At 41.1% G+C, this 72,089-nt stretch overlaps 1 protein-coding gene across 4 annotated transcripts; it reads right to left on the bottom strand.

The window, feature by feature from the left end:
* Nucleotides 1-44,119: 44,119 nt before the first annotated feature.
* EHF (ETS homologous factor) lies at nucleotides 44,120-61,228 on the bottom strand (the record flags this gene model as incomplete). Of its 4 annotated transcripts, none has more annotated exons than XM_081262852.1 (8): nucleotides 44,120-44,219; nucleotides 44,323-44,518; nucleotides 45,978-46,040; nucleotides 51,723-51,791; nucleotides 51,912-51,980; nucleotides 54,349-54,411; nucleotides 56,579-56,824; nucleotides 61,132-61,228. In XM_081262852.1, the coding sequence occupies 8 exons, from the start codon at nucleotides 61,226-61,228 to the stop codon at nucleotides 44,120-44,122; spliced, it is 903 nt and encodes a 300-aa protein (XP_081118978.1). The 4 variants fall into 4 exon arrangements, with proteins under 4 accessions (XP_081118978.1, XP_081118979.1, XP_081118980.1 ...); XM_081262853.1 differs by having other exon boundaries at nucleotides 45,978-46,037; XM_081262854.1 differs by lacking the exon at nucleotides 51,723-51,791.
* Nucleotides 61,229-72,089: the final 10,861 nt, after the last annotated feature.

Raw genomic sequence — 72,089 nt, 5'->3', positions numbered from 1 at the left:
CCCCATTCCTCCCTTGCTCCCCCACCCTGATCCCCATTATGGATCAGCATCCACTTATCAGAGGAAACATTTGTCTTTTGGATTTTTAGGATTGGCTAACTTCACTTAGCATGATATTCTCCAACTCCATCCATTTACCTGCAAAGGCCATGATTTTATTCTTTTTTAATGCTGTGTATAAGTACCACAGTTTCTTTATCCATTCATCTATTGAAGGGCATCCTGGCTGTTTCCACAATTTAGCTACTGTAAATTGTGCTGCTATCAACATTGATGCAGCGTGGGATGGCTGGGTCAAATGGTGGTTTCATTCCAAGTTTTCTGAGGAATCTTCATACTGCTTTCCATACTGGTTGCACCAATTTACAGTCCCACCAGCAATGTAAGAGTGTGCCTTTTCTCCCACATCCTCACCAACACCTAATGTTGCTTGTATTCTTAATAAATGCCATTTTGACTGGAGTGAGATGAAATCTTAGAGTAGTTTTGATTTGCATTTTCCTAGTTTCTAGAAATGTTGAATATTTTTTTTCATATATTTGTTGTTACATTGTATATCATCTTCTGAGAATGGTCTGTTAAGTTCCTTAGCCCATTTATTGATCGGGTTTTTTTAAATTTTTTGGGGGGGTATTAAGTTTTTTGAGTTCTTTATATATCCTTGAGATTAGTGCTTTACCTAATGTGTGTGGGGAAAAAAAATTGTTCCCATTATGTAGACTCTCTCTTCACCTCACTGATTGAATTTTTCTTTTGCTGAGAAGAAGCTTTTCAGTTTGAGTCTTTCATTTATTGATTATTGATTTTATTTCTTGCATTATAGGAGTCTTGTTAAAGAAGTCAGGGCCTAATCTGACATGATGAAGATTTGGACCTACTTTTTCTTCTATTAGATGCAGAGTCTCTGGTCTAATTAGGAACATATCTCAACATTGTCAAAGAACTCTATGCTAAGCCCAAGGTCAACATCACTCTAAATGGAGAAAAATTGAAAGCATTCCCTCTAAAAACTGTAACAAGACAGGGATGCCCTCTTTAACCATTTCTACTTAACATAGTCCTTGAAACTCTAGCCACAACAATTAGACAGATGAAAGAAAGTAAAGGGATATGGATAGGAAAAGAAGAATCCAAACTATCACTATTTGCTGATGACATGATTCTATAGTTAGAGGATGCGAAAAAATTTCACCAGAAAACTTCTAGAACTAATAAATAAATTCATCAACATAGCAGGATATAAAATCAGCACCCATATATCAAATGCATTTCTGTACATCAGTGACAGATCCTCTGAAAGAGAAACTAGGAAAACTACCTCATTTACAATAGCCTTAAAAATAAATAAATAAAATAGTCCGGAATCGACTTAACAAAAGAGGTGAAAAGCTTTCACAATGAAAACCACAGAGCACTAAAGAAAGAAATTAAAGAAGTCCTTCGAAGATGGAAAGATCTTCCTTGTTCTTGGATAAGCATAATGACCATACTACCAAAAGCACTATACAGATTTAATGCAATTTCAGTTAAAATCCCAATGGCATTCCTCACAGAAATAGAAAAAGCAGTCATGAAATTCATCTGGAAAAATAAGAGACCCAGAATAGCCAAAGCAATCTATAGCAAGAAGAGTGAAGCAGGAGGCATCACAATACCAGACCTTAAACTATACTACAGAGCAATAGTAACAAAAACGTCATGGTGTTGGCACCAAAATAGACTTGTAGACCAATGATACAGAATAGAGGACACAAGACAAACCCAGATAAATATAGTTATCTCATACTAGACAAAGACATCAGAAACATATATTGGAGAAAAGACAGCCTTTTCAACAAATGGTGCTGGGAAAACTGGAAATCCACATGCAGCAAAGTGAAATTAAGCTCCTATCTCTCACCACGTACAAAACTCAAAGTGTATCAAGGACCAATTATTTGATTTTAATGTATAAAATATAAGTAATTTTTTGTATATTAACCTTGCATCTTGTGAATTTGCTAACTTCACATATCAGTTATCAATGGTCATAATAGATTTCTCAGGATTTCCTCTGCAGTTTTTCATCTGAAATGTAAACAGCTTTAATCTTCTTTTCTAATATGCAGTGTGTGTGTGTGTGTGTGTGTGTGTGTTCACCATATGTGTTCAAGATAATCAAATTCATTCTCTCAGCTCAGTGTGGGATCTTGCAAGATGGCCACTCCTCGTGAGCTTACCTGCTTTCCACCATGTCTTGAGATTCTGCAGAGACAGGCAGGACCTACTTCTTTCTTGGTATTTCACATCACTTTACCCCGCCTTACCATGGTCTGATTTTGCCTCACTGTAAATGAGGGGCTCATCATGAAAACCCTCAGGAATATGTCTGCTCACATTCTTTCTCCAGCATCAGTTTTCTAGGGTGAGAGGAAGGATGATACTAAACTGTCTCATGGTTTTATCCTTCTTTTTTGGTTCTAGTCTTTTGAAGTGGCATCATATACTCTTGTGTGTGTGTGTGTGTGTGTGTGTGTGTGTGTGTGTAACCAAAAAAACTTGTCTTGCTTCATTGAAAGTTCCTGTTATTCATTTTGCTAGGTAGTTGCAGGAGGAGAGTCTTCTGATGTGGCTTTATTTTGCTATCTTTATCAGTAAGTTCTGTGTTTAATCTTTAGATTAACGACCTCAAACTCGAATACCAAGCAGTCGAAGAGATAACACAGATGATGAAAAGACGGGGTGGGGACTGTGGAATATGGAGATCATGGGGTTTGTTTGGAGGAAGGAGTCACTATTCTGCTGCCATAAAAGCTGCCATATGGGAGAGTGGCCAGGTCTCGTGACTGAGGAGAATCTGGAACCAGATTTTTAAAATGTAAAATATCTCTAATTTTGAATGTTGACAACTAGCTCAAATTTCTTCTCGTGTGTGTGTGTGTGTGTGTGTGTGAATGTGTGTGTGTGCATATGTATATATATATAGATAAATAGATCTCCTCTGTACTTGAAAACAGCATATCACTCTAATCCTCCAGTACTACCTCCTATGGATGGCTTTAAAGGAGGGTCTGAAAGCCCACTCTTGCTCTTTTGTGATTCACCCATTGTTATGGTTTGTATCTTAAATGCCCCCAAAAGCTCCTGGGTGCAGCAGTTTCAGAAGTGGAGCCTTTGAGAGATGATTGAAGGTGAGAACTCTGACCTCATGAATGGGTGAACCCACTGGTGGATTCACAGCTCCGTGGGATTCAGGGGAGGGACTTTGTTATAAACTAAGCTCTGTTTCCTGACTACCACAAAGTGAGCAGCTTTGCTCCACCACAGGCTCTCCTCCATGCTCTTTGCCTCACTGTAGGTCCAAATGACAGGGCCAAGTGATCATGGGCTGAAATCTCTGAAACCATGAGCCAAGTAAACCTTTTCTTCTTTAAGTTGCTTTCTGTGAGTATTTTGTCACAGTGATGGAAAGCTGACACACACACATCCAGTCACAGTATCCATCAGAATTGATTTCATGAGAATTGTGGATAAAGAAGAGCACACGTGGCTTTCTCAAAGCTGTGTGTGAGCTAAATTGTTGACTCCGTGAGATTAGTGTATACTCTGAAAAAGGTCCAAGAGAAAGTACATGATAGTGAACAGGCACTTGTGCACCTGGCTACTCATCCATATAGCCACCTCTTCTGTACATGTAGCTTCCGATCCATTCATTCTTTTCATCCATCACTCTACCCACCTGAGTCTCCTTCAAAATAGCAAATTGGAAAAAAAAAACCCAGCAAATTGAAAACTTTCTGTATTACCAACTTTTCAAAACAAAGTACATAAGACTTACACTGAGACCCTGAATGATTTCCTCTCGGTGCAAATTACTAGCAAACTATACAAAACATATGAAACCATTGGTTACAGATTTGTTTTATCATAGGCAGTGAATAATTGTACTACCTGAGAGAAGGGAAGCAAAAAATGGTGCCTATGAGTGTTGCATATTTCTTTCTTGGTAGACATTCTAGACCACAAGCAGGAAGAGGGAATTCCAGTGGAGTGCAGGAGTCTTGATGTATTCTTGATATTGGTGTTCTATAGAACTGAGGTGGCTAGAAATTATTGATTGGAGTTCTGAAGAGAAGAGTTATATGGGAAAGGAGCCTCAAAAATATAAATAGGTGTCCTCTTGAAAATTTCATGAATCCTAGAATTCACATCATAGGGTTAAACTCCAAGACATAAGGCAAAGAGTGAAAAGAATCTGTGAGCAGAGTGGTTCCCAGAGCTTGCACAGGTGTGATAAAGTTTCCAACTCCAGCCAGAGTGGAGAGGCCTCATTGATCACTTAGTATATTCAGTAAATACCCTGAAAGAACTACAACTTATTAGTGATCATTGATCACTGAGGACACTCAGTAAAGATCCCCTAAGACAACTTTTTTGTGAGGCTACAACTGACTTGAAATCAAACTATCCTTAAAGTAAAACCTACCACAATAAGCTTAAAACCAAGGCTAGAAATGATCCCACTGAATGACAAGGGGTTTTACTTATTTTTAGAACAAATCTTACTCTCTAAAAGAAAACAACAAAATCCATATATTTAACAACATATATATCATAATACCCAATATCAAATAAAAATTTCTTAGGTATCATGACAAAACAGGATAATGTGATCCACAACCAGGAGAAAAAAACAGTCAAGGGAAACAGACCTATGAATGACAAAAGTGATATAATTAGCAGAAAAGAAATAAAGCCACTATTATGTTGAAATACTTAAAAACATAAAACAGTAAATAGAGAAATGTAAAATATTTTTAAATAATCAAATGAAAATTTTATACATTAAAAACACTATCTGAAATGAAAGACTCATTGGATAAAATTAAGAGTAAATTAGATATTTCAGAAGAAAATATTAGAGAACTAGATGTGGCAGTTGAAATTATCCAAAATGAATTCCACAAAAAGAAAAGACTAAAAAGAAATAAAATTCTCCTTAATACATCAGATTTACTTAATATTTTAAGTGGTCTAACATTTAAGTAATTGGAGTGTTATAAAGAAATCAGAGAAAAGGTTAAAGTGTTTTTAAGAAATGTGGCCAGAATGTTTACAAATGTCTAAGTCCCATGATCAAAAAACTTCAATGAGAACCAGAAAGACAAGTACAAACAAAACAATATAAAATATGTTACAAACAAATTGCTTAAAACTAAATATGACTTGGAAACTCTTAAAATTACCCAAAGAAATACACGTATCATACACTAATGAACAGGAATAGTAGTAATCTTCTGATGAGAACTCTACAAGTTAGCAGACAATGAATCAGTGCTTTTAATTTCTGAAATCATTTTGTCAACATAAAATTCTGTGACCAATATAAACAAGTTTTACATGTGAAAGTGAAGTAAATATGTTTCAGTCAAATCAGCACTGAATAAATTTATTCTCCTTACAAGTAAACAAGAGTGTGAAGAGAGAAACTACAGGATGGGAGAAAATCTTTTCCAGATACTCTGACAGGCGATTAACAACCAGAGTACAGAGAGAACTAAAAAATAAATAAATTAATTAATTAAATTAAACTAAAACCTACATAACCCAATTGATAAAAGGGCAAATTAACCAAATAGATAATTCTCAAAAGAACAAATGCAAATGGCCACAACTATATGAAAAAATGATCAATGTCCTTAGCAATCAGAGAAATGCAAGTAAAATCCATACTGAGATTTCATCTCACTCTAGTTAGAATGGTTATCGTAAAAAACACAAATAAGTACTGGTGTGGATGTGGAGCGAAAGGTCCATGAATAAATTGCTGATGGGGCTGAAAAAATACAACTGCTTTATAAATCACTATGGAGATTCTTGAAAAGACTAGGAGGAATACAGCCACCGTATGACCCAGCTATCCCACTCCTTGATATTTACCCCAAAGAAATAAAATCAGCATACTATCATGATAGAGGCACATCAATGTTTACAGCAGCATAATTCACAAGAGCCAAGTTATGGAACCAGCCCAGGTGCCCATCAACAGATGAATGGAAAAAAAGTGGCGTATATCAACAATGGAGTTTTATTTAATCATAAAGGAAAATGAAATGATATCATTTGCTGGTTAATGGGTGGAACTGGAGAACATCATGCTAAGTGAAATAAGCCAGACCTAGAAGTCCAGGGTCTTATATGCAGAAGCTAGAAAGAAACAGAAATTTTTTAAAAGGGGAGGATCTCATGAAAATTGAAGGAAGAACAGTGGAATAGAGAGTGGAACAAAGAAGAAGGAGGAGAGAAGGAAAAGGGAGGAACAGTGGAATGAAATTAACCAAACACATGTGCATGTGTGAACATATCACAGTTAATTTCACTTTCATGTACAACTCTAATGTACCCAATGTACAACTAAATTTTAAAACTGAAAAAAAAATATTGCCATTGCATTTGCACTATAATAATTGATAAAGGAAGTCTTTCAAATTCAAGAACACTAGTGCTATAAGGAAACATGGGTCTAAAATAGGGAATAAAGAGAATTGGAAATTATAAATAAGCAGGCAAATAAAATGTTTTCTCCCATTTTTTTTCATTTTGTTAAAAACAAATGTGTTTAAATCAAAATAATAACAGTATGTTGTAGGGCTTATTACAAACAAATTCTATGACACACAAAAACAGTAGGAAAGACTTTTAAGACTATAATAACAAATTACAGAGCAACCAGTGAGAATATAAAATATAGAAAGCTATAAATTGTAAGACAGTATTAGAGATAAGATTAAATTGATCTCTAGATAAAATATAATTTATTGACTCAGATTGATTTGAAATGAACTTAATGTTGTGCAGCAATTTGATAAATACTTTCAAATAAATCTCCAGATCCTCAAATGCAGAAACAATTTGCAAGGAAGAGTAAAAACTTAGATAACAAAAATGTAACAAGAAGAGTAGGAGGATGAAAAAGAAATAGTGATAAATATTGGATATGAAAATATAATCACAGTGGAAAGAAATGCAGAAACACAGGACTCACTTTAAATTAAATGAAAAGAGAATTTGTGAATTACAATGTTGTCCTGGCAAATTTACCCAAAACACAGTGTAGACAAAGATGTGGTGGTGGAATTAAGACAGCAACAAAAAAAAAACATAAAGGTTTAATTGTCAAGGCTCCAGAAATTCATCTAATAGGATCTCCAGGAAAGAAAAGAAGTAAACGTGGAAAAGTGATATTTGAAGGGGAAAAAAAATACACCTGAGAATTTTCTAGAATTCAAGAAGAAGCTAAATCCTCAGATTTGAAGTGCAGTCTGGATATCAAACAGATAAATAAAGATCTGTATTTAGACAAAATGTGGTAAAATTTCATAATAATAAAGGGAAGTGATATGAAAAGCTATTGGAAAAAAAAAGCCCACAGGCTGCCTGCTAAGAAATGACTAATATTTATGACAATAATCTCTTCAGCAATCTCAGTTCCCAGAAATAATAATTTCTTCAAATTAATGATGTAAAATACCTGTCAATTAAGATTATACCCATTTTTTTTCAAGAGTGAGGATAAAAAAAAGACTTCTTAAAAAAAACTACAGTATCAAGAGAAATTACTTCAAAGACTCTAAAAAAAATTGAAGGATATATTTTAGTAAGGAAAGTGAACCCCCAAGATATGACAATAATAAATACAGAAATATAGATACATCTATATCTCCAATATGTTTAATTAGCTGATAACAGCTATTTAAAAATTTCGTATTTTAAAGGGGAAAATTAAAACTTCAGACAACACAGAGAAGATGAAAAGTATACAGTGGACAATTTTAACATGTTTTAAGTTCCAATTTGCGTATATGAAAAGGAGGGTGTTTTATGTGTTGACTAACTTTGGACTATATTTTTTTAAATGTGTTTAAGTATATGAGGCAAATTACAATGCTCTGCAGCATATTTATTGCCTCTTTTGAAGTTACCTTTCCTTTAAAATAATACTACTTCTAATGTGTGCTAGTCAGCTTTCCATTGATGTGACAAAATGCCTGAAATAAACAATTCACACATTGGGGAAACCTTAAGGGCCCCTCCCAGCTCTCCCGTAAGGGCCCCTCCCAGCTCTCCCATGAGCACGATAGCCAGACCCAGGGAATCAGAGGTGGTGCGGGACCCGCGGCGTGGAACTACCGCTCCCAGCAGTGCTGACAGCTGAGGTCTCTTGCACCAGCTACCGGGGGCGTGGCTACCGGAGGGCAAGTAAAATTCGCTGAGGATTCTCAGCCCCAAGCTCTACAAACTTAGGGTCTGAGGGAATGGCAAACTGGAAGAGTGTGCCCAGTCATTCATGAAAACAGGGCTCCCGGGAGCAGCAGATCTGGCGTGTAGCCAGTATTGTGGTGAGCGGCACCTGTGAGAGGGGCCTGGCTAGAGGAAAAGTGGGAAGTGACTAGACACAAGAGGAGGCCCTAGGCACTCAGGATTGGAGACTCGCCCAGTCTGGGATGAGCTGCTGCACAGTGATTGGTTCCCGCGTATTGACAGGAGAAACTTGGCCTGGTGGGCACAGCGCCACCTACTGGAAGAGAAGTTAATCAAACTCTAAGATTGCATTTATTAGTTTTTTTTTTCTTTTTTTCTTTTCTCTCTTTTTTTTTGATTTGGGTTTTTCTTTCATTTTCATTTTTCTTTCTTGTTGTTTTTTTTTAAATTTTTTTACAATTTCTTTAAATTTTTTTCTTCTAATTTTAATTTTAATTTTTTTAATTATTTTTTTTAGTTTTTTTTTTCTTTTTTATTTCCTATTTTTTTCTTCTTTTGTCTTTTCATTTCTTTTCAATTATCTTATCCCCCCTTCCTTGAATTCTACCTGCTTACTCTCATTCACTTTAGTGACTTCTTCCCTTCCCTTCTAATACCTTTCCTCCCAAGCATCTAATAAATTTATAGGAGTAAACAGTAACTCATCAGTCAAACAGAACAAGAAGTAACATGAGCAGCTTCAAAAAGCAAGGAAGAAAAGGAGTACAAACAATGGAGGACAGCCTAAATATTCAGGAGGACCTAGAGTCATCAGAAAAATGGTCATATAAAGAACTCAAGGAACACCTTAGACAGATGGAATGGAACCTTAAAGAGGATACAAGACAGCAAATTCAAGCAGCGAAAGAACACATTGAGAATGAATTGCATAAACAGATAAAAGAAGAAGTTTAGCATCTTTATCAGGAGATAGAGATTATAAAAAATAATCAAACAATAATTCTAGAAATGAAGGAAACGATAAACCAAATTAAAAACTCAATTGAGAGTATCACTAACAGAGTGGAGCAAGTAGAAGCCAGAACGTCAGATAATGAAGACAAAATATATCATCTTGAAAAGAATCTAGCCAACTCAGAAAGGCTGGTAAAAAATCACGAGAAAAACATCCAAGAGTTATGGGATAACATAAAAAAAAAACAAACTTACGAGTCATCGGGATAGAAAAAGGTACAGAGATTCAAACCAAGGGAATGAGTAACCTGCTGAATGAAATAATTACAGAAAACTTTCCAGAAATAAAAAAGGAAACAGATATACAAATTGAAGATGCATACAGGACACCGAGCACACAAAATCACAGTAGACCAACGCCAAGACACATTGTTATGAAGATATCCAATATACAGAACAAAGAGAAAATATTAAAAGCTACAAGAGAAAGGAGACAGATTACATTCAGGGGTAAACCAATAAGGTTAACAACTGATTTTTCATCACAGACACTGAAAGCAAGAAGGTCATGGAACAATGTATTTCAAACTCTGAAAGACAATGGTTGCCAACCAAGAATTCTGTATCCAGCAAAATTAAGCTTCAGGTATGACAACAAAATTAAAATCTTTCATGATAAACAAAAGTTAAAAGAATTTGTAGCCAGAAAACCAGCACTGCAAAGCATTTTGAGCAAAACACTACACGAGGAAGAAATGAAAAACAATAACCAAAACCATCAGTAGGAAGTGCCTCGGTAAAGACAGAGGGCGAGGGGAAAGATAATCATGGAGAAACAAACTAAATTTTTTTTAAAAAAAGGATAAATAATCAAACATGGATGGAAGTTCAAACCATATATCAATAGTAACTCTGAGTGTTAATGGCTTAAACTCTCCAATAAAGTGACATAGGCTGGTATCATGGATTAAAAAAAAAAATCCAACAATATGCTGCCTCCAGGAGACACATCTGATTGGAAAAGACATACACAGGCTGAAGGTGAAAGGATGGGAAAAATATACCATGCACACGGTCCTCGTAAGCAAGCAGGGGTGGCCATCCTCATATCGAATAAAATCGACTTCAAGACTAAGTTAATCAAAAGGGATAAACAAGGACATTATATACTGTTAAAAGGAACCATTCACCAACAAGACATAACAATTATCAATATTTATTCACCAAATAATGGTGCTGCGACATTCATAAAACAAATTCTCCTCAAGTTCAAGAATCAAATAGACCACAACACAATCATTATGGGTGACTTCAACACACCTCTCTCACCATTGGACAGATCCTCCAAACAAAAGTTGAATAAAGAAACTATAGAACTCAATATCACAATCAATAACCTAGACTTAACTGACATATATAGAATTTATCAACCATCATCAAATGGATATACTTTTTTCTCAGCAGCACATGGATCCTTCTCAAAAATAGACCATATATTATGCCATAGGGCAACCCTCAGTAAATATAAAGGGGTGGAGATAATACCTTGCATTTTATCTGATCATAATGGAATGAAACTGGAAATCAATGATAAAAGAAGGAAGGAAAAATCCTACAGCACATGGAAAATGAACAATATGTTACTGAATGATCAATGGGTTACAGAAGACATAAAGGAGGAAATCAAAAAATTCTTAGAGATAAATGAAAATACAGACACAACATATCGGAATCTATGGAACAGAATGAAAGCAGTTTTAAGAGGAAAATTCATCGCCTGGTGGTCATTCCTCAAAAAAAGAAAAAACCAACAAATAAATGAGCTCACACTCCAACTCAAAGCCCTAGAAAAGGAAGAGCAAAACAACAGCAAATGTAGCAGAAGGCAAGAAATATTTAAAATCAGAGCGGAAATCAATGAAATTGAAACAAAAGAAACTATTGAAAAAATTAACAAAACTAAAAGTTGGTTCTTCGAAAAAATAAATAAGATCGACAGACCTTTAGCCATGCTAACGAAGAGAAGAAGAGAGAGAACTCAAATTACTAACATACGGGATGAAAAAGGCAATATCACAACAGATGCTACAGAAATACAGAAGACAATTAGAAATTATTTTGAAAACCTATATTCCAATAAAATAGAGGATAGTGAAGACATCGATAAATTTCTTAAGTCATATGATTTGCCCAGACTGAGTCAGGAGGATACACACAATCTGAACAGACTAATATCAATGGATGAAATTGAAGAAGCCATCAAAAGACTACCAACCAAGAAAAGCCCAGGACCGGATGGGTATACAGCGGAGTTTTACAAAACCTTTAAAGAAGAATTAATACCAATACTTTTCAAGTTATTTCAGGAAATAGAAAAAGAGGGAGCTCTTCCAAATTCATTCTATGAGGCCAACATCACCCTGATTCCAAAACCAGACAAAGACACCTCAAAGAAAGAAAACTACAGACCAATATCTCTAATGAACCTAGATGCAAAAATCCTTAATAAAATTCTGGCGAATCGAATACAAAAACACATCAAAAAAATTGTGCACCATGATCAAGTAGGATTCATCCCTGGGATGCAAGGATGGTTCAATATACGGAAATCAATAAATGTTATTCACCACATCAATGGACTTAAAGATAAGAACCATATGATCATCTCGATAGACGCAGAGAAAGCATTCGACAAAGTACAGCATCCCTTTATGTTCAAAACATTAGAAAAACTAGGGATAACAGGAACTTACCTTGACATTGTAAAAGCTATCTATGCTAAGCCTCAGGCTAGCATCATTCTGAATGGACAAAAGTTGAAGGCATTCCCTCTAAAATCTGGAACAAGACAGGGATGCCCTCTATCACCACTTCTATTCAATGTAGTTCTCGAAACACTGGCCAGAGCAATTAGACAGACGAAAGAAATTAAAGGCATAAAAATTGGAAAAGAAGAACTTAAATTATCACTATTTGCAGATGACATGATTCTATACCTAGAAGACCCAAAAGGGTCTACAAAGAAACTACTAGAACTAATAAATGAATTCAGCAAAGTGGCAGGATATAAAATCAACACGCATAAATCAAAGGCATTTCTGTATATCAGCGACAAAACTTCTGAAACGGAAATGAGGAAAAACATTCCATTCACAATATCCTCAAAAAAAATAAAATACTTGGGAATCAACCTAACAAAAGAGGTGAAAGATTTATACAATGAAAACTACAGAACCCAAAGAGAGAAGTAGAAGAAGATCTTAGAACATGGAAAAATATACCCTGTTCATGGATAGGCAGAACTAACATCATCAAAATGGCGATATTACCAAAACTTCTCTATAGGTTTAATGCAATGCCAATCAAAATCCCAATGGCATTTCTTGTAGAAATAGAGAAAGCAATCATGAAATTCATATGGAAAAATAAAAGACCCAGAATAGCAAAAGCAATTCTAAACAGGAAGTGTGAATCAGGAGGTATAGCGATACCAGATTTCAAACTATATTACAGAGCAATAGTGACAAAAACAGCATGGTACTGGTACCAAAACAGGCGGGTGGACCAATGGTATAGAATAGAGGACACAGAGACTAATCCACAAAGTTACAACTATCTTATATTTGATAAAGGGGCTAAAAGCATGCAATGGAGGAAGGATAGCATCTTCAACAAATGGTGTTGGGAAAACTGGAAATCCATATGCAACAAAATGAAACTGAATCCCTTTCTCTCACCATGCACAAAAGTTAACTCAAAATGGATCAAGGAGCTTGATATCAAATCAGAGACTCTGCGTCTGATAGAAGAAAAAGTTGGCTCCAATCTACAGATTGTGGGGTCGGGCTCCAAATTCCTTAATAGGACACCCATAGCACAAGAGTTAATAACAAGAATCAACAAATGGGACTTACTTAAACTAAAAAGTTTTTTCTCAGCAAGAGAAACAATAAGAGAGGTAAATAGGGAGCCTACATCCTGGGAACAAATTTTTACTTCTCACACTTCAGATAGAGCCCTAATATCCAGAGTATACAAAGAACTCAAAAAATTAGACAATAAGATAACAAATAACCCAATCAACAAATGGGCCAAGGACTTGAACAGACACTTCTCAGAGGAGGATATACAATCAATCAACAAGTACATGAAAAAATGCTCACCATCTCTAGCAGTCAGAGAAATGCAAATCAAAACCACCCTAAGATACCATCTCACTCCAGTAAGATTGGCAGCCACTATGAAGTCAAACAACAACAAGTGCTGGCGAGGATGTGGAGAAAAGGGTACACTTGTACATTGCTGGTGGGACTGCAAATTGGTGCGGCCAATTTGGAAAGCAGTTTGGAGATTCCTGGGAAAGCTGGGAATGGAACCATCATTTGACCCTGCTATTGCCCTTCTCGGACTATTCCCTGAAGACCTTAAAAGAGCATGCTACAGGGATACTGCCACATCGATGTTCATAGCAGCACAATTCACAATAGCTAGACTGTGGAACCAACCCAGATGCCCTTCAATAGATGAATGGATAAAAAAATGTGGCATCTATACACAATGGAGTACTATGCAGCAATAAAAAATGACAAAATCATAGAATTTGCAGGGAAATGGATGGCACTAGAGCAGATTATGCTTAGTGAGCTAGCCAATCCCTAATAAACAAATACCAAATGTCTTCTTTGATATAATGAGAGCAACTATGAACAGAGCAGGGAGGAAGAGCAAGAAGAAAAAAAAAAGAAATAAACAATTCAAAAGGAGGAAGTATTTATTCTGACCCACGGTTTCAGAGGTTTCAGTTCATAGTCATTTTGCTCCTTTGTTTTTGGCCCTGTGAGGAGGCAGAACATCATAATGGGAAGTGTGTGGTGGAGGAAAGCTGTTGACCTCATGGCAGTCAGGAAGGAGAGAGAGAGAGAGAGAGAGAGAGAGAGAGAGAGAGGAAGGTGCCAGGGTCCCAATATCCCCTTTAAGGGCATGCCTTCAATTACCTAACTTCCTTCCTCTAGGCCCCACCTCCTAAAGGTTCCACCACCCCCAATAGCTTCACAGGCTGATACCAAGCTTATGGGCCCTTGGGGGACACTTATGATCTAGACCACAGCATGATTATCATTAAGCTTGGACATTTGAGTTACATTTGGATATTGAAATATAAATGGAATAAATTGTGTTACATCTGAGTGAAAGCTTTCAAAGCCAGTAGTACTTTACCATGATCTCAATTCCATCTATGTTCAGATTAGAGCTGCCAGATACCCAGTTAAATGCAAGACATCTGTTAAATTTGGATTTTGATAACTAAGTAATTTTAATATAAATATGTCATGTGCAATATTTGTGACATATTTACATTAAGATATTCATGGTTTAACTGAAATTCAAATTGAACTGAGAATTCTGTATTTTTATGTGCTAACTCTGGAATTCTAACCTAGTTTAATAACAGCAACAGGAAGCAAAACAACAAATAACAATGAAAAAGAGCACTTAAAAAGTTATAGTTTTCAAATATTAGCCAAGAGAAAACTATCTTCACAATATCATAAACCTACATAAGATTTAAAGGAAAAAAGTATTGGGACCAAATTGTACAATTACATGCCAGGTGTGGTGATGCATGCTTATAATTCCAGTTGCTCAGGGGACTGTTGGGAGGCTGTGGCAGGAGTATCATGAGTTCAAAATCAGCTTCAGCAACTTAGTGAGGCCCCAAATAATTCAGCAAAACCCTGTCTCAAAGTAAAATATAAGAAAGGGTTAGGGATGTGGCTCAGTGGTTAAGTGGCTCTGGGTACAATTGCTGGTACCAAAAATAAATAAATAAATAGATAGATAGATAGATAGAATACAATTGTACATTATATAATGAAATTTTATTTTGTATAGTGCAAATAATATACTCTAAAAACACAAATTATGAATTTATTTGTGCTTACCAACTAATTTTCAATCTATGTAAAGCAATGATCTAATTATAAGAAGTTGGCCAAGTCATAATCATTATATTTAGCATAATCCTACCAGAAAATTGTTGATAGTTTAAGCATAAAATAGATTTATAAAAATATAGTGAATTCAAATAGTAAAATCTGTTTTTATAACTTAGTTCTATATGCCAATCTATTAAAATTTCCACCTAACAAAGCTTATATACATATATTTGTTATCATATAGTAATATAAATAAACATGTATCTATTATATCTAAAAATACATTGGTATAACTATAAAATATATATATTTATAATTTTCAGTATACATAATTACAAAAAGTGACCACACAATGTGTCCCTAATGAAGATTCAAAGACTTACAAAGAATCAATATTACATCAATCATGTTCTTGGATAATAAACTGATATTTAAGGAAATATTTTTGTAATTATATTTAGTGCCTTAAAAAGGAATTCAAAGTAAATCATTGATTCAATCTTGAATTACAATGGAAATTACCAAATGAATCTAAACAAATGATTCCAAAGATTTATAATATTAAAACCTGTTTACTACAGCTAATGCAAAATTTGGAGGAAAATTTAGAGATTTTTTTTTCAACTTTTAAAACTGACCTACTATAAAAATCTTTTTATTTCATAATTTTTTTTAAAGAGAGAGTGAGAGAGGGGAGAGAGAGAGAGAGAGAGAGAGAGAGAGAGAGAGAATTTTTTAATATTTTTTTTTTAGTTCTCGGCGGACACAACATCTTTGTTGGTATGTGGTGCTGAGGATCGAACCTGGGCCGCACGCATGCCAGGCGAGCGCGCTACCGCTTGAGCCACATCCCCAGCCCTATTTCATAATTTGATTTAATGGTTATTTTTAATTTTTAATTTGTTTTAATTAGTTATACATGACAGTATAATACATTTATGCACTTTGATATATCAGACATAGATGGGATATAATTTCTCATTTTTCTGAGTGTACATGTTGTAGAATCACATTGGTCATGCAGTCATATATAAACATAAAGTAAAATGTCTGTTTAGTTCTACTATCCTTCCTATCCCCACATCTCCTCCCCTCCCTTACCCTCCCTTCACTTCCCTCTACCTAATCTAAAGTAACTCTCTTCTTCTCTAGTGCCCCCTGCTTATTGTGAATGAGCATCCTCATATTAGAGAGAACATTCAGCCTTTGGTTTTTTGGGATTGGCTTATTTCACTTAGCATAATATTCTCCAACTCCATCCATTTACCAGCAAATGCCAAAATTTCATTCTTCTTTAATGCTGAGTGATATTCCATTGAATATATATTCCACATTTTCTTTATCCATTCACCCATTGAAGGACACCTAGGTTGGTTCCATAGGTTAGTAATTGTAAATTGAGCTGCTATAAACATTGATGTGGCTGCATCACTGTAGTATGCTGCTTTTAAGTCCTTTGTGTACAAACTGAGGAGTAGGATAGCTGGGTCAAATGGTAGTTCCATTCCAAGTTTTCTGAGGAATCCCCATATTGCTTTCCATAGTGGTTGTACGAATTTGCAGTCCCACCAGCAATGTATGAGTGTACCTTTTTCCCCACATCCTCACCAACATTTATTGTTGCCTGTATTCTTGATGATTGCCATTCTGACTGAACTGCGATACAATCTTAGTAGTTTTGATTTGCATTTCTCTAATTGCTAGAAATGTTGAACATTTTTTCATATATTTGTTGATCGATTGTATTTCTTCTTCTGTGAAGTGTCTGTTCAGTTCCTTAGCCATTTATTGATTGGGTTATTTGTTGTTTTGGTGTGGAGTTTTTTGAGTTCTTTATATATCCTACAGATTAGTGCTTTATCAGAGGTGCCTGTGGTAAAGATTTTCTTCCAATCTGTAGACTCTCTCCTCACATTAGTGATTGTTTCCTTTGCTAAGAAAAAGCATTTTAGTTTGAATCCATCCCATTTATTGATTCTTGATTTCACTTCTTGTGCTTTAGGGATCTTGTTAAGGAAGTCAGATCCTAGGCTGACTTGGTGAAGATTTGGGCTTACTTTTTCTTCTATTAGGCACAGGATCTCTGTTCTAGTGCCTAAGTCTTTGATCCACTTTGACTGGTTTTTGTGCAGGGTGAGAGATAGAAGTTTGATTTCATTTTGCTACATATGGATTTCCAGTTTTTCCAGGACCATTTGTTGAATAGGCTATCTTTTCTTCAATGAATGTTTTTGGCACTTTGTCTAGTATGAGATAATTGTATTTGTGTGAGTTTGTCTCTGTGTCTTCTAGTCTGTGCCATTGGTCTACATGTCTATTTTGGTGCTAATACCATGACATTTTTGTTACTATAGCTCTTTAGTATAGTTTAAGGTCTGGTATCGTGATGCCTCCTGCTTCATTTTCTTGCTAAAGATTTCTTTAAAATTGAAGACAAATCTGTTCTTATTTTCAGGAGATATGTCTGAACATTTTTTCATATAAATTTTGACCATTTTTATTTCTTCTGTGAAGTTCCTCTTCAATTCCTTTGCCCATATATTGATTGGGTTATTTGTGGGGGTTTTTTGGTGTTAAGTTTTTTGAGTTCTTTATATATCCTGGAAATTAATGCTCTATCTGGGGTGCAGGTGACAAACATTTTATCCCATTCTGTAGGCTCTCTGTTCACGTTCTTGATTGTTTCCTTTGCAGTGAAGAAGCTTTTTAATTTGATACCATCTGTCTTATTGATTCTTGATTCTACTTCTTGTGCTTTAGGAGCCTCATTGATGGAGATTTAGGTCTACCCTTTCTTCTAGTAATCGCAGGGTCTCTGGTGTAAAGCCTAGATCCTTGATCCACTTAAGTTTTGTGTAGGGTGAGAAACAGGGGTTCAGTTTCATTCTACTACATATGGATTTCAAGTTTTCCCAGAACCATATGTTGAAGAGGCTATGTTTTCTTCAATATATGAAAAAAAAATGTTCAACAACTATCGAAGTTAGAAAAATGCAAATCAAAACTACACTGAGAACACCTCACTCCAGTCAGAAAGGCAATTTTAAAGAATACAAGTAACAATAAATGTTGGTAAGGATGTGAGAAGAAAGATACGCTCAAACATTGCTGGTGGGACTGCAAATTGGCACAATCATTGTGGAAAGCAGTATGGAGATTCCTTAGAAAACTTGGAATGGAACCACCACTTGTCCCAATTATCCCACTCCTTGGCATATAACCAAAGGACTTAAAATCAGCATACTAAGTGATGCAGCCATGACAATGTTTATAACAGCTCAATTCACAATAGCTAAACTGTTGCTCTTTTGTATGATTTCTAGGATCAAATTGTGAAATTGAATGAAAACCCTACCAGAAGTGTTTTTAGAAAAATGCAAATCAAAACTACACTGAGAACAGTGTACATGAACTCCGCTTCATGTACAACCACCAGAATAGGATCCTAATTAGAATAAGTTATATTCCATGTATGTATAATATGCCAAAATACATTCTATAGTCATGTAAAACTAAAAAGAACAAATAAAAAATTTTAAAAAGAGCTCTTTGGAGATATGCTGTGACTTGAACTTCTCAAAAAAAAAAAAAAGAGAGAAAAAGAAAAGAGATGACTGAATTACATGGAAAACATAAAAGTTTTTTTAAAAAAATTATTAAAACTAATAAGAATTCAGCAAGACTATTGAACATTAGGCTAACGTATCAAAAACCAGTTTACTCATAACTAAGTAATAGCAATTAGAAAATGCTACAGGAAAATCCCATTTATGGAGCTATAAAAGTTGCACAGCATTTAGGAATAGAGCTAACAAGTATGAAAAGCCTTCATGATGAAAATTGTGAAACATTAATCAAAGGCGAAAAGAGACCTAAATAAATGCAGATATTCCCCATAGTTATATAGAAGAAGACACAAAATCATAAAATTGTCAATTATCCCCAAATTAATTTTAAAAAATCTCTGTCATTCCAAAAAAACACTTCCGGTAAGGTTTTCATTCAATTTCACAATTTGATCCTAGAAATCATACAAAAGAGCAAAGGATTAAGGATAGAAGAAAAAAGATAGACTAATTTGTAAAATGTGCAACTGACACAGGAACAGACCCAAAAATGTATGCCTGTAATCCCAACTTCCTGGGAGGCTGAGGCAGGAACTGAAGGCCCAAGGCCAGCCTAGGCAACTTGGTGAGACACTTCAGAAGAAAACAGATCTAGTCCCATTGTGAAATATATTATAGATGGAGGTGGTGTCATCAAGAACAGAAGAATGGATTATTTAATAAATGTTGCTAGGACAGTTGATTGTTTATTTGAAAAGAAGAAATTTAAAATGACTCCCTATCTCACACAATACACAAAAATATTCTGGATGAATTAAAAATCTAAATGTGAAAAGCAAAATCTATAAAATTTCATAATTAGAAAGAATGTATTTATAACCTCAGCATAGAAAATATTCATATTTAAGCCAGGCATGGTGGCACATGCCTATAATCCTAGCGGCTCAGGAGGCTGAGACAGGAGGATTGCAAGTTCAAAGCCAGCCTCAGTAAATTAGTGAGACCCTGTCTCAAAATAAAAGTCTTGGGGATGTGACTCAATGGTTAAGTGCCCCTGGGTTCAATCCCTTGTACTTGTGCGTGTGTGTGTGTGTGTGTATGTGTGTATATATATATATTACATTATCTATGTGACATAAGCCATAAAAGAAAAGATAAACAAATCTAATGCACTAAAATTATTACCTTCTGTAGAACATAAGACAAGCTAGGTACTGAGTATAGATACTTGCAAATTATGTAACTACACAGGTTCATATGCAGATTATAAACAATTTTTCTATACATTAATGAGAAAAAAATCAACTCCATGAATAATAGGACAATATTATGAATAGAATATTCACATGAACTGGAAATGTACCCAACCTCATTAATATTCATAATATGCAAATTGTAACAGTAATTAGATGCCATTTTACATCCACCATATTCATAAAATTTCAAAATTATGAAAACATCAAGTGCCAGTGAGGACATGGAATCTATGGTAATACTGATGAATGCTGGTGAGGGAGAGTACATTGAATCTACCCCTTGGAAAACAATTTGGTATTATGCAGGAACTCCAAAGATGTTCAGATTCTCCAGAATAGTGCTCTGGAGAAACCTGAACACATGTGTTCAAGAAAACATGTGCATGAATATTTATGGCAGTTTTCTTTTTTTTTGATTGATTAATTAATTTATTTGTTCTAATTTGTTATACACAACAGCAGAATGCATTTTGATTTATAGTACACAAAAGGAGCACAATTTATCATTTCTTTGGTTGTACACAAAGTAGAGTTCACACCATTCGTGGCTTCATGCATGTACCTAGGGTAATGATATCCATCTCACTCCACCACTTTTCGTACCCCATTTCCCCTCCCTTCTCCTCCCTACCCTTTGCCTTCTCCAAAGTCCCTCCATTCCTCCCATTCTCACCCCCCATCCCCATTATAGATCAGCATCCACTTATCAGAGAAAACATTTGGCCTTTGGATTTTGGGGGAATGGATTACTTCACTTAGCATGTTTTCTCCAACTCCATCAATTTACCTGGAAATACCATGATTTTATTCTCTTTTAATGCTGAGTAATATTCCATTATGTACATATACCAGTTTCTTTATTCATTGATCTATTGAAGTGTATGTAGGTTTGTTCCACAATTTAGCTATTATGAGTTGTGTTGCTATAAACACTGATGTGGCTGTCTTACTACAGTATGCTGTTTTCAAGTCCTTTGGGTATAAACCAAGGAGTGGGATAGCTGGGTCAAATGGTGGTTCCATTCCAAGTTTTCTAAGGAACCTCCCTATTGCGTTCCAGGTTGGTTGCACCAATTTGCAGTCCCACCAGCAATGTACATACGAGTGTGCCTCTTTCCCCACATATTCACCAACACTTACTGTTGCTTGTATTCTTAATAGCTGCCATTCTGAATGGAGTGAGATGAAATCTTACAGTTTTGATTTGAATTTCTGTAATTTCTAGAGATGTTGAACATTTTTTCATATACTTGTTGATTGATTGTATATCTTCTTCTGAGAGTTGTCTGTTCATTTCCTTAGCCCATTTATTGAGTGAGTTATTTGGTTTTTTTGGTGTTAAATTTTTTGAGTTCTTTATATACCCTAGAGATTAGTGCTCTATCTGATGTGTGTGTGGTAAAAATTTGCTCCCATTCTGTTGGCTCTCTATTCACCTCACTGATTGTTTTTTTGTTTTGTTTTGTTGTTTATTTTTTAAATTTTTATTTATTTATTTGCTGAGAAGAAGCTTTTCTGTTTGATTATATCCCATTTGTTTTTTTTTCTTGTATGGCAGCTTTCTGGTTGGAGCAAAAAAAGAAAATCATCTCACTATCTATTAATAGAAATGGATAAATTGTGATTTGTGTATATAGTTGAATATTTATGTATTTTATATATATAAAGTTGGCAAGAGAGCAGCATGTATCTGTACTAATAGAACTGATCTCAGAAATGATACGACCAGCCTGATCATCCATATAAAGTCTTAAAAGGCCCAAAAGTTTGCTATTTTCAGGTTTGAGGTGCATATGTAGTAAAAGTATAAAAGCAAGCATGATAGTTCAGGACACTAGTTATCACTCAGAAGAGAAGCAAGAGAACAGGATGAGGGCTGGGGACTCTGTGGTTGCCGCCTGCATCCGTCAAGTTACCCTTTGTTTCTCAAAAGGAAAGAAAAACTCCATATAATTTCTAACAATTTTTATATATAATTTATATATTTTTATATATATAATTATATATGTATTTATATATTTTTCATAAATATATATATTTATATATGTGTCTATATTTAATAAATACATATATATATACATACATATATATATATGTATGTATATATATATGTATGTATATATATATATGTATGTATATATATATATATATATATATATATATATAATATGTCACAATTATTTTCAAAAACCCAGAAAGAAAAGTAAAATTAAGACTTTCACGCTGATCATTTCTGGGCATGTGGATTTATTTTGCTATTATTTGTTTGAGAATGTCTTCTCCTTTTTCGTCTTTGTTATTCTGAAAGCCAATTTTTTAAATGTGAAACAATTGTGATTCTTCTCCATCGGAGTAGCATGAGCAAGGGTGAGCGTGTGAGTGTGTGGTTTGTTGGGGTGTAGCACATACTTCTTTAGGAAGAGCAAACAATAAGAGTTAACACAATGGGACACCTTTCTTTCTTCATCAATCACTTACAACTTTTGGTGGGAAAGAGACTTTTCCGAATCGTGAGGATAACGATCTTATAAAGGTCTCGGCATGCGTAGGCATGAGCTCATCCATGTTAGTTTCCAGGGTTTGGATGGGAACCAGTTTCTGGTTATTTCGCCACCTCAAGAGCAGTGAGAGGTGTTGCTCCAGGGGGCACCGTCAGCAGCGCTTCCACCTGAAAGTCCCTGCCCAGCCATGCCATCATTTCTGAAACTAATGAGATCAGCACTTTTCAGGATGAAACCATGAGTCATCCCTATCGGCAGAGATTTCCAGGAGCCCGAGGAGTGCCTTGAAGTGCTGGCTTCACCAGATGTGCTGGCATCACCAACCCTTCTTCTAATGCAGGGTGCCACATCTGGCCCATTGCCAAGGGTCACAAGGTCACCAACAGACAAAATCCTCTTGTGCTCCAGGTGTACAATTAATGGAATCCCAATTAAAATTCCAGGTGGATTGTTTTTGAGGAAGTCGATCATCTGAAATTTATATTGGCTCACGAATGACCAACACAGCATTCATTTTAAGATGTTCTAGAAGATCAATTATGGAAAGTATGGTACTGGTTCAGAAATAGACAAATCTGTCAATGGGAGAGAAATTGGCGACAGGCAGAAACAGATAAGTAGACTCACCATAGATTCTTGGAGAAAGACACTTGTGATTTAAGTAATATTGGTAAACTAGAAAACTGACTGATATGAAGAAAATTAGATCCCTATCTAACTCCATAAACAAGGGAATATTCTAGATGGATGAAGTACCAAAATATGAGCAGTTACACTATTAAACAAATAAAAGAAAATGTAGACTACCATGTGAGCTCTGAATTGGTGCAGGAAGGAGTTAATAAAACTTCCACAGCATAGAACCTATGGCAAAAGAATAAAAATCATGTAACTATAACATAATGACAGAGTTTTTTTCATTGAAGGGCATACAAAAAAATAACGGATGAATGACAGCCCTGAAGATAAAGGGGAGAGAAGCCTTCAGCAAAGACACTTGCCATCTCTAAAACGGGCATCTAAAATAGTCGAGAAAATTTACTACAATACCCCTCAATAGAGAAATGGACAGAGGTTGGAAAGATGATTTACAGAAAAGGAAACACAAAATTATTTGGTATATGAAAAACTCAAAATTATCAGTAATCAGAGGAAAACTACTTTTAATTTCCTTCCTTTCTTCCTTCCTTTTATTCTACCTTGCTTTCTGCGATGCCTGGGATCAAACCCAGGGCACTGTGAATGCTAAACAAATACTTCACCCCTGGGCTACACCCCAAGCCTTTAATTTTTAAAAAAATAATTTTGTAGTTGTAGATGGACCCAATACCTTTCTTTTATTCATTTCTTTTTATGTGGTGCTGAGGATTGAACCCAGTGCCTCATACGTGTGAGGCAAGGGCTCTGTCACTGAGCCACAATCTCAGCCTGTCTTTAATTTTTTTTTTCTCTTAGTTTTCGGTGGACACAACATCTTTATTTTATTTTTATGTGGTGTTGAGGATCGAACCCAGCGCCCCGTGCATGCCAGGTGAGCACGCTACCACTTGAGCCACATCCCCAGCCCAATTTTTAATTTAGTTTTTAAATGGCAAATAAAATTTATGTATTCATGGTGTACAACATGCTGTTCTAAAAACTTCTTGTATAGTAGAATGGCTAAATTGAGCAAAATTAATGTGCATCCCCACATATATTTATTATTTATTCATTTTGTTGAGAACATTTAAAATCTACGCTCTGCTGTTTTCAAGTGTACAGTACATTTTTGCTAGCAATAGTCACCATGTTATAGAGAAAAACAATTTAAAACAAGGAGGTAGTATCTCAAAACTGGACAATGAGCCAAGCACCATGGCCCATGCATGTAATCCCAGTGGTTTGGGAAGCTGAGGTAGGAGGATTGCCTCAAAGTTCAAAGACAAGTTCAGCAACTTAGCCAGGTCCTAAGGGCTGCTGGGGATGTGGCTCAGTAGTGAAGCATCCCTGGGTTCAATCCCTGGTACCAAAAAAAAGAAAAACAAAACAAAACAAAACAAGCTGGACAATGGAAATGTTGGTGAGAAAAGGAGTCACAAGAACCTTCATGCACCGTGAGTGCGAGTCTAGACCCGTAATTGAATCCTATGTGTGCAGTCCCAGGGAATTCTTTACCCAACCGCACAGCACAAGAGACCACACACAAAAGTGCTTGCTGCAGTGCGTTTAGTGGTGGCAGAGCACTGGAGGCAAGCAGCGTGTTCATCAGGAGGAGAGGAAAGAGACACATAGCGGGAGACACCTTGGCTGTTATGTAACAATAAGAAGCAATGAATTGGGGGCAAATAAAGTAATATGAAGAGATCTTCAAAAATGTTGTACTTAGTAGTAAAAGTAAAAAAAAAAAAGACATGCAACCAAATGAAATTTGCCTATAATTACAACAAAGCATATTCAAAAAACGTGTATTTAAAAAGATCTAAATGTGAGCCACCACAACAAACCCACTCATTATCTGAGAATGGTTGTCCATGGGGGCCATGGGCAATGGGAGTGGGTATGAAAATAAGGACAGCAAATAAGTAAAATGAAAAGGACTCTCTTAGGAACCAGAACCAATTATAGTTCATAAACTGTGATCAAATCTGCAACTGAGGATATTCTTTCCCTCCAAGAGTCCATTGCTCCACAGAAAAATAGATACTATAAGTAAGGAGTTCATGTGGTTTCTGGCAAAGAAGAGACATTTAATATACAGATGCTGCTGGTAAGTCAGACAGACTGTGGCAAACACTATAATACGGTGTGCATTATAACAGAATATAGTGATCAACATCTGTTTCTATTGATACTGAACTCCTCAGATTTTTTCTTTTAGAGGTATCCATTTTTTTATGGTGCTTGGAATTGAACCCAGGTCCTTGTGCATGCAAGGCAAGCACTCTGCCAACTAAGCCATATCCCCAGTCCTAGAGGTATCTTTTGCTTTGTTTTTTTGTTCCAGGGATTGAACCCAGGGGCTCTTAACCACTGAGCCACAAACCACTGAGCCCTGAGTCATAACCCCAGTCCTGTTTTTAAAATATATATTTTATTTAGAGACAGGGTCATTACTGAGTTGCTTAGGACCTCCCTAAGTTGCTGAGGCTGGCTTTGAACTCTTGATCCTCCTGCCTCAGCCTCCTGAGCCACTGGAATTACAGGCATTCGCTTCTGGAGTATCTTAGCAACACAGTTTATTCAAGGAAAATCTAGGCACAAATTATCTGATGCAACACATCATGCATGTATAAATAGGAACTTAAGGAAATGTGTTACAAGTATGCGTTCTTCATCAGCACTTTGCAATCTTCATCAGCACTTTGAACTATGATGATAAAGGACAGCACGGTGAATGTGTCATCTATTGTATATAATAGCAACAAAACATCTATTATGGATATTTGCCTACATTTTTAGGTTTTATGACCACCTGTAGAGGAACATAGGACCAAGAAAAAGTGAACAATTTCTCATTGCTTTTTCACCCTCATCTCTAGAGTTTCCATCATCTTCTAATGCCTGATTCTATCTCACTTAGCATGGTAAAAGCATTGAAATAACAGAAATGGCCCATAAGTAGGGAACACTCAAGTCAAACATTTTTGACTTTTGAAGGAATGCTATATATTCCTGAAAAAACACGTTAAAAAGAAGAAGATTTGGAGCATCAAGGAGGGGACAATATGTCTGGATGGGAAGGCAGGTCCAGGAGCAGAGCTCGGTTCCTTACTGGCGAGGGTGTGGGCTGGCATCCCCGGCTTTCCGTCTCATCTGCATTACAGAATGTCTAATTAACAGATTCTACAACTCTACCAATCCATCAGAAATTCAGACTATTTGTTGCTGACACTAGCAAGTCAGGCATAGAGAAAAAGATAACAATATTTTTTTTGAAGATGGATTGAGGACATAGATATTTGTAGATGTATAATGAGTAATCCTTGCATAATGTGGCTAAATTTTATCTTCGCTAAGGTGTATTAATTGTAAGATGCTTCATATCTTATGTACCATTAAGTAAGGAAAAATACTGTCAATTAAATTACACCTCAATGCTGTTCTTTGAAAACAGTAATACATGTTCAACAGCCTGAAAAAACTAGGTTTATATCTCAACCTTTACATGTTTAACTGTGTGGCTGTCAATAGGTGAACTAACCTCTCTTAGCATCAGTGTCAGCTTCAGTACTATAAAAAAGTAATGGAAGCTACTAATTTATGTGGAGATTATCTGAGATAGCAAGTGCAAAGTGTTTAGCATGTTATCTAGCACATAAAGTGTACTGTAATTCAAACTTAATTATGTTTTGTTTTTAAATTAATGCATAGGAAAAATGCAGGAAGAAACACAGTTGGCTCTCTGTACCCCTGGGTTCCACATTTGCAGATTCAACAGCAGATCAAAAATATATAGGGGGCGCTGGAGTGATGGCTCAGTGTAGAGCACTTACCTAGCATGTGTGAGGCACTGGATTTGATTCTCTGCATATAAATAAATGAATAAAATAAAGGTCCATCAACAACTAAAAAACAAATTTTTTAAATATATAGGGGAAAATTGCTTTTTTCTGGTCATTATTCCATAAACAATAAAGTCTTACAACTCTGTACATAGCATTTGCACTGTATTAGGTAGCATAAGCAATCCAGAGATGATTTAAAGTATACAAGAGGAGATACTTATGCCATATGAAAATAGCATGCTGTATTATATAAAGGACTGAAGATTCCAAGGATTTGAGTATCTGAGGGGGTTCCTGGAATCAATTCTCCATGAATACTAATGGATAACTCTATACCAAAATATTAATATATATGTTCACACATACACACACACACACACACACACACATACACACACATACACACACACACACTCACATACATATATGGAGAGTGAAACTATGAATGCTTTCTTTTACTTATTTTTATTTTTTTCTAGTTTCCTAGCTTCTCTATAGTATTAATTATAATTATAAAAAGCATCTTGATCACTTTTATGATTTATTTTATTTTATTATTTACAGGAGTGCTTAACCACTGAGCCAAATCCTCAGCCCTTTTTTGTATTTTATTTAGAGACAGTCTACTGAGTTGCTTGGTGCCCCATAAGGCTGGCTTTGAACTTGCAATCCACCTGTCTCAGCCTTCCAAGTGGAATGTACATACATCAATCATATTGTCTCTTCTATTCTGCTGCCCTTCCTATCCTCCCTACTCCTCCCCTCCTCTCCCATCCTTTCTTTCTATCCAATCTAATGTGACACACTTTTTTTTCTTTTTCTCATTACAACATCATAAATGTATTCTGTATAACAATGAGGTTCTCCTTGGGCTGGCCATGGAGCTGGAGGCCAGAGGACCATGCTACCAGCAGGTGAATGGACACAGTATGGGCAGTGGAAAGTGCATGTGGCTGGGAAGTTAGACCCAGGTTCAAATTTCATCTCTGCTCTTTTTGGAGCGTGTGTTTTGGGGAAGGAAGGCAGCCTTTCTGAAAGAATGGGCCTCTGATCTGAACTCGAGAAGGAAAAAAATTGCAATAATAGATGAACATAACTTCAGACAGTAGATGACGCGAAGAAGAAAGTGAATAACTATTGGTTATTAGCTAATCAGTCTGAGTTTTTGTTTTGCTTTTGTAGTTTGGTCTTGTTTTTGTGATTTGTTCTGTTTTGTGGAAGGAGGAAGAGACTTTTAAGGGTTAAAATGAGTAAGAAAAGTAAATCTTGGGCTGTGGTTGTGGCTCAGAGATAGAGCGCTTGCCTAGCATGCGTGAGGCACTGGGTTCAATCCTCAGCACCACATAAAAATAAAATGAAGATATTGTGTCTACCTAAAACTAAAGTAAAAAATAGCTATTTTTTTAAAAAAGTATATCTTAAAATAATCATATAATCACAGAAGCTGAAAAATGCACATCTTTGCATTCATTCAACATTGACTCTATGCCCAGAAGAGTGTGGTAGTGGGATTGAACAAGAAATGTGACCCAGTACCTGCCTGGAGTCCAGGGCACATAGCAATCTCTCTCTCTCTCTCTCTCTCTCTCTCTCTCTCTCTCTTACACACACACACACACACACACACACACACACACACACAGTGGGTGGGGGCAGAGAGGGAGAAGTTTGAAACTCTTCCCAGTGTGGGACATTATAGTAATGTAGCAACATGACATGTACATCCTGGATGCTGGGAAGCCCTTTCCTGGTTATAATCACAGCAAGATAAGCACTAAAGCGTGTTCACATGAATCAGGCTTTATCTCAGGTCTCAACAGCTCAGAGCAGACTTCATCTTCTGGGATCTGGTTTGACCCTGAGATTCATTATCAACCTCTGCCTTGATGTTTCTATTCCTGCTATCACAGGATAACATGAAAACTACATCCCTACAGCCCTGAACTGACTCTCCAGAAAGAAGTAAGAAGATCACAATGCAACAATTTTAAAATGACATTTTCCTCCTGGGCTCAGATAAAAGCTTTCTTAGTTAATGTATTGAAATGTGTAGATAAGACAGATCCAACAGGGAAATAAAAGTTCCCTGGCTTCCATGATATGGCCAGGATTATTATCTCTTGAAAACAGGCCTAGTCACGATGGGTAGAGAGGGACCAACCCAAGTCCAGGACCTTAGAGGTTAACCCTTTTGCCCATCTGGCTGAGGGCAGGATGTGAGAAGGAGAAAGTCCTCAGAGGCATCATAATTAGGAAGGCAGAAGGTGGTTCACTGGCAGGTGTGGGATCTTGGGAAAATTACTTAACATCTTGAATTAACATAAGAAACTAAGCACAGGTGTACTAACTTATTCCACTGATGTTTATTGAGTACCTGTACTGAGCATGTTAGTATATATTACTACATAACTTATTATCCCAACACTCCGAATCTTGAAATAACAAACATTTATTTTCTCACACAGTTTCTGAGCATCAGGAGTCTGAGAACTGTTCGTCCAGGTGGGTCTGGCTGAAAGTCTCCCATAAAGTTATGGTCAACTAAAAATGGATTGAAGATGTAAATTTAAGACCTGAAACTGTAAAATTACTAGGAAAAAAAATATAGGGGGAAGTTCCATGAAATTGACCTGGGTAATGAATTTTTCAGATAGAATCCTAAAAATAGAGGCAACAAGAGCAAAAATAGAGAAATCAACATATCAAACAAATACCTGTACTCCCATGTTTATTGTAGCATAATTCACAAAAGTCAAGACATGGAACCAACTAAGATATTCATTCACCAATGAATGAATTTTAAAAATTTGGAAAATATTGATACAATAGGATGTTTTCCAGTCTTTGAAATCCTGTCATTTGCAGCAACAAAAATCTATCCAACTATGTTTTGTTAATTACTTTTGAGCTTCTAGCCCCTTTGTCCCTACTCTTCCTAGTCTTTACTGACCAATATTCTACTCTCTTCTTCTATAAGATTAACTTTTTCAGCTAAAAAGGTGTTTGTTGTTGTTGTTGTTGTTTTAGTGAGAACACATGTTCCTGTCTTTCTGTGCCTGACTTATTTCACCGAACACAATTCCCTCTAGCTCCGTTCTTGCTCCTTTGGCATTGCAATGACCAAAAATTTCATTCAGTTTTACAGAATCCAAATTTATCAGTCTCCTACCCCAAGCATCTTCAGAGTTTGTCAAATATTAAGGGTGAGAAATCTAATGTGCTATTGGGATCCATTATGTAGCCCTCTCTTCTCACCAGTATTCTGACCGTTCAAATATCTTATTTTTCTTTCTTTAGTCTATCAAAACCTTCACAGGTTTCTCAACCTTTTAGTAGCTGTCTCTTGCCCATTATTCAAAAATTCAAAATGGAAAAATAACCTGAGATTTTTTAAATGACAGCTCTCCTTTTTGCATGATTCCCTGTTCCTTGGGATTTTGTCTTTTCAAGTCCTGATTGCCTTAGCAACTCTCAATACTTTTAAACGTTTTTTGTTGTTTTGCTAGGAGGTACTATATTGTTGCTGGTTTCCCTTATAGTGGAATTCTATAGTGCTCTTTAAAATTCCAAGAGTGTTTTGATTTTACTTGACTACTACCTATTCATTTTTATGAAGTGTAAGAATGGGAAATACAGTAGAAGAGTTTGAAAAACAGTTGAAGAGTTTGACCTTAAGATAACTTCAGATAACTGGAATATTTTGAAGGTCAGAGATGGCATAGCCAGAGCTGTGTACTATGTGGGTTATGTTGGGAACAATACATGGAATAGAACAAATAGAGGCATAAAATAGGGAGCCTAGAGATGATTTCTTCTACTTCTTCTTGCTTGAGACATAATCCAAACTTTCAGGCTCCCTGAACCTTGCTCTGGAAAAACCAGATTAAAAAAAAAATGCTCACCCTGCAACAGTGAGCTTATGGGAAACAGCTCCTAACAGAAATGATAAAAGGTAGCTCAGGGGTAAAAGTAGGTCTATCTGGTTTAAATCCTATCCTGATATTAAGTAACTGTATAAATTTGATAAGATCAAAAGTATTCTGAACCTCCTTTATTTGTCTGTAAAATGCAAATCCTAACACCACATGGTTAATGCACAGGTTAGAGGTGATTTTGGAATTACGATTGAGCCAAGATTCAAACTCATGCAATCTGGTCCTGAAGCCAAATAATTCAATACTGCAATATACTGCCTGCCAGAGAGTCAGAGGCTATTGATGAAATTTCCTCAGTGACATTCCCAAAGACTACTGTGAAGTCCCCCTGTGTATGGGGAGCTTGAGGTTAGCAGAGATCGTTTAAAGGTCACCCAAGTCTTGCCCTGGCACATTGCTTCTTCCACATCAGGGGCTGGTGGCTCCTGAAAACTGGACCCTTTCAGGAGATTGCAGAAGAGGTCTATATCCCAAAGACAGAAAACTGCAGTCAGAATTCAAATAAAAAGCAGTCACCTTCATTAGTACAATTTCAGGTTTCTCTTACTCAGAACTCTGTCTCCATTTGTCCCAGGACAGCTTGAGACCCAAAGCCTTAAAACATTCTATAAGAGAATAAAATAACCTTCATCTATTTGCCAGGACAAGCTCCTCCCTCATCTCCCAACTCTCCTCAGGGTTCCTCTTGGCTCCCATGAATTTTCCTAGCCCCTGGTGAAATACTTCTGTAGGGAAGTGACTTAAACCATCATAGATGAGCTGTTACCATAATGTTCTATTCCTGCTAAACACGGATAAGGCCCCACGTAACATGAGAAAAAGTTAAACTCTTAAAAACTGCATCACATGTCCTTGGTTCTGTGGCCTCTGAGGCTTTGTTCATGATATTTTCTCTACAGGAATACGCTTTCCATAACCCCCTGTCATCAGGTACCTTCACAACTGCATTAACTAGTGCTCCTTATTTTGCAAGCAACACAGAACTCATGCTATCTAAAGTAAGGATGCATTGACTTCTCTAACTGAAAAACCTAGAAACAGGAAGTGCTTCAAGTTCAGGTGCAACTTGGTCCAGGTGTTCACGATATCATCAGGGATGCAGCAGTTGTTCTCTGAAATTTGATTTGTTCTGACCCCACTCTGTGTGTTGACTTTATCCTCAGGCTAACTTCCCTTATGGAAGGAAAAAAAAAAGTTGCATTACTACTGCAACTCCCAGGATTCAAATCCTCATACCATACAATCTTGAGGAAGAGACTTCTGTCTGAGCGTTCCTAGCAAGAAGTGCTGAGGTTCATTCTGATTGCACCATCCTGGGTCATATGAACACCCTCACCAAGGACGTAGAATACTGGGATTTGCTTAGCATGGCCATATGATCCATGGCTGGGGTTGGAGGAAAAGCTAGTTTTCTCAGAGTTATGTGAATTCCCGATGGAAACTGAGACTATTAGAATAGAAGACTGTAACCAATAGGAATTCAGTACATCAGGGAATCCAACCAAGCAACAAGGGAATCTAGAAGGTAGGACAACCAACAACAACAACAAAACAAAACAAAACAAAAAAACAGTGCTAAACATTGAATACAGTTCAATTTACATCAAAGACTAAACTACTTTGGGATTTTGTAAAGAAAAAGAGTAATCTTTAAACCTCAGCAACATAAAAAATAAAAGGACTCAAACCCTGATTGCTAAGTAGAAGAGAAATGGAAAAAAACAACACAAGAGTTAATTTTATCATCTTTTGCAGCAATGAGTCAATCCGGTCTAAATGAAAACATGTGGTTTTCAAAAGTATTTATTCCCATGACAATATTTATTTTAATGAATGTAAAGGTTTCTTCTTTAAACTAATATACTTTATATTAAAGAAAAGTATATTTGAATTTAATGATTTCCTCCATCTATTTTTCTTCAAATTGAGTTCAAGTCAAATTGAATTGTTCTTAAATTCTGACTAAAGATTGTATTTTTGTAAGATTATTTCTATCAATGTGTCTATATATTATTCTTTTTATCTAATAAGTAATAACATTGGCTTGGTTCAGATGTAAAGTTTTATGGTGAAGTCTTGCTTTTATTATATCTCCCCATGCCCCCAGTTCTCAGCTCTCAATCCGTCTATCCTTTTATTATTCTAAAAGTCTGAAAAAGTGTCAATAAATTTATGTAAAGACTATTTTAAGTGATGGGATTTGGGGTATTTTTTAAGCTTTCTTTGTGTCTTTCTATATTTCTTAATTTTTTTTCAAATAATGATTTAGACATCACTTTTTAAACGTCATCAGAACAGAAATGAAAATACTTCCCCTTCTCCAATGACAATTAAATCCTTTACTTTGGGGAAGCCCTTGTCAGGACTGGAGATGATCCTTCCTTTCTCTGGAATCCTGAATCCTTACACTGCATCCTGGCACACACCCTCTGAGACCGAGGTGACCTGGGTGCCCGTCATGGAGTCCTGCGGCAGGGGCTCATGGGAGTCTCGGTTCTATCACCAGGCATTGCTGTGGCTGGACTCTTCAGACTCAGGAAAGGGCAACATCCCTCATGAGTTTTGAATTTCAAATTATACTCGAAGTCACAGGGGCATGTTTATTTTTGTTTGGGGCAAAACTCTATTTCCTGTTTCTAAGAAAGTAAACTCAAAGAAAGAAGAGTCATCACTTGGCCATTCAAACCACAGACAGTGCTTCTGTGAGCACTCACGTAAAAGGTAGGGCAGTTCCTGGGAGCTGAGTTCATCAGCTGAGTCTGCCATCTGGGAAAAGTGTATAATCATTCTGAACCTCAGCATCCTTGTCCGACGGAAAGACATTCATAATGACAGCACCTTTCTCATGGAGTTAAATGAAATCATACAGGAAATGTGCAATGTTCTGTCTGACGCAGAGTAAATACCAAATAAATATCAACCATCAACGTTACCTGTGAACCATGACCCTGGGGAGCAGCTCTACCCTTGGGAGATGTAATCTTCAGATTCAAAACAACAGCTTCCCCTGGAACTGACTGCATATATCCAGGGATCCAGGCTCTGTTGATTTTGTTTCCACTCCCTTCTCATCTCCACCACCTACCGCCCCACCAGAGAACAACCCAGTGTTCTCCTTAGTTCCCTAATCCATCTCAGGGAGATGAGGGAAGCCATTTCTCAATAGTTTAGCTGAATGGAAAAAAAAATTTAAATGAATGTTGGACTAGAGTCAAACTTATTTTCATAAATTCCTGGAACTTGCTCTTTGGAATGACCTCAAAGATCATCTAGTCCAACCTGTTGATTTGCAGGTGAAGAAACGAAGGTAAGAGAGTTTGAGAATCTTGCCTGAGGGCCTGTGGCTAGTTAGTGTTGGGGCCCTGACGACTGGAACCCGGGGCTGGTGGCCTGTCTCCCTGCAGTCCCTAGTTCTTGATCACACTGCAGTGTAACATCTGTTAGTTGTTTATCTCCCTGACAAACTAGAAGCTCCAACTTAGAACTCTCTGCTGGCTCATTAGGAAGTGGAGGTTTAGAAAGGCCCAGTCACCTAGGGTCACCCTGCATAGAAGCAAAGATATGAGAATTGGAAGGGAGATTGTTCCAACTCAAAGTCCAGTGCATTTTACTCGGTTAACCTGCTTTCCAGGCCTGGTGATTGAAAGATATCTCCTTCCCAAGGAGATAATGGTTGCCAACAGAGACAGAGTGGGGTGGGGTAGACCTGGAAGTCAGGTGGGCTCCCATACTGGGCTACCGGGTAAACTTGGGCCAGCCACTTTTTTAAAAATATTTTTCATTAGTATATTATACTTATATGTAATATTGAGGTTTATTTGGCACAATTATACAAGCATGGAATATAACTTGCTCCCATTCAATCCCTAGAACTTCCCCTTACCCTCCCATCCTCCCTCTTCCTGTTCCTTTTCCTCTACTCCACTGGCCTTTTTTTTTTATTAATTTATTTATTTTTAATCAGGGTGCTGTGGCTATGTATAAAGGTGAAATCCACTGTCAGATGTTCCTACATGTCCCCAGGAGAGTTTGGGCAGATTCATTCCACTGTTCCTTCTTTCTCCCATCCCTCCCCAAGTCCCCTTCCTCTTCTCCACTGACCTCTCTTCCATTCTCATGGGATTTCCTGGCCTTTGGTCATGTAGTGCCTGTCACCCTGCTTGTCATCAGTAAGTAGTTGAAATAAGTATGAAAAATAAATATGAAATAAGTTGAAATTCAGCATGTTATTGAGGAAGTGAAGCACTTTTTTTTCTCACATCATGAAACCGTGTCCTTCCCTCTTGCTTCCCCCTCCAAGGAGCCCTAGTGGAGACTCCAGAGGGGCCCAGAGTCCCGCGCATCCCCAGGCAGGTGAGACGTGTCCCCGGGTCAAACTTGAGAAACGGCTTCTGTTTTCCCAGCTCCGGCAGGGATCACTGACTCCGGCTGGTGTGAATGCCCTGTTTGTTTTCCTCCTCCTCTTTCTGTTTGCCATTGGAAAAGTCCATTAGTGTTGAGTGACGTGACTAAACAGTGAAGGACAGAACAGTAGATGTGTTAATAACGCTTAGGTAAATACATTTGTTATTGTCACCTCTAAGACGATCAGAGAGGTGGCACCACTCCTGGTCCTGGACTGTCCTTTCTTTGGCTCTGTCTTTCGGCACCTGGAAAGACAGGTTTGGAGAGAGGACTCTGGAGGGGATTGGTGAGCAAGAGGAAGGAGGGTCTGGGAAGGAGAGAAACAGGGATTCTGAAAGGGACAGAGAACAAGAGAGAGCAGGGGAGCCACCCACACTCAGGTGCACACACACGCACGTACATGCACACACACGCAAGGAAGCAGACGAGGGAGATGGACAAAGGGCAGAGGATTACAGGATCCCTTGCCGGAGCGCACACTCTCTAGGGCTTCTGACTCCGCATTTGTTATTTCTTAGCAGCTCCAACTGGACCTTCTGGTCACCTATCTGCTCTTCCACCGACATCTAGGATGTGCAGCCTCACTGCCTGTGATTCAGAGGGGAGGTGATGTTGGCTGGATAAAGAGAATCAGCAGAAAAGGGTTTCACAGCATCACTATGGAGGCCAGAGGGGGGGGGGGGATTCGGGGAGGAGCTTCCCTGTGGCTGTCTCCACGTTGCAATGGAATGACCCTGTGATTGTGGGGACGTGGGTAGGAGGATGGGACGTGACCATGAAGGTTCACATTTGATTGGAAAACATTTGTAAGCTGGCTTCCTTTCTTGGCTAAGAGGCTCAGTGACCCCAAGCCTAACTTTTTGCACAGGAGTTTGTGCCAACTGGTTGTTCCATCTAAGCATCTTTGGGGTATGATTTTAAGGCAAGTGAGACACCAACTTTTCTTTGAATCTTTGTCTCTAGCTAGAATGGTCATGCATGACTTTAACACAGGGTCAATGACTCGAAGACACCAAGTTGGCTAAATCTATTGCATGCCCTGGCTGTACACACAAAGTACTCCCCTATGGGTCATACATTCTGAAATAAGTCCTTTACTTTGTTCCATGTGTAATTATTTTCACAATGCTTTCAAAGAGAGACAATAAAGCATCATGATTAAGACTTCAGACTCCCCTGCTGTCGACCAGGGGAGAGGTTCCAGAAGGAAATCAGGCAAGAGCTTTACCTCTGTGGGCCTCAGTTTCCTCATCTATAAGATGGAAATTACAGTGGAACTTTTATCAAGGGATTAGAATAAGGATTAAAATAAAATAGGAAAGCCAAACATTTAGCACAAGGTCTGTATAAATAACCGTCCATCATTAATAAAATGATCAGATGTTAGCATCTGTTTTCTTGGTTCTCACCACTACTGGGGAGGAGAGGTATCTCTCCATTCAATGAAGAAGAAACTAAGGAATGAGAAATTACAGCGTCATGTCCACAACACTTAGAACTGAAGCCAGGACCATAAAGAAAACATCCTGTGCCTCCCTCACCCCATGACGAAGCCTCTGAGGCTGGGCTTTCACAAGGCTAAGCTCTGAAAGACGGAATGTGAAGAGAGAAGAGGGCTGGGGATCAAACCTCATGGAAAACACAAGGTTTGGTGGATGAGAAGAGTAAGAAGTAAAGAATGAGTTCTCAGGAAAGGAGAAGAGCAAGTTTTTTTCACTGTTGCAGAAAAACAAGGAAGATCTTTTCCAAAAGAACCGGGGAAGCGAATCACCAGGGTCAAAACTCAGGAAGTCAGAAGAAAGGACTTGGGATCGGAAAATAAGAAGGTCTTTTATTTGTTCAACAAATATTGACAGAGCCAGGTGCATACATCTGGCGCATCCTGGTTCTGGGACTCTGTGGGTGAACGTGCAAGGCCTGGCCCCTACTCCCCGAGAGCTTATGTCCTGGAAGGAAAAATAAGCACAATAAAAGTGAATTAATAAAGTCAAGATCTCATTTCAGGTGCTGTAATTTCTGAGAAGATTAAAAGTATTATGTCATAGGAGGCGATTTGGGGATAGATGGGCTGCTGAAGCTCCTTTGATTAGGGGAGGTGACTTTTTGAATGGAGACCTAGAAGGAGCCAGCCAGGAGAAGATTAAAAGATCAAAAGATGCATTGCAGGAGGAGGGAGATGCTGAAGGGAAGTCCCTGGGGCAGGAACGAGTTTGACTGTGACGTCCCACAGGGCACCGTCACAGTGATGTGGACAGGCAGACTGTGCTAGCTAATGGAGGAGAGCCGACTTGCAAAGCAAGAGAGAGCCTAAAGCTACGCTACCAGAGTCTCTACTGAAAAGAGGAAATTAAGTGGTAGAAGGGCCACTTAGTGGCAGCTGTTCTTTTCGGGGGGACTTTTCATTTCTTTTCCTATTGCAATGATCCCTCCTCAATGCCAACATTCCCAACCAGAAAGCCACGTCTTTAGGATGCCCACTAACAATTATGCTGAGTATGTGGGGTTCGGAGATAGGAATAATCAAATCCTCCCCCTCTGAGCCTCTGCTGACAGCATCAAACGTGTCCGTACTGGAAAATTCTGTCACTCGTTCAGCAAACACAAGGCTATTTGCTTCAGATCCTTTTTTTAATTGTTGTTCTCTAGAATCTCCAGCACCTTTGGTTCCTAAGGTTCCCTAGAACTCATCTCACGTTGGTCACTCACCTCATTCCCCTGCCGGCCCAACCCCACCACCCCAGGTCAGATCCCAGAGCAGTGTGGACCAACAGAATGTTCTTCAGCGATGGAGATGTTCTGCATCTGTCCCATCCAGTACGGTAACCACTAGTGATAAGTACTCAGCACGTGATCAGTGGCTCATATGATAAAGGCGTATTTAATTGACACAATTGTAACTATTTTAAGCTGAGTCACAGGTGGCCTAGAGTTTTGAATATTCCAAAGAGTGAAAATTCAGGAGGGTTTATTGATTCCTGTCACTTTGCAAGTTCTTGTTATCACAGAGACATGCAGCAACACAAATCAATAATGCCCAGGTCGGTCAGTGAGAGGATTTCTACCCACAGAAGGAAAAAATGGCATATATCCAAAGTTGGCCAAGATTGGCAGGCAGGAGTAGCATCAACATGCAAATACTGCCTCTCCTGTCTGAGAACTTATCTCTAAAGGTTGTTATCTCTCCCGTGTGTTCTAAGCAGTGTGGGTTTCTTGAGGTCTTTGATGGGAAGCTCATCATCAACATGCTTGGGAACTTCTGCACACATTTTCCTTCCCTTGTAGATTCACATTGTATGTCATCATAGGAAGGACTCTGAGAATTTCTACAGCATGTAGATCTGGAAAACACTGTTCAGCTTAGTATTTCTCCAACATATTTAACCATAGAAATTTGTGTGTCTGCGTGTGCACTTCAAGGGTAGAAGAAGAAGGACCTGGGTATCCAAGGCCAGATCTACCACGTATTACTAGCTGTGTGACCTTGGGAAAGTCACTTAATCTTTCTGAACTTCATTTCCATCATTTGAAAAATATTGACTGTATCTGTGTATCACAGTCTTGCATGAGGATTAAATTTAAAAACACGAATAAGGTATACATAGCAGTTCTTGAGATAAAGTGAATTTTCCCTCAATGGTTAGCTGTTATTATTTTTATTTATAAAGTGAAGTGACTAAATGACAGACTTTCTGGGCCCAGGGAGAAATACGTTATGAACAGGCAGAACTCATTTGTTGCCTAGAACAAGTTTAATATTGTATTAGAAACCTGGATGGGAGAGTGATCTTTTCAACCCCGCTTTGTTCATCCTTTACTGAAAACATCAACCCAGTGGCCTACGCTTTTCTGAAATCCATTCTCAACACAACAGCTAGATGGAAGCTTTGGAATCAAAAGTTGGAGTGTGTCATTCCTTTAAGGCCTCTCATCTTGTGCAAGGAAAAATTAGCACCGCCATAAGGACCTCCAAGTTCTATGTGGTCTGATATCAAAGTGTCTCAATTCCTACTATTGCAAGTCTGCTCAGGCAAACAGACTTTCTTGCTATTCCTTGGAATAGACAGGCACACTCACCCACCCCAGGACCTTTGCACTTGCATAGATCACTTCTCCAGTTATCTGCAAGGCTTTTCCCACACATCCTTCAGTCCTTTACTGAATGTTTCCCCCTTCATCATACCTAAACTGTAATACACCCCAACATGCTCCACACTCTCTGTCCTTCCTTGCTTTACGTGTTTTTACTCCACATTTGATATGCTACTTTGTTAGCATTTTTTTTCTTCTGTTTCTACCCCATAAAGCAAACAGCACGAGAGCCAAGTATTTTTGTCTCTCATTTTCTGCCATAGCTCAGTGCCTAGGATGGTGTCTGGCACATAGGAGATGCTTAATAAGGGTTTATCGAGTGAGTGAATAAGTTGTGTGTGTTCTGCTCCTACAGACCAGGTCCTTTTTCTCTAAGCCCGGTTGGGGGTGGCCTGTTGAAGAACAAAGAACACATTTACAGGCTGGTCTCTGTGGCTTTTATTAGTGTTTTCTGGGACCCATCAAACAAACAAACAAAAACAAACCCACATGTTGAAAAACAGTAATTCTCTCATGAAACAGAAATGCTCAGTTTGAATTTAACGTAGTTTAAAGGGAAAGAGTTCTGATTTTTAAAACAATAGTGGCAGTACGGTTGTTTAAAAAAAATGTCAACCCAGAAGGCAGATGGCAAGAAAAGCATGAATTATGCAGATAGCTACAGAAAGATTAATCCCAATTCAGCTAAACATGTGAAGGCCTGCGTATTCCAAAAGTTTTATAAGACACAGTTTCAACGGATTTTTTTCTTCTTAAAAGGCTTTATCTCTTATCCCAGAAACTGAATCCTGAGACCCGAAGCTGAGCATAATTCAGCTCTGATACTGTGATCACCATGACACTGTTTCATTCATAACAGTAAGGATTCCTCAAACAGCTACATGTCAAGAAGCTACATAGCAAATATAATCAGGCTAGCTCCTCACATATGGTTCCACACTGTGCACATAGTAGGAGCTCAACAAATGCTTGTTTTTAACTATAGAAGAATGACATAATTGCTTTTCCCTCTGTTTTACCTTTTCTTATGTTTTCTGTAACTGAAAAACAACACACTTGCAAAACTAATATCTAATAGGCATTACTAACCTTATCAAAAGATCCCTTGGTATTTTTTTTTCAAAAAGAAAAAAAAAATAAAATAAAAATCAACCCCCAAATACTAAAACTTAAAACTGTTTTACACTTAAATAGCCACTGACATCATATAAACACATTCATAATCTTCATTGGTTAAAATAGGTCAAGGATTCATTTACTGGCGTCTTGAACCAGATAGGTCTCACAGTTCCAAGGAAGGCAACAGAATCCTCAGCCAACATATGTTGACTGGTGGGACCAAAAAACCTGCTTGGGTTTCATTTCAGCCCAAGTGAGAAAGCAAAGTAAGGAGTGTCACAGTAAATTGTTCATCACAGACAATATGTCCTCGAAGATTTGGCTGCCATGTTCTTATTCCAGTGAAGAAATTATTCATGTTCCAATTATAGATTGGGTCTCCTCATTGAAGGAATCTTCCAGAAGACGTTCACTCATTCATCCAGCAAGTATTTATTGTCTACCTGTTTCTTGCCAGATACCAGGAAAACAATAGTGATGAGACTTTGTCCCTGCCCTCAGAGAGCTTACAGTCTAGCAAGACAAAAACCAGTGTATGCAAAGGAAGGCTCATAACCTGGATCTGCTCTTCTCAGGTGGCACTTTCAAGATGCTGTGGGATGTGCCTGAGAGCCACGGGCCTTGCTCAAGTTTTATCAAGTCAAAGAGGCACCTAGGATGATCTAAGTCTTGGGAAGACTAAACAGTGTATTGCCTGACTTAATACCTACTGAGAGGGCTAGAGCCCTTGGCTTACAGAAGGTTCCAAGAGACCATGTTTAATGCCCAGGTGGACATCCATCACAGATGAGCTCCTCCAGTGAGAAGCTGCTTGGCCCCCAAAGAAAGGGGGGCTTCTCTACAGGACTTGGCTGTACCTTTCAACATTACAGTGGGAAATACTCTGTTCACACCCCAAGTTGGCAGGACTCAGTTACCTTAAGTTCTCCAAGTCACGAACAGCACATAGAAAAGGCAGCAAAGTCAAGCTGAGACAATAGCGATATGCCGAGAACTTAATACTTCAGCCTATTTAGACAGGCACTGGGTGCCAAGAAACTGTCACTTTCGACAAATAACACAATCTGCTATTTATGTGCAGAACTGCTCCAGTTGCTACTCCCCAGACAAAGATTGCTCTTTAATGGAAAAGGAGCACAAAGAACCAAAGCCCACTGGGAGGAATTTACAGATATGAGGAAGAATGAACTCAGAGAGGGATCTAGTAGACACCTTAGATGAGGAGCAAAGCCAGGAAAGGAATAGCAGAGAGAATTGGCAGATGCCCCTAATAATTCCACACAATTCAGACATGCACAGACACACAAATATTCATGTATTACACCACTTCAAATACCCGGATGTCTAATTCATTCTGTGCAATTTATAGTCAAATGCTGGGAAGGCCCCGTGGTTCTTCAGCCTTGAAAAACAAGGTGTGTCTTTTGTGCAGTAAGATCTGGGTTGCACAGTCAAGGTCCTTGCTGTTCTGTTGTTATTCTTCTCAGCCCTCTCAGTAACTTTCACTTGTAACACCAAGTAAAACCTTTATACAGGTGACCGAGTCAGGCAGAAATGAAATGAACTGGGTTGTCCCTTCAGAAGGTTACTCAAGGGTGTTCCAAGGTCACCATGCTTAATGGTCCTCATTATAATTAGGATATTAATTCTTCTTACATCTAGATCTTTGAATACATTATAAGCACTTAGCAACCCTTCGGTACGAACTGCTCAGCTCCCTGGTCAGGAAGGACATAATGACAGGGGCTCTATTTGTTGCTAAAGGTCACTCCTGCAGAGGCATATCTTCATTCCTGTCCCATTGCTCATGATAGAGGCAGAGCAGAGGAGAAAGTCAAGGGCATGAGGAGGTCAAAAAGAAAGATTGCAAAAAGAATCTGGTCCTGATCCATTTTCAAGGTACCTACAGACTCATATCCCTCCCAGCTTGCATGATCCAAAATCTATCTTCAAGTATTCCAGAATAATCCCATGATGGAAGTCGTTTCCAACTCCTTGCTCCTGAGCTGCACTTTATGTTTATCTCTTCCATTCTTCCTCTCTTTTTCTTTTAAAACATTTCTGTGAATGCAAATCTATGCAATAACCCTTTCACTTTGGGATGAGTTCAGAGGAGACAGGAAAGAGATGATCCAAAATAAGAAAGATTGTAAGAAAGATGCCTACAAAGAGGGCTTTCCCTAGAGATCTCTCTCTCTCTCTCTCTCTCTCTCTCTCTCTCTCTCTCTCTCTCTCTCTCTCTTTCACACACACACACACACACACACACACACACACACAGATTCTCCTTTTGCATTATAATTTTTTTACTCTGCCTTAAAATTCCAGTGCATGGGTGTAGTATTGTAACTTTTCCTGCATTACTACATTTCATTCATCTGACTTTGGCTCTCACCTGAGTTCTGAAAAGAAATTCCTCTCAATATTTCAATTCCTTATCCCTAACAGTTTAAAACATAAAGATAAGTTAATTTTAGAGTCTTGCTTTCATTTTAGGAACTAAAAGAACTTAACAAATCTTTTTGTTCTGAGAATAAATCACCGTCTTCATCTTGACTGGCTAAATCAGTGGTTCTCAATGAGGGGGTCAGTGTGTTCCCCTGGGGGTGATGTCTGGGGACATTTTGAGTTGTCATAGCTGGGAACTGCTATTGGTATCTATGGGGTAGAGGTAAGGAATTCTTCTATACATCTTGCAATGCATGGGAGAGCCCTTCTCACAAAGAATGAAATGTCAACTGTGCCAATTGAGAAACCTTAAACTACAGAGATCCAAGAGCAAATGCCTTAGTCATTTTCCTACAACACCTCCTTTTTCCCATTTTTCTATTTTTAATCATCTAGAATAAAAATAACCAAGACTCACCTCTCTCTCTTAAGTAACTAGAAGTGAGCAGATGTAGCAATTGACATTTCTTCACCAACCATCCAAAGGAAAGGGGGAATAGGTAAATCATTCCTCGATGAGTATAAAACCCTTCACCATTATTCTTCTCTCCCAGAGACCTTCCAGGTCAGGTGATCCTAAGTGATTGCAGCCCACCCTGGATTTGGGGAGTCTCCAATCTCTGCTCACTGGGCCCTAACAGGTTAAACTTCCTGGCATCCTTCTGGTTTAATCCTGTCCTTCTGAGACCCTGGACTTCATCCTGACAGCTACATCCACCTCTCTTGGCAAGGTCCTGTGGATGCTGATGTGTGGAAGACTCCTCACCTTTTACCTAAATCACTTTGCACACACCTGAAAACATTTAATGCCCTTTGATTTTTCTTTCTCTCAGCAAGAAGCGCAAGGCTACACCCCTTGTTATTCTTGTGGCAGGAAAGAACTTCACAATAGAGGCAAAAAGAAATCACAACCACATACAGCGTCGTATTTCACAGAAAACTGTGTACGTTGGCTCCCCATATAGGACATACTTCAAAGTAACAAAATAATCTTTTATCAACCATAGTGTTCCTTCTTCCCATTCGAAGTAGATATATATATATATATATATATATTTATATTTTTTTCCACTCGTGGTACATAAATATCAGAGAAAAATAGTCTTTGAAATATTTACGTCCAGGAGTCCTTGGCTGGCTATGAGTCATTCCGTGTGTGTTTTGGATTGTGCTTGGGCGTCGATGCTCAATTTTCATTTTCTCTCCATCCACGAGCATTCTTCCCAAATTTATATACCAGCCTTCGTCCGTCCACCCGTTCCAGAATTTCTCGCTTGTAGTAATATCTGTAACCAAGGACACCCCATGAGGCAGCCATTCAGACTAAGGCTGTCGGGGAGGGAATGGGTCCCCTGGCCCCATCAATTTGGGAGACAGGCAACTCCTCACCTCATGGCCCGGCTGAGCTTCTCGTAGGTCATGCTGCTGTTGTTCTTCTTTTTGCCCCAGAGCTGAGCCACGGCCTCTGATTTCAAGAACCTGAAGATACCCTCAGACCGGTCTTCCCACTTAATCAACCCCGGGTTCTTGTCTGGATTCAGGAGGATGTCGCGAATGAATTCCCATAAGTGAGTTCCTCTGGGGTCTGGGGAGGAGAAGAGAAGGGGACTGAGGAATGGCCTCAGGGACATCACAGCACAAGGACAGCAGGAGGAACACTGGGTCCCACTTCCTCTTTTAAGCAGGAGAGACTCAATGCTCCCCGAAGGAAGGGTTACCCCACCACCAAATACTGGACATAAAAAATGAACAATGAGCGGGTACAGGGGGCGCATGCCTGTAATCCCAGAGACTTGGGAGGCTGAGGCAGGAGGACTGTAAATTCAAAGCCAGCCTCAGCAGCTTAGCAAGGCCCTCCCTAAGCAACTCAGTGAGGCCCTGTCTCTAATAAAATATAAAAAAGGGCTGGGGATGTGGCTTAGTGGTCGAGTGCCTGGGAGTTCAATCCCAGGTACCCTCCCCTGAAAAAAAAAAATAAACAATGAGCACATTTTTATTTACAAATTGGGAAACTGAGTCCCAGAAAATTTAAGTGAGTTGACCAAGGTCACACAGTCAACTATGGGCAAAGCCAAGGCTAAGAAATAGGTGTTAGGTCTCCTTGGCTGGGGGAGTTTTCCAGTTTTGTACAGATGGCTTGGTCTTCACTTCAACTAGTCACTTCTTCCCCAGAAAGCGACTTCAACCTCTTATCTAGTACCTTTTCCAATTAAATGGCCCCACCCCAGGAACTGTGCTGCAGCCAAATGCAAAGCAGAGAAGCCTCCAGAATTTTAACTCTTAGAATATACTGGGGTGGGGGAATATGTTAGGTATTTTTCACGAAATACAAAATTAAATATAACAATATATATACAGGAGTGGGGGGAGGGCTCTTGAAATGAAGCAGCTACTGAAAGGAGATGAGCAACCAAATTCAATTTCCTCCCGCTGGATTTGTGACACCTCCCCTCCGGTGTGCCATTGGAGGGACCACGTAAGACCATTCTTATGGCATGGCCTTGGAATAGCAAATGGTAAAGAGACAGTGATTCCCTGTAAAAAAGATTCTATGGTGTTCTTTTCTCCCTAAGCCCCCCTCAGTTCTGTGTCTTTGATAGCTCACTGTGTTCATAAGGTTTTGTGATTGGGGGAAATCCAATTCCAAAGAGCAGTGTTAAGTCTCCTGAATAATCAGCCTCTTCTCTTTGAACAATAACTCCACGAGGGCGGGTGTCAGCATCCAGCCAAAGAAGGAGGCTACCTCTCAACCATCTCTCCTCATCTCTTCCAGGGAGGGAGAGACGTGGCTAACCCCTTGCCTGCAAGAAGTTCTTATTCCATGAATGCAGTTTTAGAATAAACTGGAAATGGCCACAGGCCCCGCTTTGAGGAGCACTGCACTGAGAGTGCTTAGCCATTAAGTGGTGTCTCCGTTTTGTCTCTCAGCCCAGCTGGAGGTGAAGACACGACACGGAGACAGCCGGCGGCGGACGCAATCAAACCTAGTGGCTTCTGGTTTGTGCAGCGAGAAGGGAAGGGCCAAGAGACCGGCCAGCACTCACTGTGCTTCTTGGTGTGGGACTTTGTAGGGTGCTCTGGCTCCTTCTTCATGTCAGGCGAGTCTGCTCGGGAGAAAAACGAGAGCTTTTGAGTTTACCTGTGTCTCCAGTTATCCTTTTCATTCATGCCTGTACTCATTGAACCAGTGTAGATTGAGCACCTCCTGCATGCCTTGCACTGTTTGACTATATGGTAGCTAGTGAAACAGATGATAAACACTATAGATAAAAATGATGCAGGGTAAAAAATGAGGCTAGAAGCATGGAGGTGGGAATCATTTGTACTTTCCTATCAAGGAGGACACAGAAAACCTTTCTGGTAAAGGAACTCGAGGGATGTGAGGAAGATCCCCGTGCACAGAGCTTGTGGAGGAGCCTTCCATGGGCGAGTACGGTAAGTGCAAAAGTCCTGAGGCTGATGTGCACGAAGAAGGAAGACAGTGTGGCCGAGAGCAAGGAGGAGAGCAGCAGGAGCCGAGTTCCCAGTCATTAGTGCCTTTTTAGGACTTTTTAGGACTTTTAAAGAACTTTGTTCTGAGAGAAAATAGATTTAGGTCACTAGAAAGATTTATTTTCACATCATACAAAAATGTAAACATTCCTAACAAAGAAAAATGGCTTTTAAGCTAGAGGAGTGCCATTTTTTTTTTGGCGTGCAAAGTTACATTTTAATCACCCCAACAAAGGGGCCATTGAGTGGCCTGAACTCAGTACAGAGGGCCACCGTGGACTATGGAAACACAGGTTAGTTTAACCAGTGACTCATTATGGCAGCTCTTCAATTGTCACCAAAGAGGAGGAGGCAGAGGCGGATCTATGAAGTAAAAATTCTCAGAAAAATAAATAAAACAGCCGATATTGCACATTCTCTGTCATATGTAGACATGGGAGGCAGAGGGTAGAATATTGACCACCAGCGTCTAGGAAGTGGGAAGGACAAGGACAAGGACAGACAGAGAGCAAGATGCAGTCAGGGAGGAGGGGACAGTTCCAGCACCACCACCACCCCCCCCCCCCGCCGCCTGCCAGCACAGGGGGCTGACTACAGGCCACAGCGATTGACGACCTATTTTATAAAGAACTCAAAGAGAAAGGTGTGATGTTTCCAAACACCAAGCAATGAGAAAACTTTAAGGAGAAGGAAATGCTCATTACCCCGATTTGATTTTGTACCTTGTGCACAGGCATCAAATTAGCGTACGGTACCCCAGAAGTATGTTCGACCATTATGTCAATTAAAAAGAAAGTGAAAACCAAACGCTCAAGCTGTGTGTCTGTGTATGAGAAAGAGACAGAGACTGAGACAGCGACAGACAGACAGGCAAAGGGACCTAAACACAAGTCACTCCTGGGCCAGAAAAGTCTCTTCAGCGCATATTTCATCTGGGCTTCCTAACCTAGGGTTCACTGACCCACATGAAGCCTTCGAGGTCATTCTGGACTAAAACCACACATAAAGGAAAGGAGCACAGAGCATTAATTTCTTTGTCAAGAGTAGTCTAGTGTTTTCTGGGTGCCGTGGCGCATGCCTGTAATCCCAGCAGCTCGGGAGGCTAAGGCAAGAGAATCACCCTTTAGCGAGGCCCTAAGCAACTCAGTGAGACCCTGTCTCTAAATTAAATACAAAAAGGGATGGAGATGTGGCTCAGTGGTTAAGCGTTCATGGGTACAATCCCTGGTTAAAAAAAAAAAAAGTGGTCAAGTATTCAAAAAAAGTTCATGAACCACCGACAAGCTCCTAATTAGAATGGTTAAAAGGCAATCAATACTGTTTTGGGGGTACTTTCTTTGTACCAGTCACTGTCACTGTACTAAGCACTTTATATGAATCACTTTAGGTGATTCTTACAGTAACTCTGAGTACTGTTATGAGTACCCTGTGAGGCACTATCCTAGTCCAGAATTTACAGCTATGGAGGCTCTGAGAAACAGAGAATTCAAATGACGTGTGTGTAGTCACACAGCCTGAAAGCGGAGTCAGGCTGTGAACACAACAGATTGAATCCAGAGGTTTTACTCATAAGCACTGTTCTGAGCCATTTCCACAGATGACAACCTGCTTTGGCACATAACAGATTTCTCAAAGTCTATCCTGCCAAGAGTCAGGTTCACTTTTATAACGCCTCTATTAGTTGAAAATATAATTCCAATCTGGGGATTCCGTATTTCCCAGGGCACACAGGCCCATTCATCTATCGGATCACCCGGATTGTGAGGACCCAGTGCTCCTAGCAGGTTCTCCAAAAGCCAGGGCAGGACAGAGAACAGGGATTGAATAAGAGCGGAGAAGAAGAAAACCTTCTCGATACAGTTAAGAACCTCTCTCCAGGTGTTGTCCCCAGGAGGGTCTGTACCTGACTTGGGTTTCTCTGAAATTGAGAAAGATCAATTCTCGGGAAACACAGGAGACTTCACTGTCCCTCCCTGCAGGCTGCAGGGCCAGGTTGCAACATCCCATCAGGATGTGACAACATTCAACAGGTCTGGCACCCACCCCGGTTTCCAAGTGATACATCACTCTGACAGGGCCACATTGTCCTGTAGAAAAAGAGTGGCATTTACCCAACAGGCCACAAGCAGAGCTCTCTTTCAAATGGCATCCAGGAGGGATGCCAGGCTATTATTTCAGAGCCAGGGTTGAACCCAGAAAAACCCAGGTGTCTCTCCTTGTACTCTCCTCAATCACTGTGAGTTACGACCTGACGCCCAATCAATTACTCAGGCCTAAGTTACCTTTGTGAATAGGAAGACAACCCTGGATACTCTCCTCAGGAAAAAACAAAATATGCACATACGTGTGTAGTTATGGAATTTGGTCAATCATTTCAGAGGTCTGTGGCCCTCTTCAGAGTTTGTGGACTCTAGATTAAAAAGTCCCGGTGAGATAAACCACAAGGAAATTTTTCTGTTTGAGATGTCAGCCATGTACCCAGGCTAGGCCTCCATCCAGCTTAGGAAAAGATTTAAAAAGAAACAAACAAAAACTAATAAAAATGTTCATCCTCACAGGGATGACTGACATGAAGCCTTCGAGGTCATTCTGGACTCACAGGGAGGAATAAGCAGCCAAAGACAAAAGAAAAATCAAATTTCTTCCAGTCCCCTCTTGCTGTTCCAATATGCAGGGGCCATGGGGGGGATCTCTGAGCCACCTCAGCACCCCGATTGTTTGATGTACCACCTCCATACAGCCAGCCTCTCCCCCTGGGTCCTCCCCAGTGGCGCAAAATAAAAGTCAAGGCCTTTGAAGTTAGCCATGTGGTTAAGTGATTCACGGTAATAAAATAAGGGCTTGCTCTGGGGAGGCTGTCCAGCCTGGCTTTCTCTCGGCTCCCCTCCCAGGCACTCGGGGGCAAGGTCCGTCGGGTCCAGGCAGGGGCAGCCACCAGCCACCCGTTTATGATGCCAGTGTGAGAACATGACTTCAGCTTCGATGCTTCGCAAGAAGCAGAGATTAGGGGCATTTGCATATGATTCAGCAGTGAGCCATTTCTTTATGGGATATACAAATTTCAGCGTTCTAATAGACCGTGCCACCCTAGCTCCAGGCTCGACAAGTCAGTAGATAAACACATCAAGCCGGGATTGGCATGGCTGGCTGCAGGATTATCGGGCGGATCAGAACACTGGCGGCGGCCATTTTATGAAATGGCAGATGACAGAGAGATCAAAACAAAGCTCACTTGCTTCCCCACCTGCCTTTATCACAGAGGCCATCAGTTTACAGGGAGCCTTGCCTGGGCTCAGCTGGTAACTTGCATTCAGACACAGGGAGATCTGCAGCTGCACTGGATTGCATGGGAGCTGGAAAGATACAGACTCTGCCCATGGCAGAGGTCTTAGGGTTGGTGGGGGAGGGGGGGCGGTTCTGGATCCATCCAGCAGAGACCAAACTCTTCGGAAAGAACTGATCTGTGCAAAATTGGGCTCAATAATCCACTTGGAGGGCTATTCTTCCCAAGGGTGCCAGCTGCAGACACTGAATGGATTCTTTAGGTAGTAATTCGGAGAGAGGTTTTTGTCTGTTCATCTCATTGTCTAGCCTGTTATAACAGCAGAATGGGGGGAGGCGGGACTGGGGACAGGGATCAGGGAGGTGGGGGAGAGCAGATTCAAAAAGCCCATTTTAAGAAGGAGTATCCAAAAATATAACAGGTGGCTCAGGAAGTGGCACATTTCCTATCCCAGCAAAAGTGCAAACACAAACTGGCCCCCAGCCCCTGTTGGCTCTGAGGTTCTAGAAGCAGAGAGCAGAGTCACAAAAGGGGAAGGAGGACAGGGCTTCGAGGCAGCAGAGCCGAGATTGTGGCTCTCAGGTTTCCCAGAAGCCCTGCGACCTGACAACCCCTGAGGCGTGGGAAGTGGTTGGTTCAACTTTATTCTTAGGTGGAATCTCTCGCCATAAGTCAAAGACCCAACCGGAAGGACGTGGAAGGTGACACCTTGGGAAGTTTGAGAGGAAACCCAAGGGTGACTGCGGTGGTGTCCTCAGCCTGAAGCCCTTCGTCTTGTCTGGGTGGCAGCGATTGCCACAGCAGGACTGCACCCCCACGGGCTGCTCCTCCAGAGTGGCACATGCGCTGCCTGCCTTCCCGTGTTTGCTCTGACTTCCTAATTTCAACAAATAACTTCGAGTGACACATAATGCTAAGGGCTGTTGGAGGGAGAGGAAGTAGAAAGATGAATTGGCTTCGGTTCTCAACCTCAATTCCAGAAGCATTTATACTGGCTCCCGGCCCTGTCTCATTCAAGGGGTTTGACCCGAACAAAACCTCAGACCAAGAGCTTTCATTATTTCAGTTCTCAAAAATACACACTCAACAAAAGAAGTGGGGAAAAAAGAGTAAGGTTTGTTGTTTAATTTCATGCTTTCTTTCACAAAGCAACTAAATCCCAGTCATGAAGTTAACCCAGATTCAGTTCTTGCAGGAGGGCACTTCCATGTCCAAACTCTATTTTATAGACCCAAAGATATACAGAAGCTTGTCCCCAGATCAAGGGACATAAAAAAAATCTTTTATTCAACTAATTCATACTCTATATATGCTAATGTACCTATATATGAGGGGGTGTCATCTGAAAGTCCTTCTTCCAGAATCCCCACATGCCAACCTCTCACTTGGTGTACCTTGTCTAAGAGTCATAGATAAACCCCATTGCACCCAGTCTTAACCAAATGCAACCAATGTGAACATAATTAACAGGGCTCTGACATATCACAGAGAACTGCAGGGTGAAACTAAAAAACTGAGAAAAACGCATGATCATTGGGATTCTGGAAATTTTCAATGCCTACTCCTCCACACAGAGACCACCACCACAAATTCAAAAGACTCTGGATTCCCTGGTTAGATATTCTTCCCCTAAAGCCAGCTGCAGTTTGAAACGAATGTTCAAATGTAGTTGAGAATTAATCATAGCCTTCTCTCTCATAAATAATTTTATCAGATATATCCCAAGAGTAGATTTATGTTAAAAAGGGAGGAAAGCATGAACAACTTTTGTTGTCATATGAGTGACTGGTGTCACGGAAGACAAACATTTTTCCTATAGGAATCCCTACTGGTCCTCTTCAATACATGCAAATTGCCTCAAAAGCAGATCTGCTTTTATAAAAGTCCACTCAATTCCTTTCTCAGCCTTTTCATGAGCAAGATTCCAGCAAAATAGAAATGGAGGATGTTGGTAATTCTCACTAATTCTCTGTTAGCACTTGCATGTCTAGCCTCCGATGTCAGGAGAACTTACCAACAGGAAGGTGACCGGTGGTTGTCATGGAAATCTGGGCCCTGCAGAAAGTTTTGCTGTCCAACAAGTCTGCAGCAATGAAAAAATAAAGGGCATTAATACCCCCCTTCTTATAACACCACACAGTGTGGCCACTGGACCATCAAACTAAGAATGTCAAAGGGCCTTCTGTGTTGGGGAGTTAGTTACCTACTGTGCTACCATAGTTGGTGTCATATAAATAGTTTTCTTCTTTCCAGGTGTTCATGATGGAAGGGTCTACAAAGAATAGAAAATGGGGGAAGGTCAACAACCCTTATTCCCAGGGTGAAGAACCTGCCCCTTCCAAGTCACTGCCCTTCAGAGGGAAGAAGGGTATCCCCCCCAAGAAAAACGCAACAGTGTGCTTCAGCTACACATCGCTTTTCAAATGATGCCATCCCACAGTTCATCCGGCACCATGTGGGAACAGCCTTGCTAGGGTGCCCTCCGGGTGATCCACACCTGCCACAGTGGAATCCTGTCCTTGACCAATGCTCTGATTTCCTAAGATTGTTTCCAGCCTCCCCTGGCTTAGTCTTACACTCTACTATATAATCCCCAGGATATTTTTACCCTGGGGAGGAGGGAAAGCCTGGTTCGGGACAAATAAATGTATAATAAGTGAGCAATGAGCTCATTTTTTCCTATGGATATTTTCCTGGGTGAATGTGTCTTTCAGTAAAGGTCTGGTCAGCCTTATCAGGGTCTCTTGATGACTAAAATCCAGAGAGAATCCCCTTCACATTAGGTGTCAACCGGCTTCCTTTAGGTCTCTCCAGTTAACTTAAGTGGAGAAGGGAAAAATGTATCGCCAAATTGAACAAACACATAAGAGTAGAAAGAAGGGCTGCTCAGCAACCCATCCTTCTCCTGCACGCCAGGGAAGCACATCTTTCTCTGACTGTTCTCCAGAGTTCCGATTTGAAGGAAACTCCCCTCTCCTTGCCCCAAATGAAGCTCAGCTCCCACCCAGCCCCCATAACCGGGCTGGTCTCCAACACGGGCATTTCCTTTCGGAGTTGGTCAAGAGCATCAAGATATTTCCCCTTATTCTCCCCACCCACCCAAGTTTCCTGATTTACTTTCCCTGCATATGCAGGCTGCCCTCCACTCCCCTCCTGGCCAGGTTCTGAGTTGTAGGGCCGGGGTGGTAAGCCACTGGCCAAGTTTCATTTTGTTTTTATAGCATAAATGGTATAAAACCTGACTCACTGGCTAAGTCCTCCTGTTTACGACATAGGGATTTAGCTGGTGTTTGAACTAATAGCTACGTGTTTGGGCACCCCAAGCCCAATCTCTTGGGGTTACACCCTCTCTCCTTGTTGGGTCACCTCATACACCTGTTGTTGTCTCTGAAAACAAAATGAACCAAAGAGGTTTGGGGGTGTTGGCCCCTCCAGGAGCCTCTCATCCCCTCCTCCCAGGGTGGACCTTCTCCACCCTTCAGCTCAGCTCTTCTGAACTGGCAGCACAAGAATGGCTGGGTGGCCAGGGAGGGGTGGCCAAGCTCTCGGGACGTCTCCAATATCACCCTGTCTCCTCTAGAGGGGTCATCGGTAGGGTCGAGTGTATTTGCAAGGGATCTTCTGAGCCACGCCCTGCGTCATCTCTGGGGCTAGGGCAGACCTATAAAGCACAGGCCATTCGGGAACCCCTCCCCCAGTCTGTAGAGGGAGGGCAGGGCTAAGGAGGCCTAATTAACATGCTTAGCAGCTATTGTTTTTTTTCTTTAATAATGGTAGACCAGTCCCCTTATAAAAGAGTAAATAACTGCATGGGCTAATTTTGGTGCCAAGTGACTCACAAATCACCCCCAGGTCAAATTCAGTCCTTGGTGACTAGCACGCAACCCTCGGGGAGGCCTGTGTCAAACCTGGTCAGCCCACGTGGCTCGAAATCTCCCCGATGTGGACATAGGGAGTGACCTGGGAGTCGTGGCACCTGCACTGTTTTAACATGGTAGCAGACTGTGGGGAAAGCTCTGGGAGAGAGATTTAGGACAGAGGAAAGGGGACAAAAATGAACATGGATATTAGAGGACTGTAGACTCTGCTCAGAGCCCAGGGCATCTCTCCTGTGAAAATGTCCTTAAGGCAGGAGCTGGGCTCCACAGTGCCTTTGGCCGTCCCCAGGGAAGCTCCCTAGGGCCAGAAACTACACTAACCACAATGCCAACTCAGCATCCCCCGCAACCCTTCCTGGTGAACAGACTCCCGTTTAGGGAGGAGGGGGAGAAGAGGAGACATTGACCCTTCCTTTTTCCTCGCCTGGCTTTTCTGAACTTTCCAAATCTAATCCTCTTACTCTTTTTCTGGGGAGGAAGCCCATCTTAGAATCTGCCCTCTCCCAGCTACCAGGCTGACCTGCAATAGGAAGCAGAGAAGTCTGGGCAGAAAGGAGGCTCAGAAAGCGTGGGTGATCGCTGGTCCCCAGGGCACGGATATGAGGCTCCTGGAAGGGTGGTCCACTGGAGACAGGCAGGAGAGTGGCCTCTCTGGGTCTCCTGCCTACACCTCCTCCCACGCTCTCTCCGGTGTTCCCTCCCAATTTTTCTTCCCAGGGCTTTGTCTAGCTAACTTGGCTCCCTGAATCTCCTGCCACTCACCGTTCTGTTCAGTCTTGACAATGACATTGTGTGTGGACTGGAACAGGTCACTGCTGCACTGGCCTGTGAAGGACAGAATGTGAAAGTCAGAGGGGACCCAGATGAAGCCAAAACTTGATGCTTCTCTGAAGAGCTTCTGCCATTTTCCTGCCTGACCACCTAGGTTTGCTTATGGTAGGGGGCTTCCCTCTCGGCCTCTACACATTCCAGTCTGGAGTCTGTCCCTAGCCCCACAAATCATCAGCATAGATCACCCATTATCTAATTGAATTATTTGGCATTGTAGAGAGAAGACATCTAGTATGGTGGACCTGGTTTTCAGAAGTAGCAGACCAGTTTTTCCATTCCCAGGTGGAAGGCATTCATTTCTTTTGGTCTCAGTTTTCTCATCATGAATTTAGGGAATTTTTACTAGATAGAGTACCTAGATGACCGACCTCTAAGACATTTTCCCATATTAAGATATGACACGAAATGGAAAGGAGAATATAGGCCAAGTCATTTTGATTTAACCAGCTTGATTCTTCTTCGATCTTAGATCTAACCTAGGAGATACATCTGGATAAAATGCAGTGAATCTTCCCTTGTTTGTGCCTTCAGCATGTGTACAAGTGGTGCCCACCACCTAGTCCTGTGTTTGCTTGAAACACCTCTTGCGCTACATGGTACATAAAAGCACACGTACATGCAAATGAATCTAGAATTTTTCTCCTCTCCTGATAGATTATGACTATTTCAAGCCTCTAACCTCTCTTACCTTCAGATTTCCCATCTAAAATATGGCTACAATATTTAGTTTGTCCTAAGGTCATTCAATGAGTGCATAATATAAATAAATACTCAATAAATGTAAGTAAGTAAAACATCTGCAAAAAAGCACACAACAATACAAGGGGGAGACATCTGTCCATTAGGCTCTCAGAGGTGACAGCAGTCTGCGGGAGACCAAGCAAGTCACAGAAGGTCAAAGACGGAAGGTCAAAGGTGGCCACAACACCTCCCAGGTCTCCCTGCCTCAGGCTTCAATCAGAGCAAAGCTTTAAAGGAGTGGACTTAATTGGAGGTGGGGAGGTAAATATTTTTAATTCTTCAATTATAAGCCTGCTCTTTCTGAAGACTCCTGGGGGTTATTTATAGAGCCTTGTTTGGTTTGATTCTAGTAAAAGAAACATGAGCAACCAGCCCCATGAGGTGGGTGAGAAGAAGGGAGTGCCAGGGCCCGGGATGAGGTCATCCGCAATGGCCGCCCCAGCTGCCAGCCGCACAGCTGGACTCGGGCTGCGCTCAGTGTGGATGGCAGCTGTCAGGGTCTGACTCTGCCTCAAGTTCTGGAACTCACATTTCCTGAGCCCTAATAACTTGCAAATACAGGTTCTTCTAAATACAGGCCCGTGTGGACGGGCCAGACCACTAGCTTTTAATAATTAATGCAACATGTCCCAGTTCTCAGAGGGGCTGGTTTTTTATAGCCACCATTAGAAGAACTTCATGCCAGTGTCAAAGCATTCTGCAAAAGGAGTTGTCTGTCCTGCTGGGTCTTACAAGTCAGTGTAGAATATGCATGTGTGGACAAGCCACCACCAGTGGGTAGCTTTTGGAGTGGTGGCCTCTCGGTGTGCAAGATGACATTGGGAGAGATGCTTGAGGCTGTAAGGCACCATCACTGCAGAAATAATTCATTCTAACTTTTTTCATTCCTTTTTTTTTTCTTTTATGTTACAGAATTTTTAAGAATCTGCTGAAATACAGTGAAACTTCTCTCCTCCCAAACATGCAGACCTAATTTCATATATCTTCTTACTATTCTAGGCCTCTATTTTAAGAACCCAAGTAAAAGGGTTTTTGTTTCTTTGTTTGTTAAGTAATCGTGATCATCTTTAACAAGCAAAGAGTTGGTAATTAAACTGCTGACCTCTGTTAAAAAAAAAAAAAGGTAAAAGAAAAGTTTGTCTAGGAGTAGTAAGTATTCCATGAGCACCCAGCCAACCCTTGTCTCCCTGAAAATTAATATAAGGAGAGAATTAAATTACATCATGTTTAGAAGGGATTGGACATGATTTGTACCCTAGGCTTCACTCCTGTCCTCTCACCTCCCTTCTAATTCTCTGTCTTGGGAAATGACAGTTTGGAGGCGAGACCATGCTTTGTTGTCTCCACAAGAGCCCAGCCAGCCTCAGAGCCCCTGCGCTTCCCAGCTGCCTCCCAGCAGGGTAGGGAGAGAGGTAGTCACCGTTCCACTTGAGGTGCTGCAGGTTGCTGTAGAGCAGCTGCCCCGCGGTGCCCGCCGCCCGGGTGAACTCCTGCAGGCTCATGCTGCAGAGGTGCTCTCCATTGACGTCGAACTCCTGGAACGGGATGCAACTGGCGTCCAGCTGGTTGGTGTCCAGCAGGTGCTGAAGCCACTCCCACACCTGGTACTTGGTCCAGTACTGAGGATGGATTTCATGCCACTGGCCTCCGAAAAACCCACTGGATACTGAAAAACAAGAGGTGGCCCTGTGAGTGGCCCCTGGTTGCTCCTGGGCACAGGCTCAGACACAGGGATGCTGGCTGGCAGATGTCTTGGGAACATGACCCAAGCCCTTGTGCCTCAGCGAGGGCTTCGGAACATGCAATGCACTCTGCACAGGAGGCTTGAAAAATGTGGTTCCTCCCAACTGTGGCGGGGCCATCATTTAGCCTCTGTGACTTCATGTAGATAAGAATATGAGACCTCAAATGCTCTGAGCTCACTCCCCACCTACCCCAAAAATGCTACAACAGTTTAAACATTGCTATAGTCTCAGCAACTTATTAGCTTATTATCCACACACTTCTGTCTCTCCGTATCCCTGGGAAATTGGTGCCTGGGCTCCTAATGGATACTCAAATCCCTCATATAAAATGCTATGATATCTGCAGACAACCTACACAATTCCTCCCACATACTTTAAGTCATCTCTAGATTACTTAGAATCCATAATACAACATAAATACTACATAAATAATTGCTATAGCATGATTCCCAGGAAATGAGGAGAAGACAAGTCTGTATATATTCAGTAAAGACACATTTTTAATCTAAGGTTAGTTGAATCTGCAAATGCAGAACCCTCAGATTTAGAGGGTCGACTATAGTACCCCCACCTTTTTTCTCTTTTTTAAAATATTTATTTATTTATTAGTTTTCGGTGCACACAACATCTTTGTTTGTATGTGGTGCTGAGGATCGAACCCGGGCCGCACGTATGCCAGGCGAGCGTGCTACCACTTGAGCCACATCCCCTTTTTTCTCTTACATACATTCATACAGGCGTGTACAAATACACCTCCAATCCCAGACCATTTTAAACCAACAATAAAGCTGGAAGTTAAGGTTCTTTTCTCTATGATGCCTTTGCTTCTCCCACAAGTGGTCCCCATCATTTATCTGCTAATGTGCTGACATCTTTATTGCCACCCACTGGTTACAGTAGCTGCTGTCATGTTACTTCCCTGCTCGGTTACCCTCAATTACCTCCAGTTTCCACCGTATAAAACTAGCAAGCCAGGCGTTGAAGGTCTTCACTACTTTTCAAGCGACCTTTGACTTTCATCTTTTTTTCTGTACCATTCTTTCAATCCCCTTTGCATTCTACTCTTATTCCTGTTGGATTCCCATCTTTGAAACTCTGATCACCCACAAAGCCATCAATGTCCCTGCAAGTTGCTTCAGGGGCTCATTGTCCTCTGGGCCTCCAGGAGACATGCTTGGTATTTCACTAAATGGCATCTGTCACGCTCTGCTTTTCTTCATAGTTCTCTAAGTACTGTCTTAGTCCTTTTTGTAAATTGTACGCCTCTCCCCAATTCATATCTCCTATGAAAACTGCCTCAGACCCCTTTCCATAGAAAATGTTCACTATATATTTATTCAGTGGGATTTTTGCCAGAAGAAGAAATAATGCAGGAATTGGAAGCATTGTCAGGTAAAAATGACTAGTTCAGACACAGTGAAGCAGTGAAGTTCATTCAGGTCAATAAATATGGCTGAGCCTGTCGTGTGCTAAACATCTAGGTATGTGACTCTGTCCTGCTCACTTAAGAGAACACCACGTAGTTGACCCAAAGTTATTGGGGGTTGGAGAACAAAGAGCCAGCTCTGGGGCCATGTTACAGGGCTGAGAGATCGTATGGTCCTCTTGAAAATGGAGGCCAAGAGGAGGCTATCTCTTCCAAGAAAAGCAAGGAAGGGCAGGAACCAGGGAAAGATGCTATTGCATCTCTCCAAGCTGAAAAAAGAAAAATCCAACTGATCATGACACAAACTCAAGACATGAACTAATAGGGGGAAAATGCATTTGTAAGGAAACTGCCTCTAACTGTTCCTTCAAAGCCATGCGGGTCAATCCTTCTCACTTTTTGTTTGTTTGTTTGTTACTGGGGATTGAACTCAGGACACTTGGCCACTGAGCCACATCCCCAGTCCTATTGCATTTTATTTACAGACAGGGTCTCACTGAGTTGCTTAGCACCTCACTTTTGCTGAGACTGGCTTTGAACTCAGGATCCTCCTGCCTCAGCCTCCCCAGCTGTTGGGATTACAGGTGTGGGCCACTGCACCTGGCCCTTCTCAAAATTTAATGTGATCATGAATCATAGGGAACTCTGCTCAAATGCAGATTCTCATTCAGTCGATCTGGGGTAAGACCTGAGTTTCTGCATCTCAACAAACTTCCCCATGCTGCTGCTGCTGCTGCTGCTGCTGCTGCTGGTCTGTGTAGTGACAAGGTGACACAGTGCTCCAAAAGGCTTGATCTCCGTAACACCCATGGCCTACCCCCAGCAACCCCCAGAGGACAAACTGAAGGGGGAATGTTCCAACTCAATCCCACTTTTTCTTATCTTGCTCAGAATGCATTCTCTGTTTTCTGACCTCAGAAGCAACAAGAGCAGAAGGTCAAGATCATTTAGGGCACAAGGTAACTGCCATTGATAATACCTGCCACCTGCAAGATGAGCTTCACTCTTCATGCTTCTCAGCCAAACAAATGCAGAGCTAGACCCTCAGCTTGGGCCCTAAACAGGAGGCCAACCGTGGGGGTAAGAGTGAAGATGGGAAAAAATCTAGTCCAAAAATCTGGTTGTATAGAACTCTTCCCAAATGTACAAAAACAGAGAATTTAGATCAAATGTTTCCATGTTCCCCAATTATTTTAGTGTCTCACAAACTCAATTGTTTAAGGATAGGATATATATATTTTTGTAGTCTCTAAACGTATGATATTTTCCCCCTAAAATAATTGTGTGGCTATCACAGCACAAGACTGGATTTGCCAACAAAGGTAACAATTTTCAATCACCCAATGACAGACCTGGAATAATCTCTTCTGCAAACTTAATAGGGTCTAGTGTAAAGAAGAGAGGCTAAAATTGCATCCTGTTCAAACTTGAGAGAATCCAAGAATTTTGTCTGAAGTTGTCTGGGAAGATACATAGACAACCAGAGAATTCATCAGAAAATCCAATGAGTTCTGATCTTCCCTGTCACTCAGCTGTCTCCTTCTTCCTCTCTCTTTCAGTCCTCTTTGGAATCTCTGGAGTTTAAGAAATAAAAGCAATCCCCAAATTCTACACCCTGTTCAAACATTGCTCTAGTTTTCTCCCAAGCAAAAACGGGAGGACATTCTGTCCTAATCAAGAATCCAGGGACCTGGAGATGTCATATTTGGGACCTTTCTTCCAGGTCCCCACAGGGGATCTAAAACCTGCAACAGAAAAAAGTATCACTGCTAGGAAAGGCATCATTTTGGTGGGACTAGCCATCAAACCAGAAGGACACCTGTTCGTGCTTTCTAACATATTTGGCTGGGATTCCAAATTAAAAGAGGTGCAGCTCCACATGGACCAGCTGCTTCTGAGAGACTGTCACCGGCTCCCCATTACCTTCCCACTCCCGTTTCTCAGACTACGCTTTATGGACAGGCTCTGTCCATGTTCCAAGGCAAACCAGCCGCAGAGCCTCTGGTGGGGAGATTAGCAACAGGGATGGGGTGGGCTAAGCCCCAGAGCCTCATAAGTCCAGCACCACTGGCTGCCCCATGGCCTGCCTCAACTGAACGCCTGTACTGCAGGATGTGAGGTCTTTCATTCAGCAGGTATGTTCTGTCCAGATTCCACCGTAAGCCACAGGCTTGACCACCACACCCTCTACCAGCCTAACCATCAGGTTCTCCCTCTGTCAATCAATGTGTGCTGGACTAAATCACTAAAGGAGGGCACCTGGTTCCTAAGCAATTTCTCTCCCCTTAATCAGCGAGGCCACTGGAAGGTGAACTAAAAGACAAGCTGCTATAATCCCATCTTCCCTAACCTCCATGCTTCCCCCACTACACACACACACACACTTCCCCCTTCCTATCTTGCTATCCCAACAAAACACTGTTGAACTTCAACAAGGAGTCTTCCCTTTGGGCAGTTCTTCTAGCACCATCACTGCCAGGCTGCCAACCTGGAACCCTGCATTCTGGGAGGAGACAGTGGAATATCTCAAATGGGCTTTTCTCTGGAGCTCTGAGAACCTACAGAGAACTGCAGCATTAAGAGTTTTCTCAGAGCTGGGGATGGGAGAGTGCAAACTTAGCATGCAGAAGGACCTGGATTCCACCCCAGTACCATCACACACAAAAAGAATTTTCTCCATTCCTTCTGTTCCCCATGGCCTCTGCTGAACGAAATCTGCAATTTTCAAATATCAGGTTGGGGAATTCAAGCAAAAGGAGAATGCCCTTGAGCAGTGACCCCCAAACCCACATGGCCCCTTACCATTGCACGTGGGGTAGCTGTCTGTCCAGGCCGGCTGCTGGTGGAGGAGGCTATTGCTGGGGTTGAGATTCATTACACCACTTCCTTCCAGAATCATGATCTGTAAGGGGAGCAGAGAGCCCATTCAGACAGTGACTCTTGGACAAATGTCATCGGAGGGTGCAGATCAGAGAGTTAATTTAGGAAGAAAAAGAAAAAAAGGAAAGAATGTGTCCTCCCACCCATTGCCACAGCCCTTTCCGTAAAAGCAAAACTCAGGGCAATTAAAAATTTCCAGGTTCAATTTTCATATGCATGAGGCAAGTTTTTACAGCCACCCATTCATAAATGAATAATCTCTGATCAGGAATGAAACAGGAGGGAAAGCAATACCTGCTCCCAGGGCAAGTCTGGACAGCATCCAAGGTTTTTTTTTTTTTGCTCTTTTTTTTTTTTTTTGATTTTTTTTTTTTAAAGATGAAAATGCTCCAAAAGAGCATTAAGAGATTTTATTTATTTAGAGCTGAATTTCAATCGGTGAAATTTCAGACCCAGCACCTATGCAGGAACTCTGTCCGAAACCGGACATTCGAGGGTCCCCACACACCTAAGCAGCCTGCCCCTGGAGACCCAGGAATGTTCATTGCCTTAGTACAGATACCTGCTGAGGGTCTGGCTAGTGGTCTAAGGGCCTCCATCATATTTTAGTAGAGCTCCTTAAATATTTTGCCTTTGAGATAATATCGGAAATAATTTGGTTTATCTAACAGGTACAGCCCATTTCTGGTAAAGAACATTATTTTTTCCCCCTCTCTCTGGTAGAAGTTCTGACTTGCTCTTCTCCTCCTGTTAGAGATCTGGAGAATTCAACAGGCTTTCAAGCTGACCTCAGGGTGACTTCCTAAGCCCATGGAATCATATTTTCAGTTAAAGGACCCAGGAAAAGAGCTTTCCTCCATGGGCCTTTAAACCAGGTAAGAATTTTATACTTTAAAAATATTTCCTTCAATTGTCCTGCATTTGTGACATCCCTACCCCAAAGTTGGGCACCCTCCCCATCACAGACCAAAGCCCCAGGGTGTGTGCAATCATTCAAAGGAAGAGCAGGCTGTTTCCAGAAAGTTATTGAGCACTCCCAGAGGCTGTAAAAGTCACTTGCTCTTTAGAAAACGTTGAGGTGGGGACAGGAGTTGATTACTTCACATCATGGAAATGTTTCTGATGGTTTGGAAGGAAACTTTGCATCCTCAGATTGGAGTTGTGGACCCAGGGTCATTCCAGCCTTGCCAGCCCCAGGCCCCAACTGAACTTCACTCCTCTGCTTTGATGTAGGGCCTGCTGGGGGGGTGGGGGTGGGGGTAGAAAAGGGGCCTGGACAAAGCAGAAAGATGTATTCATGTATTCATTGATTCAAGAAATATTTATCAAATCAGTGAAGAGCTGGACACTCACTGTCCTAGGCACCAGGGACAGAGCAATGATTAAGGGTTGAACTAGGCTGCACGCAAACACTTGTGATGATTATTAGCATCATCATCTTTGTTACGTGATAAATAATTAGGCTTGAATCCAGCCTAAGTGGAAGGTGGAGACAGAAAGATAAGCCAGGAATGATGGGTATTGTAATTCAAAGGGACCACGGGGTGGGAAGACGACAGGGGAGCTGGCTTCTATGTCTGAGAAGAGTTTTGAGTCAACCCAGGAGATGCGGAGTTGATTCCACCTCTCCCTCCTACTAGCTCATATTAGCACTACTTCATACAAATTTCCTAACTTCCCTGAACCCCAGTTTCCTCAAAGGCAAAGTGCAGATGATCCTATCTAACCTGGACATTGGTTGGAGAACAAATGAGTTTCTGTACCTCAAGCACTTGGCACAGAAATAGGCCACTATTAAGTAGGACAGGTGTTATGATGCGGAGAGTCACTGCCTCTCTGGATAACCTGAACCAGAAACAATGCTGGGCCCGTTTCCCCATCTGGAAATTTCAAGAAGATGACTACACCAATTCTTAAGTTCTTTCTAGAAAACTCTTTGATGCTCACCTTCAGAGAAGGAAAACCAACTCAGGCCAAACCTTCCTCTTTCTTTTTCTTTTCTTTTTTTTTTTTTTTAACAATAACTGGGCATTTTCTCACCCCACTTTCTAGACCAATTGCCCTAAAGGTGAAAAAATCAGTCTGGGGACTTCAAGGCAAAAGAAAACCTTCAAGTCCCCAGAAGCAGTGGCTGGGGGTAGGGAGGGAGGGGCACAGGGCCCTGGCTGTTGTTTGCTCAAGGCTGGGCTTAGTCCTTGGCAGCATTTGCTCAACCACAAGCAGCGGAAAGGTTACTGTTTAACCCTGAAAGAGCCGGAGTTCCCAGCCCAGCCCATTTGCAGGGATCCATTGCCCTTCCAGGTGGGGGGAGACTCCCCTGAAATTCTTTCATGAGGATTCACCTGCAGGGCCGTTTCCAAGTGGCCATTTCAGCAGAAGCAAGACCTGCCCAGGTCATCTGTGAGCCACGTCCTCAGCCAGCTAGGGTATATTCACTGCTTCCTAACCAGCAGAAGGCAGGCTGTAGAGGGGGCAAAGCACCCCGGCAACAGCTACAGAGTCAGGAGAGGCAGGCTCAGAATCCAGGTCCCTGCTAACTACAGAGGACCCTGTGTTCCAATCTGTCTAGCCAAAAACTTCTGATCCTCACTTTTCCTACTTGAAAAATGGGAACATATTCAAAATCTAACCAGACAAGCACACAAGCTGGTTATGTAGAGAACTTGTCAGGTAATTAAAAAAAAAAAAAAAAAAAGAATTACGTTACTATGTGTCTCAAGTCAGTTCTCAGCTTCTAGCCTGATGCCCACAGGCTCCTGTCTTCAGAGTAGGTGGCATTTCTCACCATAAGCTTCTGGAAGCATCCAGAACTACACCTACCTCACAGAAAAGCCTTCAGAACTATAGGGTCAGAGCTGCCCCGTTGCCACCCGCACCCCCAAGGCTGACCTGACCTGTGGGCACAGACCCTGCTCCATGCCAGCACCCCCCTTTCCAAGGGAAAGCAGCAGCGTGGTGAGGGGCCCTGTTTTACAGGGCACTTTAAATGGTTACCACTCATAAAAGAGTTTATGTGGCTTAACCCTCAGTGAGTCAGGGTTCACTTGAGCTCCCCCAAGCTTGTGAGCAAAGAAGGTCAGCATCTGCAACCCAGCAAGGAACTGCAGGGAGCGTCCTCAGGGTGGGCTGGTTCCACTGAGGACCTTGGCCCAGTCTTACCCCCCTCCGAGGCCCAGTTTTTCCAGGTATAAAATGAGGACATGTGTCCTCCAACAGCCTCCCAGGACGGTTGAGGAGATCAAATGAGATAATGGACAATAAATGTTCCTGGAGAACTGTAAAAAAAAAGTCCCATTATCCCCAACACCCCCACACCCTATATACCACTCCAGACTTTCTATGGTGTGGAGTGAGTACTTTATAGGATATAAAAGGCAACCCTTTTAATTAAAAAGCAGGAGGGTTATTTAATGCTCTATTTTCAGGTCCCCACTTTACGGTCAGCACAGCTTTCCTTATTTCCCTAAAAGATGGATCAAGTATATACAGTGGGGCCTGGAATCTAAGAGACCCATCCAGGTGCCATCTTGTAGCCATGTGACCCAAGCATGTTAACCTCTCTGAGCCTCAGTTTCCTCACAGATTTAAAGAGAGGAGGGCGAGGGGTGGTAACGATGATTTCCTTTAAGGCTAAGGGTTGTTTCGAAGGATAAATAATAGAGTGGGTTTAAAGTCCGGAGCCTGGTCCCCAAGAAAAGTCCCACCTTCCCAGCCTCCCGTGACCACCATCCTGCTCTACATCTTTAACTTCCACAACTGAGAACATGGAGTATCTGCCTGGCTTATCTCACTTAAAACAATGCCCTCCAGCTCCGTCCACATTGCCACAAACGACAGGATTTTTCTTTTTTTTTTTTTTTTCTGGCTGAATAGCCTTCCATCATGGATATAAACCACATTTTCCTCATCCATTCATCCATCAATGGATAGCTCCGTTGGTCTCATATCTTGGGTGTTGTAACATGGGAGGCTCAGTAAACATGGGAGGGCAGTTGGGGATGGGAAAGTCTTTTGCTCTGGAGGTGGGTGCATCGTGGGGTGCTCAGCAGCATCCACAGCCCACACCCAGTACCTGCCAGTAGCACCTCTCTCCCCAGAGGTCCCCTGGAGAAAAACCACCCCAGGTTGAGAACAGGGATTAAAACCCACGTCGATGGAGGCAGACACCTTGGGCTTTGCTCTTGTGATGTGGCCGCCTTGGGCTGACTCGTAGCCTTCCTAAGCTGCTATTTCCTCTCCTGGAAACAGATGGCATTAGTCCCTGCCACGGAGACTTGCTGAGGATTAAACAAGGCCTTAGAGTCCACACACAGCCTGATGCCTGGTGCACAGAGAGCGATTGCCTAACCAGTGGAGGTTTCAGAAAATATACTGGCTATCGACCTCTGTCGATCCCCGGGTAGTATGTACTCTAGAAATAGAGTATAAATTATTAGTTGGGTATTAATGATCACACATAAATAAACTAAATTTTATTTCAAAACCAAAGAGCCAAATCGAATGAGGATTATCCAGGGATTCTTTTCATTATTCTTTCCCCTCTACCCACGTCATAGGTAGACATAATTACACATGGTCCAGACTTTCACATTTGCCCAAAACTTTATCCATTTGTGCAGAAGTTCACAGAGTGACAGTACAGGGGACAGAAGTCTGCACCCTGTTTTGAAGAGGAGAAGCCAGGCATGCTACCCAACAGAGAAAGTCACAGACAAGCACTTGGTGTCAGGCTTCCAGCTAGGACCTATCCAACCATATGCAGTGACTCCCCCCAAATGATGAGCCACAAGCTCCCCTTCAAAATATGGGCCACCAGGTCTTGACCAATCCAAGACTGACTTTAGTGCAAGAAAACATGTGTCACACTGAGTAGCCACAGCCTGAGTCTGGTGGGAAAGATACCCCTCACCCCTCACTTTTTGAATCCGTGGTTTCAAGTGCCCATCAGCTCCCACAGTGCCCTAAGGACTTGGACCACTCCTGTGCCAGTCACCACAGAGACAACCGCAGCCCCCCGAGCCCACTCCTCTCCAGGCTTTCATCAAAGACTTGCTTCCCTCCCAGAGGAGCATCAGCCAGGCCACCAGCATACATCAGCTGGGCCACCAGCATACATCAGCTGGGCCACCAGCACACATCAGCTGGACCAGAGTGTGTGTGGGGGGGGGCGGGGGGATGAACGAAGCACTTGGCTTGGTCCTAAAGTTTCAAAGCATCTCAAGTTTTGCTGCTGGTCAGTGGCAAATTTGCCCACAGGAGAGGATGAAGCATAGAGACAGAGACAGCACCACATAGATCTGAGCCTCCAGGACATACAGAGGGTGTCAGGAGGCTCCAACTCAGCCTCCCCATTGCTGTTTGCCTCAAGGACAACTCTAAGCAGCCATGAGGCTGAAAGCAAGGGTTGAAATTGTGGTGCTGCACCTCAATGGCTGCGCCAACCTTGGAGAAGCTGTATCCTGCCTACAGCCTCAGTTTCCCCATAGGACCAAAAATGGAACAACATGGAAGTGAATGATATGTTTGTAAAGCACTCAGCACCTTACCTCTTGGGTGGCAAGGGTTAAATCAATGTTCACTCTTAGGTTAAGATATGCCCCAGAGTTTCAAAGCTTGGCTTTGGGGACACTTTTGGAGTAGGAGTAGACTCTTCAGAGGCAGGAGAGTGTAATGGCTGCGGAATTCTGGGTTCTGGGGTCAGGCAGCCACAGTTCAAACCCTGGCTTTGCCAATTTGCTAATTAGGGCAAGTTTGGACAAGTTATTTAACTTCTTTAGAAGTTACAAAATCATTTACAAAATGATTATGATTTGAATTAGAGTTGCTGAGAAACAAAAATGAAATGATAGCTGTAAGGTGCTTGGAAAAACATTTGACACTTGAACATAGTAAGTACTTGATAAATGTTAGCTGGTGTTTATAGTAATATTAGTCATTGCTGCTGATATTATGTCTTTGAGCCTCCAAGGAGAAGACTGAAGGCCAAGTTCATTTCAAGCCAAACTTCAAACTTCCCTCATCTGCACAGCATTCTGCAATCCCAGCTGCATGGCACAAACAAGGACCAGCCCTCCTGCCCTTCCATCTCCCATTCTGGGGGCAGCGCTGTGGATGCACCATTATGATCAAGCTATGAACAGCAGGTCCTGGGCCCTGCTCACAGAATCCAGGATATTCCCCCTCTGGGCACGGTTCTGGCCAAAGGGAATGAAGCTATCCCTCCTACTCCCCTTCCTCTCACCAGACCCACCATGCCTGAGGCTGCCAAGAGCCGTGGGAGGGCATGCATCCCCAGGCTCCAGGTGACCACAGGCTTTGCATTCCCACACACTACGGCTGGTGTGCAGGTACAGGGAAAGCTAGGCAGAGCAGTCCCTCTGCAATGTGAGCCCAGCAGTGTGACCAAGATGACTCTTTCCTACAGGGGCCGTTCTCATAGGGAATGCTCAGTTGCTCCACAGAGTAGAGTCTGTGATTTGAGTTAATAGTGATAGAAAAACAATGCAAAGGAGACACTCCTGAGACTCTGACAGGGGTTGGAGCCTTGGATCTCAAACCTAGTGGCTCTGCCCGGCATCGGGACTCATAACCAGACCAACAACTGCTCGCTGTCCTCTCTTCTATAATATACAGAGAGCCTCCCAGCAGAAAGGAATGCAGCCCCGACCTTGGGTCCACTCAGCTGAAAGAAGGGATTTCTTTTGCTCGGTGGTGGAACTACTGAGACTCTGAAAATAATAAGGCTTAATTGAATAGCGTCAAAATAATAATAAGGCTTATTGAACACTTACAATGTGTCAGTTCTGTGCCAATGATTTTAAAACACATTATCTCATGCAATGCTCGCAATAACTTTGTGAGATATTATGTCATTTAACAGATGGCCTTTCTAAGGATCAGAGAGTTTAGGTAACTTAATTAAGATCACACTGTTTAGGGGTGGGGTTGTGACTTAGTGATAGAGTGCTTGACTAGCAATGTGTGAGGCACTGTGTTTGATCCTCAGCCCCACATATAAATAAAGTAAAGGTCCATTGACAATGAAAAAAAAAATAAAAAAAAGATCACGCAGCTTAGCAAGAACTGGAGCTAGCAGAGAATTCAAACTTAGACTATCCAGCAACAAACCCTGGGGGCTTGCCTACTCTACTGAGAAGAGGGTGATTTTTTCCAGTGGAGAGGAAAAAAACTGACTTCAACTCATCCTGACCACCACTCCCATTTTATCTGTGGTCACAGCATCTCTCTGAACTGTTAGTCACATCTTTATCAAGCTTATATCCAAACACACACACACACACAGATACATATAAACACATACATATATAATGTACATGCTCCCCCTATGACTCCATGAAATTATTTTAATTTTATATTCGAGAAATAAACTGGTCCATAGCTATTTGGGCTGTACCTGGATTAGACCTCAGGCCAAAGAACACAGTCTTCTCCTACTGCAAGAGTGAAGTGCACTGGGAGCCAGTGTCACAGATAGAACTGAGTAGGGTTGGTGTGTGCATCCCTCCCCACCCCAGGGGACTGAGCTGAGGCCACCACATGCCTTCTTCCTTGTCTCCAAACTGCCACAGAACTAGCTGCTATGGGACATTTTTACTCCTCAAGCCAGAAGAGCAATTAGGCCTTTTATATAGTTACTTTTGCTATAATGGTGACATCCACACCATTCTCAGTCCTTTATCAAAGTTCCTGGCAGGTGAATTCACAGCATTTGTCCTAAGGGTGTTGCAACAGCTTACTGACTTCCTGTTTCAATATGACTGTCATTTCAAAGGACTACTCCCAAGTAAGAGAAGAGAAAATTCATGAACGTGGGAAATGTAACTGAATATAACACCGGCAACAATTTGTGCTTTTACAAATGAATCAAAATGTGAATCAAGCTTGGGGAATGCATTTGTTCCTTTGGGATTGCATCACAGGTCATTTTCTACCTTCATAATGTGTTTTGAAAGACATTTCATGTTCCCAGGGACAACATTGGACATATGATTCTTGGGGTTTTGAGCATTTTCAGGATCAATAATGCAATTCTGGGTTGATGAGTCTGGATCCATTATAGGTACACCTTATTAACTGTGAGCCATTCAGAAATATCCATAATATGCTGATCTTTATCCTTCTTGGTGCCAGAACCAGACAAAACGAAACCTTCTGACCAGCAGCAGGCACCAAATTGATCAAAAGACAAGATTGCTTTCAATCATCTGCTTATCAATCCTGTTCAGATAGGACAACTGAGAATAGGACAAGCTTTGAATCTGAAAAGGTCACAGAGCCTTGTGAGACCTCAAAAGAAGTGATGGCCCTGTCCTTCTACCAAGAATGCACATCCACTTTCAGTTTGCATGTATTCCGTGGGTCCCAACGCCTCTAAAGATCGCCATTGGCCCCTAAAGATCTATGGACGCCAAGGAGGGTAAAGAAATCTCTCTTGCACTCGTGTTAGATTGGAATTTTAAAAGTCTGTCATAGACACAAGGTTGGGAGACATGAGAGAGATTTCAGTCCTGCTTTCTGGCGTGGGTGTGGCCTATTTTCCTACACTAAGACCAGGGCAGCAGCAGTTGAAGCAGGAGCTATACTATTCTAAAAGCAAGTGACCATAATATAAAGATGACATAGCAAAACCACAGGCTTCCTTTCTTATTACACCTGTAGGTCTTTGTGGGTTTTGATTAAGGCAGAGATGTGGAGATGGAAGCATCGTGGATGATTTGTGTGATGTTTTCTTTCTACTTGGCTAAAGAGGCCACATACCTGTTTCTTGGTTTGGTCCACAGGCCACTGAACCATCACCACCTAAGGAAGGGCTAAGCTTGAAGCTTTCTAGGGTCCCACCCCATACCTAAGAATCAGAGTCCACTTTCCAAGAACCTGCCTTAAAGAATTCTTGAGCAGTCTCTGAGTTGACAATTTGGGATCCATAGGCTCACTTGCTTCCTCTCAATTTCCCACCTCAAGATAATTAACTCCAGGACGCATCAGCCTTGAAGGAAATGTCCATCAACACAAGAAAATCTTCATATAGTCAGAGACAAAAGATTCAATTAGGAGAATTCAAGCCCCCATCCACCTGTGGAGAACGTATCATGGTATTATTTGTCCGTTTGGAATAAAAAGTTCCTAATGGTCAGTACCCCCAAACTGTTAAATTCATCAATATTTGATTATTCACAGATATGCACCTCTCAAGGCGGAAAACACAACCTGGCCCAGAACAGTGTTCATAAAGGATTTCTATGATGATTCCTCCATCTAGAGAATCCCATGGCTGGTTCCTCCATCTAGAGAATCCCATGGCTGGTTGGCTCAACCCCAGCCCCATCCAACCCCCACCTTAGTCCTTCAAAAGATTATTTAATGAATATAAATTTGTTTTGTTTGATTAAATTAGCTTATTCCTTTTAAAAAAATTATTCAACCACTTGGATGAGGGGCCTCATACCCAAGAAAATTGACATCTCAGCCTTTAGAGGACATAAACTATGCCTAAGAAATGCTGTCTATTACAAATATTTATTTATTCTCTCCAGTTTATATACACACATATGTATATATGTATATATATGTGTGTGTATATAAATATCCATATATATGTGTATACATATATATACATACACACATCTATATATAAACTATCCACTAGATGCTCAGCATCACGCTAGATGCTAGAGAGACTATAGTGTACAGAACACAGACACAGCCCGGTCCTGATGGACCTTTAGCAAGGACACACTTCCAAAACAATAGCAGCTCTTTCCAAAGCCATGCAAGCTCATCCCCACCTCCAACTGGGGACACATGCATCGAGAGCTGAGAGCTCAGGGCCACCCACTCTGTCATGTGGACCTAACCAACTTTGCAAAGAATTTTGATAGGTATAAAAAGCAGGACTGGTCCTCTCCTCTGCAGCCACCCCATGGCCTTGCCTTCACAGAATGCCCTTGCTAAGACGCAGAGTTGGCAGACCACATGATACTTGCGAGTTTCACAAAACAACCTCAGCCAAAACCAATCTCCACTCAGGGCAGCATAAAGCAGTTGGTTGTCTGGGTGGCTGGATGTCTTGTCCCAGGACAATGGTGTGTTTATGTGTCTGAGGGTTAGGAGCAGGTTGTTAACACAAAACCCACCGTCAACAGAGCTGTTAATTCGGTTGCTGGCAGGGGCTTCTGTTATCTTCTGAATACCTCCCAGAGGGTAGAAGCCCTACCTTTTCATTTGAGTTGGCAGCAGGGTTATTTTTTTGCACCTGTTGCTCTGCTCTGATAACAACACAGTTAAGCATTGATTTGTTGGAAAATAAACAGAAAAAAAGCAAAGAAAGGCATCTGCCCAAACAGCCTGAGCTGGTTTTACTGAGCATTCATGCCAATTTGTTTTTCCTATTAAAAAACCAAAGAAAAACCTGCGCTTTCAGTTTGGATGCTATCCTCCCACTCAGAATGAAAGGAGGTATCAAACAGGCCCGCAGGAGCTGGCAGGGCCAAGAAGTCAGAAGACCTTGTACTTTTCCATTGGCTGGTTCCACGAGGGCACTGAGGGGTGTCCAAGGTCTGCAGAGTGATATGGCCAGCCTCCAACCAGCCCAGCCTCAGATCATGGATCAGATTAACAAGGGCAGAGAAGGGGTTGCTGGGATGTGATCGAAACCCAAACCACGCTCTTCCAAATGGTTGACTTCCGAAAGTCAATATGCTTTAGGGAGTAGGTGTGGTCCACGGTTACCTCCCAAAGCGGAGACTCAGCAGTACTACCCCCCACCCCCCCACCCCCGCTCCTTTGGTCTCAGTGTAACCTCTCTCACACATGTCCTGTGTCCAACCCTGGGCAAAGAGCATACCTTGAAAACCACCAGT

Source organism: Spermophilus citellus (assembly GCF_964194105.1).
Source record: "Spermophilus citellus genome assembly, chromosome: 2".
Taxonomy (NCBI): Eukaryota; Metazoa; Chordata; class Mammalia; order Rodentia; family Sciuridae; genus Spermophilus; species Spermophilus citellus.
Note: the sequence above shows the minus strand (reverse complement) of the source record. Positions and strands in the feature narration are given on the sequence as shown.